At 32.5% G+C, this 72,089-nt stretch overlaps 1 protein-coding gene and 1 long non-coding RNA gene across 2 annotated transcripts; both read left to right on the forward strand.

Moving 5' to 3' along the window:
- Positions 1 to 34,247: 34,247 nt before the first annotated feature.
- Positions 34,248 to 48,682, forward strand: LOC127710194 (uncharacterized). Its single transcript, XR_007986035.1, has 3 exons — positions 34,248 to 34,441; positions 46,584 to 46,666; positions 48,602 to 48,682. It is a non-coding gene; the product is annotated as an uncharacterized LOC127710194 (long non-coding RNA).
- A 3,621-nt stretch (positions 48,683 to 52,303) lies between these two features.
- LOC127710181 (mucin-2-like) lies at positions 52,304 to 52,949 on the forward strand. The gene has a single exon (XM_052215945.1). The coding sequence runs from the start codon at positions 52,333 to 52,335 to the stop codon at positions 52,894 to 52,896; it is 564 nt and encodes a 187-aa protein (XP_052071905.1). The 5' UTR covers positions 52,304 to 52,332; the 3' UTR covers positions 52,897 to 52,949.
- The last annotated feature ends 19,140 nt before the right edge of the window (positions 52,950 to 72,089 follow it).

Here is a 72,089-nt window from a genome sequence, read left to right on the forward strand (position 1 = left end):
AACATAACTTATTAGTTGAAATATCTTGAATTGAGAGAGATATGTCGTATAGAACAAACAACAATCACAGGCAAATTATGATTTATTTCATGTGCTTCTTTTTTACATTAATTTCTGCAGGTAAGAATTCATTTTATTTGGTAATAATATGATGGTATAATTGTATACTAGTATAAGATACATAGACATTATGCAAATATTTTTTCCCCTTTACTTTTGAATCTTTAAAAAAAAAATTTAAATGATAAAAACTAAACAAAGGACGGTACTTCGCATTTTGGCGTCACTAGAAGACTGAAATTCTTTAATAAATTTCATTCAAAGTATCAGTTTGATTAATAGTGCTATGCAATGAGTTGAAAAACTTTAACATGTTTAAAAGGTATATTCTTCTGTAAAGATCATAAAATGAACATGATTCATCGCTAAACATGCTAAAAGCATAAACATCATCATCATTGGTCAACTAAAAATAAAACGTGCTCACTTGGCGACATTTCCAAGAAACTAACATTTCTATTATTCATAATATTCATACAATAAAAAATACAAAAATATTGATCTGATTCGTTCAAGAGATGGACAACTAAACAGAAAATGTCACCAGTTGTCAGTATCCCTTCAATTTCATAATCATGCAAAGGTTGTCTCGATCATTTACATGACACTACCGCCAATTAGATTTACAAACGGATTATGCAGTTTTGTAAGACGTATTTTTCTGTCATGTTGTATAATTTTCGGTCTAAAATTTGTTTACTTAACTTTTCGTTACTGTTCAAAACTGTATATTAAACTGAAATTGACTAATACCATCCGTACACATTTAAGCCAAACATTTATCATTTGATTTAGGAACAATTGCAATTTAAAGGTAACTTTTTTTAAAAGGAAAAAGCTTTTGAAGTCTTTATTAATAATTTGGCCTTTTTAACTTTGATTCGAGTGTCACTGATGAGTCTTTTGCAGACGAAACGTGCGTCTGGCGGCGTACAACATTTTAATCCTGGTATCTATGATGAGTTTGTTTACTACTGCATTTTGCCGGAGTGCTTTAATGTATAGAAAATATGCAAGACAGGAGCCTGTAATTCAGTGGTTGTCGTTTGTTGCTTGATACCATATTTGTTTTTTGTTTTTTTTTTTGAAATGTTATACGTCATTTGGTCTCTATTGGATAGTGTCTCATTGAAATATCATACCATTTCTTCTTATTTTTATATTGCATCTCAGATTAAAAACAGTTATAACTATACATATCTGCAGTGTTTGACATCCGTTAAACAATGGAATTCGGAAAGAGCTAATGATAGTTACATCAAAAAGTGTATTGGCACAAGCTTTTGTCAATGAAAAAGTGGAACTGTAGTACCATTCTTTTTATTCTGAACGGTCAAGTCTTGTCGTGCACAAATTTTATTGCTGTGTGTCTTTTGATTGGTTGCACTGGTTCATGTGGAAATAGTTCTTATCTTTGTGTTTTTATGTTCTGATGAGTGGAGCGAAGGTAAAGATTATTATGTGTTTCTTCCTAAGTTATTGTTACAAATAGTTTTTTTTTCGTAGATACATTTGAATAATTCGTCATTCACAGCTTTTTATGAACTTTTCTTTGTTGTATTTAATACGAAATATAATATAAGCATAGAGAAGAAGTAAATTAGGTTTAATATGTCCTTTTAAAACATGTGCTTTTTTAGTTCTAATGAGAACAATATTATAATGAGTTTAAGGATGTTCGCTTTTCTGTTTCAAAATAATAAGCTTTTCAAAAGACTGTTGTTTTTGAGATATAATCAGTTGAAAATTTTGCGGGAAATGATTCTCTCTATATTTTTCATACATTTAGTATTGACACACATTTTCTTTCAAAAACTATGAAAAAATAACAAAGATTATATAAGATTTTCAAAATTGACTTTTTAAACTATATGTAAAAAAATTATGAAACAAAAATTGGGGTTAGTGGGCACAATGTTTATTGGCACTACATGGATAGACTAGAGGATTTTGAATATCTGACAGAAAGTCAAAAACAAAAGTAGCGAACATCCTTTAGCCATAAAGTGGGAATCCTGAGATTGATTAAATAATAAGAGTTTCATTCCACCTTGCGTTTTTCAATAACATTTCTTAAATTTGTCTTATTTGACTGTCGGATGTATTCCCAATTACTTACAACGTGTTACAAAATATTTAAATGTATTACTTCTTTGATATTCATTTTCCTTATTTTAAAATTTATATATTGAGACGTGTATGTAAAAGAAAAAAAACTTGTATAAGACAGAATTTTCAATACTGAAAGAATATTTGCCCTTTGATTTCAACTCAAATAAAATGTGTTTTACTAAAAAAAACATTTTAACGTGTGAATTGTGTTTTTTTAATAGAAAAATTAACTTGTTTTAATTAGACAACATTAGCTGTCAACGTACGTCAATACGTATTGAGAAATATAACAGTTGCTGGGTAAAATATAGATTTCAAAACCTGTAACAGTTGATTGTGTAAAACTTAAACTATTGGAAAAGCCAAGAACAATAAGAAGTTTATGAGAAGCTTTTAACTTTAGAAGGATGGGATTGGGATGCGACAGAAAGCTTTAAAAACACGTTGATGATGATGAAAAATTCAAAACATTATAGATTTTAAAGTAGTGGAGGGTGAGGAAGGGTCAATTATTTCCTGAGAGAATTGGAAATCAAATAAACATATCACATTCATCTGATCAACATTGTTAAACTTAGTTTTATATATGGTATATCCTAACCGTCTTTGTTAGACTTTAATGCAACTAAATTAATATTAATATTAATCTATTTTCTCGGAGAGTTTTATATACAGACATTTAGTTCAAATTGTTGTTATTGATGGAGAAAAATAAAATAAAAATCTTTTTGGAAATAAAGCAGATAAAAAGACACTTGCCTGTTTTTATATGATTATTTTTGTATCAAAATAAAAACAATGAATACCTCAAACCTTAAAGAAAACATCAATTCTGTTTTTGAATTTCTTAAAAGGGAAGTGTGTAATCGGTAAACATTTATTACCATTATTGTCCTAAATTATTTTAGTAATTCGTTGTTATTCTGTGGTAAACATGTCGAAATGTACTATTATATTATTTATTTATGTATTTCTCTGTCTTTTGTGTTCTTGCATTTATTTGTACTCTGTTCCCGTCATGTAACGTTGTCATTTTAGCGGTATATTTAACATTGCCATAAAGCGCGGAGGTTTGGCTAGCCACAAAACCAGGTTCAACCCACCATTTTTTCTTAAAATGTCCTGTACCAAGTCAGGAATATTGCAGTTGTTATTTAATAGTTCGTTTCTATGAATGTACGTTGCATTGTTGTTTTTTTTTGTTGCACTTCTGTGTTCTGTTATTTCGTTGTTTTCCTCTTATAGTTGATGTGGGATTGGGATGCGACAGAAAGCTTTAAAAACACGTTGATGATGATGAAAAATTCAAAACATTAAAGATTTTATAGTAGTGGAGGGTGAGGAAGGGTCAATTATTTGCTGAGAGAATTGGAAATCAAATAAACATATCACATTCATCTGATCAACATTGTTAAACTTAGTTTTATATATGGTATATCCTAACCGTCTTTGTTAGACTTTAATGCAACTAAACAATTTAATGAGATGTTCAAAAATGTATTGCTCTTTCTCCTATATAAGACCATTTTTCTGTTGTGTAATGCCCTTTTTCCATCCGCCTCCATATTAGTCTCCTCTTTTTATGGTAATGAAATATATCTCAATACCAGCTGAAAAGTGAATATAATGATAGACGGACAGACGGACACCCGATATTTCTATGTCCTCCGCAATGCATCGTGCGGGGAACAACACTTTTTGTGACTACTTCATGAATCGGGGTATCATCAAAACCCAAATATTTTGTTAATTTGAAATCTATCAGTTTGATTTTTCTCTTATATTCACAAACCTCTACTTTAATTGTCCGGTTTTACAGTGCAGAATACAGCTATAACCATATGTACTTAGCCATTATATTTTAAAAAAAATTTTAAACAAATGTACTGTAAAAAAAAAGATATCTGTCAAATATTAAAAAAGAAAGTGAAGACAGAAAACATTTGCAAGAGGTTCCCTTCGATGCACAATTTAATGAGATGTTCAAAAATGTATTGCTCTTTCTCCTATATAAGACCATTTTTCTGTTGTGTAATGCCCTTTTTCCATCCGCCTCCATATTAGTCTCCTCTTTTTATGGTAATGAAATATATCTCAATACCAGCTGAAAAGTGAATATAATGATTTGATTTGATTTTTGGTGTTTTAACGCAACTTTTAAGCACCGCTTTTGGGCTATATCGTGGCGGCCAGCTTTTATTGGTGGAGGAAGCCGGAGTGCCCGGAGAAAACCACCGACCTTCGATAGGAAAACTGACAATCCTAGTCAATTAAGATTGGAGTCGAGTGCACCCGCACGAGCGGGGTTCGAACTCACAACCTAAGTGTTGTTTGGCTAGTGATTACAGTAGTAACTTAGACCACTCGGCCAACGAGGCCCCCGTGAATATAATGTAGTACATGTACGTTACTGTGTTTTTTTTCTTTTTCAATTTCACTAAAAATCACAATATAAAGTATTCTGATTTATTTTTCATTTGACAAATAGTTAACTGAAGAGTATCAATATAGATAAGAAGTATTTGAAAGTAGTCAATCAGTATACAATATAACTTGTGCAATCAGATATTGGATTACTTCCCTTTTACTAATACTTAAATATACAATAATAATGATATTTGTTTAATTATTGAAAATTTCAAACAGAAAATAAGCCAATCATTGTCCTATGTCAGGTTTGGCTTATCCATTCAAATGAAGAAATATTTGTTTTTTTGTTGTTATTGTCCTGAAATATGTGTTTCCCTTATTATGTAAACAAAGGATTAAATGGTCAAAGCTTTCGACAAAAGACTTAAAGTGGTGCTGGAAAATGACCAGATATCACAAGTTAAATACAGAAGTTATCTCATACAAAGATTTAACTGTTTTAATAATTAACAGACTCAAATTTCATACAAAAGTGCATACGCTGACATGTCTCGCCTGCTTGACTGATCATTGATTTTATGTTGAAAGTCTTAAAGATAAAGTTTTTACTAAAAGTATCACATAAACTTAACATTTTTAAAGATCTATGAGAATGAGGTCAAGGTTAGATAAATCCTGTCAGACAGAGATATACACCTTACAATTTTTTTAAACACCAAATATAGTTGACTTATTGCTTATGGTAATTGAAAAACAGACCAAAACACAAACACTTAATAACATTGAGCAATGAACCATGAAAATGGGGTCAAGGTCAGATTATACCTACTAGACAGACATGTACACCTTACAGTTATTCCATACGCAAAATATAGCTGACCTATTACTGTTAGTATTTGAAAAACAGACCAAAACACAAAAACTTAGTATTGACCAATGAACCATGAAAATGAGGTCATGGTCAAATGAAAAACCTGCCAGACTGACATGTACCCATTACAATCATTCCATACACCACATATAGTGACCTACTGCTTATAGAAGTTGAGAAATGGACCTAATCACATAAAATTAACCTTGATCACTGATCCATGAAATGTCTTGTTGTCAGTTTGCTGTCGACTTAATAGTTTCAATATAGCCCTATGGTATATCCTGCTTCTTTTTAAAAAAAAAAGCTGTTTGTATTATCTATCTGTCATGCTAAAGGTAATTTTTTCGTTTGTAAAACAAGATTTCCATAGCATTGATTTAACTACATATTTCATATTTAGTGGTGTGCTGGTCAGTTTCCCCGTGAATTATGGGAAAGTGACAGTGTTGTCCTTAACTAGCATAATAACTCATGACATTGATCAGTTGATAAAAATGTCAAAAATATCAAATACGCCCTTCTACATGTATGGTCTCTTCAGTAATATATATGCTCGTGGTCAAAGTATTTGAAAATCCTAAAATCCAATAAAAACCTGTAACAAATTATTATTGTGTCAAACAATGTGATGATATGATCAATTTGTATACCATAACAATGTTAAACTAATACTAAAATCGATAGAATAGATTTTTAATTATCTATTATTGTAATCATGATATATAAGGATAATTATGACATTATCATAGTAACTATAGACAGAGAAGGAAGAAGTTACATGTTATAGATTTACTGTAACATGTGTAGTCTTAAGAATTACAATCAGGAAGAGTATTTCCTAACCAATGAAAATGTATCCTGTTTATTGATTTGATTTCTGTCTTACAATTCTTGTCACGTAGTCGTTAAAACTATAATTCACATTTTATAGATACCATGAATTATAATCTTAGTATGGGGTCCGTCATTCGGAGGTTTGATTTAATTATGTTAACTTACGTAAATATTTAATTTTGTTAATTGTGAAAGTCTGCATATAGGCCTCTAGAAAATATATACTTCATTGAACAATTTAATTCGTGGCTGATCAATAACAACAAAATCCCCGAAAATTGGTAACCCATGAATACATATGAACCAACAGTTGTTTGAATAATGAAGTTTTGACATGTTTTGACCTGTACCGAATTGTAATACCTATGCTTTTTACAAATGAGAAATGCGTTATATCTCACGCTCTCATTATTTCTACATAGTGTTTGAGTTATTTTTGGTTGATTATCACCAGTAACAAACAAGAGTATGATGCTGAGGATTAACTTTTTACCAGACTACTTTTAATCAAGAAACTGACAAAAATATGTTTACAAGTCAAGCATACTTCATTGTATGCGTAGGAAGTCCTACATTGTCACATCTTGTAAATTGTCACATCTGCACAAAAAACAAACAATAAACATAACTTATTAGTTGAAATATCTTGAATTGAGAGAGATATGTCGTATAGAACAAACAACAATCACAGGCAAATTATGATTTATTTCATGTGCTTCTTTTTTACATTAATTTCTGCAGGTAAGAATTCATTTTATTTGGTAATAATATGATGGTATAATTGTATACTAGTATAAGATACATAGACATTATGCAAATATTTTTTCCCCTTTACTTTTGAATCTTTAAAAAAAAAATTTAAATGATAAAAACTAAACAAAGGACGGTACTTCGCATTTTGGCGTCACTAGAAGACTGAAATTCTTTAATAAATTTCATTCAAAGTATCAGTTTGATTAATAGTGCTATGCAATGAGTTGAAAAACTTTAACATGTTTAAAAGGTATATTCTTCTGTAAAGATCATAAAATGAACATGCTTCATCGCTAAACATGCTAAAAGCATAAACAATCATCATCATTGGTCAACTAAAAATAAAACGTGCTCACTTGGCGACATTTCCAAGAAACTAACATTTCTATTATTCATAATATTCATACAATAAAAAATACAAAAATATTGATCTGATTCGTTCAAGAGATGGACAACTAAACAGAAAATGTCACCAGTTGTCAGTATCCCATCAATTTCATAATCATGCAAAGGTTGTCTCGATCATTTACATGACACTACCGCCAATTAGATTTACAAACGGATTATGCAGTTTTGTAAGACGTATTTTTCTGTCATGTTGTATAATTTTCGGTCTAAAATTTGTTTACTTAACTTTTCGTTACTGTTCAAAACTGTATATTAAACTGAAATTGACTAATACCATCCGTACACATTTAAGCCAAACATTTATCATTTGATTTAGGAACAATTGCAATTTAAAGGTAACTTTTTTTAAAAGGAAAAAGCTTTTGAAGTCTTTATTAATAATTTGGCCTTTTTAACTTTGATTCGAGTGTCACTGATGAGTCTTTTGCAGACGAAACGTGCGTCTGGCGGCGTACAACATTTTAATCCTGGTATCTATGATGAGTTTGTTTACTACTGCATTTTGCCGGAGTGCTTTTATGTATAGAAAATATGCAAGACAGGAGCCTGTAATTCAGTGGTTGTCGTTTGTTGCTTGATACCATATTTGTTTTTGTTTTTTTTTTTGAAATGTTATACGTCATTTGGTCTCTATTGGATAGCTGTCTCATTGAAATATCATACCATTTCTTCTTATTTTTATATTGCATCTCAGATTAAAAACAGTTATAACTATACATATCTGCAGTGTTTGACATCCGTTAAACAATGGAATTCGGAAAGAGCTAATGATAGTTACATCAAAAAGTGTATTGGCACAAGCTTTTGTCAATGAAAAAGTGGAACTGTAGTACCATTCTTTTTATTCTGAACGGTCAAGTCTTGTCGTGCACAAATTTTATTGCTGTGTGTCTTTTGATTGGTTGCACTGGTTCATGTGGAAATAGTTCTTATCTTTGTGTTTTTATGTTCTGATGAGTGGAGCGAAGGTAAAGATTATTATGTGTTTCTTCCTAAGTTATTGTTACAAATAGTTTTTTTTCGTAGATACATTTGAATAATTCGTCATTCACAGCTTTTTATGAACTTTTCTTTGTTGTATTTAATACGAAATATAATATAAGCATAGAGAAGAAGAAAATTAGGTTTAATATGTCCTTTTAAAACATGTGCTTTTTTAGTTCTAATGAGAACAATATTATAATGAGTTTAAGGATGTTCGCTTTTCTGTTTCAAAATAATAAGCTTTTTAAAAGACTGTTAAAAATTAATAGTACATAAATAAAGGAACTTAAAAAGCAGAAAAAATGAAGGTCCATAACCTTGTTTTTGAGATATAATCAGTTGAAAATTTTGCGGGAAACGATTCTCTCTATATTTTTCATACATTTAGTATTGACACACATTTTCTTTCAAAAACTATGAAAAAATAACAAAGATTATATAAGATTTTCAAAATTGACTTTTTAAACTATATGTAAAAAAATTATGAAACAAAAATTGGGGTTAGTGGGCACAATGTTTATCGGCACTACATGGATAGACTAGAGGATTTTGAATATCTGACAGAAAGTCAAAAAACAAAAGTAGCGAACATCCTTTAGCCATAAAGTGGGAATCCTGAGATTGATTAAATAATAAGAGTTTCATTCCACCTTGCGTTTTTCAATAACATTTCTTAAATTTGTCTTATTTGACTGTCGGATGTATTCCCAATTACTTACAACGTGTTACAAAATATTTAAATGTATTACTTCTTTGATATTCATTTTCCTTATTTTAAAATTTATATATTGAGACGTGTATGTAAAAGAAAAAAAACTTGTATAAGACAGAATTTTCAATACTGAAAGAATATTTGCCCTTTGATTTCAACTCAAATAAAATGTGTTTTACTAAAAAAAACATTTTAACGTGTGAATTGTGTTTTTTTAATTAGTCAATTTCAGTTTAATATACAGTTTTGAACAGTAACGCAAAGTTAAAAAATTAACTTGTTTTAATTAGACAACATTTAGCTGTCAACGTACGTCAATACGTATTGAGAAATATAACAGTTGCTGGGTAAAATATAGATTTCAAAACCTGTAACAGTTGATTGTGTAAAACTTAGACTATTGGAAAAGCCAAGAACAATAAGAAGTTTATGAGAAGCTTTTAACTTTAGAAGGATGGGATTGGGATGCGACAGAAAGCTTTAAAAACACGTTGATGATGATGAAAAATTCAAAACATTATAGATTTTAAAGTAGTGGAGGGTGAGGAAGGGTCAATTATTTCCTGAGAGAATTGGAAATCAAATAAACATATCACATTCATCTGATCAACATTGTTAAACTTAGTTTTATATATGGTATATCCTAACCGTCTTTGTTAGACTTTAATGCAACTAAACAATTTAATGAGATGTTCAAAAATGTATTGCTCTTTCTCCTATATAAGACCATTTTTCTGTTGTGTAATGCCCTTTTTCCATCCGCCTCCATATTAGTCTCCTCTTTTTATGGTAATGAAATATATCTCAATACCAGCTGAAAAGTGAATATAATGATTTGATTTGATTTTTGGTGTTTTAACGCAACTTTTAAGCACCGCTTTTGGGCTATATCGTAACGGCCAGTTTTTATTGGTGGAGGAAGCCGGAGTGCCCGGAGAAAACCACCGACCTTCGATAGGAAAACTGACAATCCTAGTCAATTAAGATTGGAGTCGAGTGCACCCGCACGAGCGGGGTTCGAACTCACAACCTAAGTGTTGTTTGGCTAGTGATTACAGTAGTAACTACTTAGACCACTCGGCCAACGAGGCCCCCGTGAATATAATGTAGTACATGTACGTTACTGTGTTTTTTTTCTTTTTCAATTTCACTAAAAATCACAATATAAAGTATTCTGATTTATTTTTCATTTGACAAATAGTTAACTGAAGAGTATCAATATAGATAAGAAGTATTTGAAAGTAGTCAATCAGTATACAATATAACTTGTGCAATCAGATATTGGTTTACTTCCCTTTTACTAATACTTAAATATACAATAATAATGATATTTGTTTAATTATTGAAAATTTCAAACAGAAAATAAGCCAATCATTGTCCTATGTCAGGTTTGGCTTATCCATTCAAATGAAGAAATATTTGTTTTTTTGTTGTTATTGTCCTGAAATATGTGTTTCCCTTATTATGTAAACAAAGGATTAAATGGTCAAAGCTTTCGACAAAAGACTTTAAGTAGTGCTGGAAAATGACCAGATATCACAAGTTAAATACAGAAGTTATCTCATACAAAGATTTAACTGTTTTAATAATTAACAGACTCAAATTTCATACAAAAGTGCATACGCTGACATGTCTCGCCTGCTTGACTGATCATTGATTTTATGTTGAAAGTCTTAAAGATAAAGTTTTTACTAAAAGTATCACATAAACTTAACATTTCTAACGATCTATGAGAATGAGGTCAAGGTTAGATATATCCTGTCAGACAGAGATATACACCTTACAATTTTTTTAAACACCAAATATAGTTGACTTATTGCTTATGGTAATTGAAAAACAGACCAAAACACAAACACTTAATAACATTGAGCAATGAACCATGAAAATGGGGTCAAGGTCAGATTATACCTACTAGACAGACATGTACACCTTACAGTTATTCCATACGCAAAATATAGCTGACCTATTACTGTTAGTATTTGAAAAACAGACCAAAACACAAAAACTTAGTATTGACCAATGAACCATGAAAATGAGGTCATGGTCAAATGAAAAATCTGCCAGACTGACATGTACCCATTACAATCATTCCATACACCACATATAGTGACCTACTGCTTATAGAAGTTGAGAAATGGACCTAATCACATATGACAGATGGAACTTCATAACATAAGGTATCTGCAAACAAAATATGAAGGTTCCAGGTCTTTTACCTTCTAAAATATAGAGCTTTATACAAATAGTTTACATCTCCGCCTCTGACGCCACTGCCAGATAGTAATATCTATATCTCGCATACTTCGACTTTTGTCTCACGCTAGACAAAAAAACACCTAAATATACCATTCATATCTTTGTCACATTAAATTTGCATAATTATTTTTCAATACATACACTTACTTTTGATAAAGTTGACATCTTCTATTGTGGGATATTGTCCTTTGACATACACACATATAGCCTCAGACATATCTTTATTTTCTCAAGAGGTATATCTTAATGTAATAGAAAAAGTTAATATAAATTGGACAAGCAATTACGTATTAAAAAAAACTTCAATGGTTTGAGGAAATACCAGTTTAAACCCAATTTATATAATCATACTAGTAACTAATTCTCAATCATTCAGTAGGCATCTTGTATCATAAAATGTTGATTAATTTTGACTTATTGCATCATCAAAATGATTTTTTTTAATGTTGTATATATATATATAAATTGTTGAATTTTTAACTTTACTTTCTATATGTGCCTGTCAAAATTCGGGAGCCTTGTTATTCAGTAGTTGTCCATTGCTACTGTCTCACATTTGTTTTTTGTTTTTTTCATTTTTTTGTTTTGTCATAAATTAGGACCTTTTTCATTTGAGTTGTTTCACATTTGTTCATGCTGGGGCCTTTTAAAGCTATATGGTATGGGTTTTGCTCATGGATTAAGGCTTTATGGTGACGTATTGTTGCTAAAATTCGCTTCGTTTGGACTCTGTTGGATAGTTGTCTCAGCTGCATCTCCTTATTTTATATTGGCAGGCCTAAACTTTGACAGTATTTAAAAAAATCTATAAACTAGTACATTGAGTGCAACATTTCCTTAGACTCAGCTAAATTTTGTCAAAGTTATGTAACTACTACAACAACAGCATATCTTGTTTAAGCATAAACACCTGCGATACAATCTTACCATAATTTATTTGTCCTAAGGACATGGTGATGCAATTAGTTTCTACATGCATTTTCAAGCTATTTTGTTTTACTAAAACTCAGCCATTTCATACATTTAGTCAAATTGAAATAGCTATGTTTCATTTATTTTTTTGTGACCTTCATCCCACTATAACAAATAAAGAGCTGCGACATGAGCGCATGATACGCCCGTCGCTTTTTCAAAGAATAAAGTTCCATAACTACTCAATGTCATATCAGAAATTTATAAAAAAAAAAAACTAAAGAGAGGTAATTTTGATAGATATAAACAAATCACCAAAGTTTCATGAAAACTGTTCAAAGCATTTTTGAGTTATTGTCTGAAAACTGGAAAATTCACCTTTTTTAATGAATAAAACCCCATAACTTGGATACGTAAAATCTAAAATTTATAAAAATTGAAAGGCAGATCACGTCAGTAGATATAAACAATTCACCATATTTTCATGAAAACTGATCATAGCCTTTTTGAGTTTTTGTCCGAAAACTGGAAAATTCCCTTTTTTCAATGATTATCACCCCATAACACGGAAACGTAAAATCTAAAATTTATAAAAATCGAAAGGGAGCTCACGTCAATAGATATAAACAATTCACCAAAGTTGCATGCAAATTGGTTAAAGCGTTTTTGAGTTATTGTCCGACATGTTGACGACGGACGGACGAACAGACGGACGGACAACGTTATACCATAACACGTCCCGTAAAAAACGTACAAAAACAATGAAATTGACCCTTTTTGTTTTAATATTTGGATAATAAGGATGAAATTACATTCCACTATTCCACTACTATAAATAGTTTTTTTTATGAAACGTCGGAGTGGCTTCACATTTATTTTTTTAACTTGCAATTGTTTTATCAAAAATTACTTCAAAATAGTACCAGCTGCTGTTTTACATGTCCAGACTAAATTGTTTTCTGTAGCGTAATATTTATAGGCATCACGAATAGCTTGCTGTAAAATAAAATATAAAAAGTTCCTAAAACGCCTATTTTAATTTTCTCATTGAATATAATGACATGAAATCAATAATCAATGACTGACCAAATGACCATACAGAATTGATTGAGCATATTTTCCCGCTTGTCTAAATCATGAACATTGTATACAGTATTTGTTAAACTGGGTTGATGAAATAAGGGTGGACATTGGGGATACCTGATTCCCACTTCCCTCCCTTCTTACTCCCAGATGAAAATTGGTCAAAGAAATTTTTCCAGCATATCCCATTTTCTTTTGTTCCCCGTCTTTTCCTAGTTCCTGCACCCCCTGACTCCAACTACCCTCCCTTGATTCCCTCTTACTACTACATCCCCTCATTTCCAGGTTCCTTTAACTCTCTTCAATCCTCAAAGGAGACAAAATTAATAACATTAGGTATAAAAAAACCTGTATTTGTTGATGGTCAGTAATCATTGATAACACAGAATACAAAAGGATCTGGATGGGTGTAATTTGCACCCTTGAATAGACTATGTCGATCCTTTAAACTTCAGACCAAACCAATTAAAAAATTCCCTTGTCATAATTTTGGTAAACAAAAAGTCAATAGCTGATCACTATATTGATTTTTAGTCACATGGTAGTGATACTTTACTTGAAATATTTCAAACATTATGAATACATGTATATATTTTCACAAGACATTTGAACATACATACATTAAGTTACCGGGACAGGTATCATGTTCTAAACTGAAAGCTTTTTGTCCTCAATGGCAGAATGGGATTTAGGACAAATTAGTTTTTTTTTTACAGAAATATTTTCGGTCAATTCAATGAGATCGAGTTTCTTTATCGCCATTTTGCTCTTTTTTTTTGTAAAGTAATCCCTTTCCTGTAATAAAACTGTCACTCCAGTATAGTATGATAATCCTGAGGGCCCTCCTAATAACCGTATTAAGTGTAGATGTGTCTAAAAAATCTTCTAACAATAGATAACTATAAGAAATGGAAGGTACACTGGAAGCCATACTGGAACGTATCGTCGGCCCTTGGCTGTTCTATTATCCTGTTGGTCATCAGGTGCAAAAAGCGTCAATTTTGACGATTTTTCGTCTTATTTCTCGACCTGGACCTAGGGTTGATGTTTTACATCAATTTTGATACATGTCACTGACATTAACTCATATTGATTTGAAAGGAAAACGTATTGCTTTGGTACAAATAACAATCAGTCAAAACGAATATGCTTGCAGCCACATGATCTGGAATAACCCCTGATAGATAATAAAACAGGCATATGATTTAATAAGTTGTGATGGGGTTCGTGTTGCTTAGTCTTTATTTTGCTATGTTGTGTTTTGAATACTGTCTTTTTATATTTATTTTTGTAATGGCGTTGTCAATAGATATAGGAAGATGTGGTATGAGTGCCAATGAGACAACTCTCCATCCAAGTTACAACTTATAAAAGTAAACCATTATATTTTCTTGAGTTTGAATATCCCTTTGGTATCGTTCGCCTCTCAGATACTGAGCATTGTATACATAAGCCAACCAATGGCGAAAATTTTTTCTCCGTGCTTGTGGTATACTGTATCCACAATTAGTAAAAGTGTCACAATCGAGAGATGATGATGATGATGATGATGATGATGATGATGATGATGATGATGATGATGATGATGATGATGATGATGATGATGATGATGATGATGATGATGATGATGATGATGATGATGATGATGATGATGATGATGATGATGATGATGATGATGATGATGATGATATATTATCGATCGGTAAAATAACAAATTAGACGTCAACGAAATATAGGACTACTGAAACTTGTCGTTAGTGCGACAAAGACATATCGCATCGGTCAATAAATTCGTGATGGTAACAGTAAAACGTATACAGTGTCAATTTAAGTAGTTCTTCCTCATATTTCTGTTGGTGCATTTTTTGTATTAATTAAAATAAGACATCTGCCAATGAACATGCAGGATCGTAACGTATCAATTTAGATATATTAACGCCGAACGATTTGACAGAAGGCATGTGACAGGTGAAAAATGGAAGTTAACAATTGAAAAGATGTCTTGAATATGTTGTTAAGATATTAGTAGTTTACCTCAATATTAACTTTCGCTGTTTCTGATCCCATTTCTCCAAGTATGGCAGACAACAACGATGACTTCCCTGCTCCAACAGAACCGACTATTGCTACAAGTGACCCTTCTGGCATTTTGAACGTTAAGAATATAGTAAAGAATTAAGCATTAATGAAAAAGAATTTGTGTTTAACATAAGTGTTTAATTCTTTATACCAAAAAAATATAGTCTGATGGATGGCCATTTAACGTCCGATTACTAAATGCATTTTAAGGACAAGAAATGATAATGTATTTTGAATATAAATTCTGCTTTGTATTGGACCGACACGCTGCGTCTAATTTTCAACGTGCTAGTTCCTAAGAGAAATATCAATCTTTTTATGCAGGAAAATGTATGAAATAAGATGAAATAAAGAATATATTCTAATGATTAACATATTCTTAGTTAATCAAGAAATCTTAAATTTGGTTTAGTTAAAACTCCAACAATATGTTAGAGATGTAGTATGTGAAAAAAGTAATGATATGTAATGCCATGTAATGCATGAAATTACACAACTTTTTGCTAAAGTAATGCATTATATTACAATTACATGTAATGCACAAATTGTTGCATTACACATTACATGCAATTACTTGGAAAAATGTAATGCATTACCATGCATTACAATTACAAATTTGCATTACCCCATGCCTGGTTTTATGTCTATAATTATGGTTAAATATAGCAATATCAGATATTTCCAGGGAGGCAACTCTGCCCATTGAAACGCCAACGAACTGTTGCTAGTATAATAGTATTACTTTCGTTGTTCATTGACAATCATATTAATTTGTTATTAGTTTCCATGTAACCTTCAACGGCTTGACATATTAATTATTATCGATATTAGTTGCTTAACGTTCTGTTGCCAATATTTCATGTATGTTTAGGACTGTGATATAGTGATGACATAAGGTTGTTTGCTAGTATAATAGTATAACTTCCATATTTCGTTGACAATCATATTAGTTGTAGTTAGTTTCCATGCTACCTTGTAAGGTTTGACATGATACAGCGATAAATTAACGATTTTTGGTTGCTTAGCATCCAGTGGTAAATATTTCATGTATGTCAAGGAATATGATATAGTGATGACATAAGGTTGTTTTCTAGTATAATATTATAACTTCCATAGTTCATTGACAATCATATTAGTTTGTAGTTAGTTTCCATGCTACCTTGTAAGGTTTGACATGATATAGCGATAAATTAAAGATTTTTAGCTGCTAAGCATCCAGTGGCAAATATTTCATGTATGTTTAGGACTATGATATAGTGATGACATAAGGTTGTTTGCTAGTATAATAGTATAACTTCCATATTTCGTTGACAATCATATTAGTTGTAGTTAGTTTCCATGCTACCTTGTAAGGTTTGACATGATACAGCGATAAATTAACGATTTTTGGTTGCTTAGCATCCAGTGGCAAATATTTCATGTATGTTAAGGAATATGATATAGTGATGACATGTCAAAACTTAGAAGGTAGCATGGAAACTAATTACAATAATATGATTGTCAATGAACTATGGAAGATATACTATTATACTAGCAAACAACCTTGTTCCACCACTATATGTATCATATTTCTAAACATACATGAAATATTTGCCACTGGATGCTAAGCAACCAACAAATCTTCAATTCATCACTATTTCATGTCAAACCTTAGAAGGTAGCATGAAAATTAACTACAAACTAATATGATTGTCAATGAACTATGGAAGTTATACTATTATACTAGCAAACATCCTTGTTTCACCACTATATGTATCATAGTTCTAAACGTACATGAAATATTTGCCACTGGATGCTAAGCAACTAAAAAACTTTAATTTATCGCTGTATCATGTCAAACCTTAGAAGGTATCATGAAAACTAACTACAAACTAATATGATTGCCAATGATCTATGGAAGTTATAGTATTATACAAGCAAGCAACCTTATGTCATCACTATATCATAGTTCTAAACATACAGGGTATATTTGCCACTGGATGCTGTATCATGTCAAACCTTAGAAGGTATCATGAAAACTAACTACAAACTAATATGATTGTCAATGAACTATGGAAGTTCTTCTATTATACTAGCAAACAACCTTATGTTATCACTATATATATCATCGTCTAAAACATACATGAAATATTTGCCACTGGACTTTAAGTAACCACAATCAATAATTCATCGCTGTATCGTGTCAAACCTTAGAAGGTAGCATGGAAACTAACTACAAACTAATATGATTGTCAATAAACTATGGAAGTTATACTATTTAACTAGCAAACAACCTTATGTCATCACTATATCATAGTCCTAAACATACATGAAATATTTGCCACTGGAGGCTAAGCAACCAACAATCTTTAATCTATCGCTGTATCATGCCAAACCTTAGAAGGTAGCATGGAAACTTACTACAAACTAATATGATTGTCAATGAACTATGGAAGTTATACTATTATACTAGCAAACATCCTTGTTTCACCACTATATGTATCATAGTTCTAAACGTACATGAAATATTTGCCACTGGATGCTAAGCAACCAACAAACTTTAATTTATCGCTTGTCATGTCAAACCTTAGAAGGTATCATGAAAACTAACTACAAACTAATATGATTGTCAATGATCTATGGAAGTTATACTATTATACTAGCAAACAACCTTATGTCATCACTATATCATAGTCCTAAACATACATGAAATATTTGCCACTGGATGCTAAGCAACCAACAATCGTTAATTTATCGCTATATCATGTCAAACCTTAGAAGGTAGCATGGAAACTAACTACAAACTAATATGATTGTCAATGAACTATGGAAGTTATACTATTATACTAGCAAGCAACCTTATGTCATCACTATATCATAGTCCTAAACATACAGGGTATATTTGCCACTGGATGCTGTATCATGTCAAACCTTAGAAGGTATCATGAAAACTAACTACAAACTAATATGATTGTCAATGAACTATGGAAGTTATACTATTATACTAGCAAACAACCTTATGTTATCACTATATATATCATCGTCTAAAACATACATGAAATATTTGTCACTGGACTTTAAGTAACCACAATCAATAATTCATCGCTGTATCGTGTCAAACCTTAGAAGATAGCATGGAAACTAACTACAAACTAATATGATTGTCAATGAACTATGGAAGTTATACTATTATACTAGCAAACAACCTTATGTCATCACTATATCATAGTCCTAAACATACATGAAATATTTGCCACTGGAGGCTAAGCAACCAACAATCTTTAATCTATCGCTGTATCATGCCAAACCTTAGAAGGTAGCATGGAAACTTACTACAAACTAATATGATTGTCAATGAACTATGGAAGTTGTACTATTATACTAGAAAACAACCGTATGTCATCACTATATCATAGTCCTAAACATACATGAAATATTTGCCACTGGATGCTTTGCAGCTAAAAATCTTTAATTTATCGCTATATTATATCAAACCTTACAAGGTAGCATGGAAACTAACTACAAATTAATATGATTGTCAATGAACTATGGAAGTTATACTATTATACTAGCAAACAACCTTATGTCATCACTATATCATATTCCTTAACATACATGAAATATTTGCCACTGGATGTTAAGCAACCAAAAATCGTTAATTTATCGCTGTATTATGTCAAGCCGTTAGAGGTTTCATGGAAACTAATAACAAATTAATATTATTGTCAATGAACAACGAAAGTAATACTATTATACAAGCAACAGATCGTTGGCGTTTCAATGGGCAGAGTTGCCTCCCTGGAAATATCTGATATTGCTATATTTAACCATAATTATAGACATAAAACAGAGAAATACCCTTTGAAAATAATTTTAAATTCCACTAAAGAATGAGAATTGATGGATGAAATATATTTAATGAAGAAGGTGAACAAAGTGAACAACTATTTGAAATAGTACATTGTTTTCATTCCTTCTGAAGGTACGAGAATTCTTAGAATCAATAGCAACATGTACTTATAAGATAAACGTATAAATACGGTCTAAAGTGTAAATGTCTTGCGGATTCCTCCCTAACAAATACAGTTAGGCTGAGTTAGCATAGATGCAGACAGCAACTTCGAAAGAAACCAAATATTAGAAAACAAGTGGCAGAAATATCTTGAATATCTTAACACGGTAATAACAAAATTTGGTATATAATTCGGAAAGATCCGATTGCCAAACAAAACTAAAAAAAAAAAAAAAAAAAACTATCTAAATCCAAACCAGATATTGGTTTAAAAAACAATAAAAATATTGGCAACATGATAATTAATCATTAAGCCGAAGACATTGATTCACAATACCCCACCACGGGAGGCTTTAGTATACAATCATTATACTGTGAAACAGATGTAAAAAGACGTGATGCCGATTTATTTCAAGAGATCACGTACAAGGGAAAACAGAATGGTTCCTGTTATATTCATGCATAGACCCGACATGGTATCTACACAAACCTCTTCAATTGTTAAACATGGAGACATTGGTATATTATCAAATAGGTGTTAAAACATACACGGCAGTCTAGTGTGAATTTAACAGTATAGCACTGATAACTACTAACTATTAGATCTCGTGTAGATTTATGATAGATTAGATTACGAGAATAAAGACAATACGTCTTTTCATTATATATATGAATAATTAACCAAAGGTGCTGATCTACTTGGTCAGTTTCTTTAGTCTGTAAAAAGACTAGGTACAACGTAGACATATATGCACGTGTAGTTAATAAATTAAATAAATAAACTGTTATGAAACAGACACACATCTATCTATGATACTAGATACGAAATAAAAAGCTAAAGGTCGGCCTCTGATGAGGGTTTACCTGGGAATACTCCCGAAAGAACCCGAAACATTGCATATTAAATTCTAAAGAATTAAGCAATAAAAAGTACGTAGTGTCAGGTCAGAAATATTGATACCATACCATGAATAAGTGGGTTTATGGTCTTTTTATAAAACAATTTGATACGGTGAATATTTCACTAGTTGTGATCTCACCCGTTGAATCAGGTTCTATTTAATTATAGAATTTTTGATCCTTATTTATGCTATGGTACGACGTATTTCTGATCGAGAAACTACGTACGACACTATACTATATGCACAATGTAATAGTATACAATTCTATATGTATATAATACTGTACATCTTTCTTTATGTATATAACACTGTACATCTTATACAATATACATGTAACTAATTATGTAAATAACATAGATCTACTATATAGCTATCACTATTTACATATGAAACAAAGATATACCTGAAACAATAAAGTAATGAATAAAAATAAAATAAAATAATACAGAAACAAAATGTATGCATATAACATACAAGACACTGATATATATATATATATATATATATATATTGGAAAATAATACCGAATCATATTTGACTGAAACATGGAAGTTATACTATTATACTAGCAAACAACCTTATGTCAACATAGTCCTTAAACATACTTGAAATATTTGCAATTGGACGTATAGCAATCAACAATCAATAATTCATCACTATGTTAAACCTAAGAAGGTAACATGGAAAATAATTACAAACTGATATGATTGTACATGAACTAGCTAAGGGAAGTTATACTATTATACTAGCAAACAACCTTATGTCATCACTATATCATAGTTCTAAACATACATGAAATATTTGCCACTGGATGCTAAGCAACCAACAAATCTTCAATTCATCGCTGTATCATGTCAAACCTTAGAAGGTAGCATGAAAACTAACTACAAACTAATATGATTGTCAATGAACTATGGAAGTTATACTATTATACTAGCAAACAACCTTGTTCCACCACTATATGTATCATATTTCTAAACATACATGAAATATTTGCCACTGGATGCTAAGCAACCAACAAATCTTCAATTCATCACTATTTCATGTCAAACCTTAGAAGGTAGCATGAAAATTAACTACAAACTAATATGATTGTCAATGAACTATGGAAGTTATACTATTATACTAGCAAACATCCTTGTTTCACCACTATATGTATCATAGTTCTAAACGTACATGAAATATTTGCCACTGGATGCTAAGCAACCAACAAACTTTAATTTATCGCTGTATCATGTCAAACCTTAGAAGGTATCATGAAAACTAACTACAAACTAATATGATTGTCAATGATCTATGGAAGTTATACTATTATCCTAGCAAACAACCTTATGTCATCACTATATCATAGTCCTAAACATACAGGGTATATTTGCCACTTGATGCTGTATCATGTCAAACCTTAGAAGGTAGCATGAAAACTAACTACAAATTAATATGATTGTCAATGAACTATGGAAGTTATACTATTATACTAGCAAACAACCTTATGTTATCACTATATATATCATCGTCTAAAACATACATGAAATATTTGTCACTGGACTTTAAGTAACTACAATCAATAATTCATCGCTGTATCGTGTCAAACCTTAGAAGGTAGCATGGAAACTAACTACAAACTAATATGATTGTCAATGAACTATGGAAGTTATACTATTATACTAGCAAACAACCTCATGTCATCACTATATCATATTCCTAAACATACATGAAATATTTGCCACTGGAGGCTAAGCAACCAACAATCTTTAATCTATGGCTGTTTCATGCCAAACCTTAGAAGGTACCATGGAAACTTACTACAAACTAATAGGATTGTCAATGAACTATGGAAGTTGAACTATTATACTAGAAAACAACCGTATGTCATCACTATATCATAGTTCTAAACATACATGAAATATTTGCCACTGGATGCTTAGCAGCTAAAAATATTTAATTTATCGCTATATCATGTCAAACCTTACAAGGTAGCATGGAAACTAACTACAAATTAATATGATTGTCAATGAACTATGGAAGTTATACTATTATACTAGCAAACAACCTTATGTCATCACTATATCATATTCCTTAACATACATGAAATATTTGCCACTGGATGCTAAGCAACCAAAAATCGTTAATTTATCGCTGTATCATGTCAAACCTTAGAAGGTAGCATGGAAACTAACTACAACTAATATGATTGTCAACGAACTATGGAAGTTATACTATTATACTAGCAAACAACCTTATGTCATCACTATATCACAGTCCTAAACATACATGAAATATTGGCAACAGGACGTTAAGCAACTAATATCGATAATAATTATTATGTCAAGCCGTTGAAGGTTACATGGAAACTAATAACAAATAAATAGATGATTGTCAATGAATAACGAAAGTAATACTATTATACTAGCAACAGATCGTTGGCGTTTCAATGGGCAGAGTTGCCTCCCTGGAAATATCTGATATTGCTATATTTAACCATAATTATAGACATAAAACAGAGAAATACCCTACGAAAATAATATTAAATTCCACTAAAGAATGAGAATTGATGGATTTAATATATTTAATGAAGAAGGTGAACAAAGTGAACAACTATTTGAAATAGTACATTGTTTTCATTCCTTCTGAAGGTACGAGAATTCTTAGAATCAATAGCAACATGTACTTATAAGATAAACGTATAAATACGGTCTAAAGTGTAAATGTCTTGCGGATTCCTCCCTAACAAATACAGTTAGGCTGAATTAGCATAGATGCAGACAGCAACTTCGAAAGAAACCAAATATTAGAAAACAAGTGGCAGAAATATCTTGAATATCTTAACACGGTAATAACAAAATTTGGTATATAATTCGGAAAGATCCGATTGCCAAAAAAAAAAAAAAAAAAACAAAAAAACTAAAAAAAAAAAAAAAAAAAAACAAACTATCTAAATCCAAACCAGATATTGGTTTAAAAAACAATAAGAATATTGGCAACATGATAATTAATCATTAAGCCGAAGACATTGATTCACAATACCCCACCACGGGAGGCTTTAGTATACAATCATTATACTGTGAAACAGATGTAAAAAGACGTGATGCCGATTTATTTCAAGAGATCACGTACAAGGGAAAACAGAATGGTTCCTGTTATATTCATGCATAGACCCGACATGGTATCTACACAAACCTCTTCAAATGTTAAACATGGAGACATTGGTATATTATCAAATAGGTGTTAAAACATACACGGCAGTCTAGTGTGAATTCAACAGTATAGCACTGATAACTACTAACTATTAGATCTCGTGTAGATTTATGATAGATTAGATTACGAGAATAAAGACAATAAGTCTTTTCATTATATATATGAATAATTAACCAAAGGTGCTGATCTACTTGGTCAGTTTCTTTAGTCTGTAAAAAGACTAGCTACAACGTAGACCTATATGCACGTGTAGTTAATAAATTAAATAAAAAAAAAACTGTTATGAAACAGACACACATCTATCTATGATACTAGATACGAAATAAATAGCTAAAGGTCGGCCTCTGATGAGGGTTTACCTGGGAATACTCCCGAAAGAACCCGAAACATTGCATATTAAATTCTAAAGAATTAAGCAATAAAAAGTACGTAGTGTCAGGTCAGAAATATTGATACCATACCATGAATAAGTGGGTTTATGGTCTTTTTATAAAACAAAAAAATTATGTCATCTTGTGCTTTTGAAATTAAAGTTAAGTTAAGTTATCTAATATTATATAAATCTACCTTGTACGGGATTCGGACCGTTGCCCCATGAATTGCATTGATTTCTGCATTGTAAGCGAGAGCCTTATCCCCACTGCTACCGGAGTGAAAATCATCAAGTGGCAAAGTAAGACATTTAAACCATACATGGAAAATGAATAACAAATATGAAATGATTGAGCAAAATCTTTTAAAATCAATTGTTAGATTGAAATTTACTGTTATAAAATTTTTGAAAACATTTTAAATTAAGGAATATATCTCCTTCGTGCAAAGCCCAGATTTCTAGTGCGGATTTGGCTATATTTTAGGTCCTTTTTGTTTTAATCAGCCCTTCCAACGTTTTATTAGATTCCAGATTTTTAAATATTTCGGCCTCGAGCATAAATGAAGAAACATTAATTATCGAATGACGTATCTTGTGCATACACATTATATATAGAAGATACATTGTACATCTCTACACATTTCATCGCTAAAAGTATAAACAATGTGGCCAACTAAACATAAAACGTGTGCACTTGGTTACAGTTCCAAGGAACTAACATCTTTGAGACTATTACTCATGATATTTAAAACATTGTAAAAAAATATGGATCTGGTTCGTTCAAGAGATAGATAACTCAGCAAAAAATGCCTCCAGTTGTCAGTTACCACAGAAGTTCATATCGGACAGAGGTTGTCTCGATTATTTTGCATTACACTACCACCAATTAGATTTAAAAACGGATTTTGTATATTTTTAAGACATATTTTTCTGTCATGTTGTATAATTTGCAGTCCATCCGTGTACATTAACGCCAAACATTTATCATTTGATTTGGGAAAAACGTTTTGGAAATTGATCAGCAATCTTTAAGAAAAACCTTTTTATTTTCAAAGGAAAAAAGCTTTTGAAGTCTTTGTTAAAAAATCATTTTCTTAATAAGATTTGAAATTCAAAATTTTCATGAAATCATTTTCGATTTTGAAAAGATATTAAGAAATCAAGACCACATTAATGCCCTTAGACAATTACTGCAACGTTTGAGCAGCAGAAGATAAGTCACTGAAATAAAACACTCATGTTTGTTTAATAACAAACAGTAAGTACAGAGGTATAATATACTATCTTCATGATCTTCTTGTGAAAAGAATTTAAGACTTTTACTTTGATTTTACAAATGAGATATGAATTGTAACTCACGCATCCCGTATTTCAACTTAGGATTAGCGCATTTTGAATTATTTGTGATGGATTCATTTCATTGACAAACAATAAGTCTGTTATGCATATGTTGAGGGTTATTTTTGACTTGTACTTTTATCCAGAGTCTGAATAAGTATGTTTACACGTCACACATAATTTCTATTTACGAAAGAACACAAGGAAATCATAAATCGTTACATGTGGTCATATCGTCACATCTTGAAAACAATTCAAACCAGCAATATCATTTATTAATCTAAATAAGAGGAGGTATATATTGAATTGTGGCGATACATGCCGAATAGAACATACAACAATTTCAGGCAAAACATGATTTATTTGTCGTTCTTCGTTTTTACAATAGCTGCAGGTAAGAATTCATAATGTACTGAAACGATCAAACAACACATTTATTTTATTATTTTGTGAAATTCAAAAATCTTAAATTGATATAAACAAAGATTTTGAACTGAAATGATAATTTGATCTAAATAGGCATCAAAATATTGAAAATTTATTTAATAATCAGTCAATTTGAAGACTTCCACAGCGGTAAACTTAGTACTGGTTTAATACGCTTGCAATCAAATAAGATCTGTTGAGCCTATATTCAGCCTTTTTGTATGTGTTTTTAATAAATATCTGAGTTTTCTGTTATGTACTGAACAGTACTTAATTGACTGCATGCAAATTGTTTATGACTATTTTAAGGTCTGGACAGTATTGAATAACGATAAGAAAATGTCTGAACTCTTATATGTTAAAAACAAAACAAACCGAACATTAAAAATAACATTAATGTACTATGCTCTTCAACTTCGTACTTTATTTTGCCTTTTTGAATTTTTGATTCGACCGTCACTGATGAGTCTTTATTTAAAGAAACGTGCGTCTGGCGTTCGAAATTTTGATCCTGGTATCTATGATGAGTTTATTTACTGACTGTGTTTTGCCTGTACGCTTTTGTTTATCGAAAATATGCAAGACAGGAGTCTGTTATTCTTTGGTTGTCGTTTGTTGCTGGATATCATATTTGTTTTTTGTTCATTGTTTGTTCAGTTTGTTTTTTTCGTTTGAAATGTTTTTACATTTCGGAGCCTGTTAAAACTTGCTGTGTTGTATGGGTTTTGCTAATTTTGAAAAGGCCGTATGATGAACTATAGTTGCTCACCTTCAACGTCATTTGGTATCTACTGGAGTACTGTTTCATTGAAAAATCATACAATTTCTTCTTATTTTCAATTTGCATCTCTGATTCAGAAATGTACCGTTATAACCATATATATCTGCAGTATTTCACATCCATTAAACAATGGAAATCGGATAGAGCTAATGATAGTTTCATTAAATAGTGTTTTAGTACAAGCTTATTGTCACTGAACAGTGGAATTGTAGTACCATTCTATCATTCTATAAATTTCAAGTATTGTTGTGCACAAATTTTATTGCTGTGTGTCTTTTGATTGGTTGTACAGGTTCATGTGGAATTTGTTCGTATGTTTGTGTTTTTATGTTCTGATGAGTAGAGCCAAGGTAAAGGTTTTCTGTTTGATTTTTTTTATATTTCTAATTCAATGTTACAAATAGTAAACCATTTCTCGTTTGTAAATACATTTGAATGATTAGTCATTCACAGCTTTTAATGAACCTTTCTTGGTTTTATTTGATACGAAATATTTCATGAGCAAAGAGAAGAAGAACATTAGGTTTTATATTTTCTTACAAAGCATGTGCTTTTTCAGTTCCAATGAGAACGATATAATACGGAGTTTAAACCATAATGTGGGCGTTCTGAGAATGATTAAATAGTAAGAATTTCATCCAACCTTGCGTTTTTCAATAACATTTCTTAAATTTGTTTCATTTAATTGTCTGATGTATTTCCAATTAGTTACAACGTGTTACAAAATACTTAAATTTATTACTCTTTTGATTTTGATTTTCGCTATTTTGTAATTTATATTCAGACGTGTATGTAAAAGAATAAAGAACTATATAAGACAGAAATTTCAATATGGAAAGAATGTTTGCCCTTTGATTTCAATTCAAATAAAATGGGTTTTACTATAAAAAGAAATTTGAACGTGCTATTTTTTTTAATTTTTTTTTTAGAATTTTTACTCGTTTTAATAAAAAACATTTAGCTGTCGACGTTCGTCAATGTGTAATGAGAAATATAACAGGTTCTAGACAGAATATAGATTTCAAAACCTGTAACAGTTCATCGAGTAAAACTTAAACTATTGGAAAAGCCAAAAACAATAAAAAATTTTATGAGAAGCTTTTTATTTCAGAAGGGTAGGATAGGGATGCGATAGAAAGCTTTTAAAAACACGTTGATGATGAACATTATGAAGAAAAATTCAAGACATTATTGATTTTAATGTATTGGAGGGTGAGAAAGGGTCAACTATTTCCCGGATCAGCAAAAATTATTCTACAGGATGGAATAAAGATGGATTGATCTGTGTTTAGAAAATGTGGGTTTAGGGAAAAAATTATGTGGGTTTGTTCAAATGCTATTGAAAATTTAAAACCTTGATTCGCAACAAACGGGGTCACTTCCAGGATTGTGTCTGCAACTCGTACAATCAGTCAAGAGTGCCCAAACCAGTCCTATGTTGTAAATTGTGAAACCGGTGCCTTTCTCCACATCCATAAGAGATGACAAAAACACTAAAAGAAAAAAACTTCTATGCAGAATCGGGTAGTATTTTAAAGCTTAGCTAAACATGTTTGCAGATGATAATTGTGATGACAGTTAATAAAAAAAAGATAAAGAAACGTTAAAATAACATTAGTTGGACTAAACAACCGATTAACGCACTTGTCGCACAACATGGATATATGGTCAACTTAGACCAAATTTGGCTTGAACAGATAAACAAAATAAAATAAAGCATGTAAGTCTTGAAATCGAGAAATACAAAAGGCACTCACAATCAAATCATTTCTTTTGTCTCGTATTGGCTTTAAGATTTAAATGAGGAGAAAACTAGAAAAATTTGAAAAATAGTAGACAATACTATTTGGTTTTATATTTTGAACGGGAACGCAAATCAGTTGTCGTGGGCTGTCTATCTTAAGATAACGGCGGGCTGGGAATGATTAGTTTGAGATTTTTTGCAAAATCCATTCAAATGAAAAATATGTATAACATTATTAATTCAGATCTAGAGAAGAGGAATACCATAGAAAAATATTATTTGAAACGTAAAGGCAATAAAATTTGGTGTAGACTTTCATTTGTACTTGCTTCGATATAAAGGATTTGGTCAAATTTAAATGTCGAAATATTGCAGCAATCTCTTGGTCTCATGGTCAAAATTGCAAAAGATTCAAAATTATGTAATCAGAGAGGAGTTACCAAAGGAAAATATTTTAATTTTTAGTTTAAGGGTAATTCACAATTTTATGCAACTTTTTTGAAAAATGGGATTACAAATTGATATGATATCTGGGATGTATATACGAAAATGTTTTAGAACCTCATTTGAAACATGAAATCGACTTATCAATAAAAGAAAATGGACATCAGAGCTAAGTAGAATCAAAGTGTCATTCATATCTGACATCAAGAATGTATTAAAATCTGAAAAAAGAATCCTTCTAAATCTGAAAAACCTTTCAAAGTTAAGAACTATATCCATTTTACAAACTTTATGAGATCATAGAAATAAAGAAATTACATTTTAAAATATTAAATATTTCTTGATACATCTACTGTACCGTGAACTGAAATTTGAGTTGCTATGGGAACTTGTATGGAACTGTGTACTTGATAACTTGATAACTTTACTAATAGAAAAGTAACACAACTTCAATGGAAGCTACTACACAGTATTATAGAGGATAGACTACAAAAAATTAAAAATCAAATAGTATCTGCCACTTTTTGTCAAGAAAGAGAAACATAACTACTTCATTCTGTACTGATCAAAATATAACCAATTTACCAACAAATAATAATAATATAGTCTTAAGTATGAATAGTAAAGGTGATGTAAGCATGACGCGATTATTGATAAGGTACTTGAAGTTGTAACTACTAAATGGGTAATTTGATTAAGATTGGATACCAAGTCAGTGAGGTGAAACAGTTTAGACTATTACGGTATCTTTAGATCTAAGACAGCGAAAATATGTCGCTACTGGGTTGAAACAGCGACACATTTTATTGGTCTAGCAATTCGTTATGGTTACTGTGAAACTTGTGATGTCGATTTCAGTCGTTCTTCCTCACAACTTTTCTGGAGTAGAGTAAGATGTGTAAGATGCACATTTCTGTTAAATAAGTGAAACTGCACAAACGTAAATTTTAACTAAGATAGGTAAACGCTATATTAGGGAGGAGATGGCATGTTAATAATGAGAAATGGGATAGATTCTAGTTTGAAGTCGTCCATCTGTGTCAATATCGAGAAACAAATATATGGTGAAAGCCTTATACTTTCGTTTATATCCTTTATCTAAAGTTCAGTAGGTAGTATGAGAAGTTTGCACTAAAAATAAATAATTAGTGTAGTACTCAGGTAATGGGAAATATTTATTTAGAGACAATATGTGAACAATACACTGGCTACCAATCAGTGAAGATACAGGATACTTATATCAGGTGTACCAATAAGGTATATACAACGTTGGTACGTGACTATACTTAATAACCCGATAAAATTTGTCATTAATTCTAAAAAAAAATGTTAATTGTAATCAAGATCCAGATATTAGTTACCATATTGTGAATACACTCATACAACAAGTTATCTAGTTCACATTGCAATTATATTCTAATCATTGTCGTAACTGTTAAAACGATAATTTCATTTGGAAAATCTTTTCATACTTAACATTTATTTATATCAAGTTATTCAATCTCATAGGTCAATCTACCATTGCAAAATATCATGTTTTCCCCAGACGTCTTATGATGTCTTAATACCATCCGTTTGAGATGTACCAATTAACATTTTAGTCAGGGAAAGCATGATATTGTTATAATTTGAAAATAGGCTTTTAGTTCCCTTTTGGGTTGCTGCTCTACTTTGTGTCTATGTTAATATTTTATTCTTGCGTTTATTACCCATCCGGTGAGTCAGCAATTTGCAGTTTGTTCTAGCGTTTTGAAAACTATGCAAAGCATTGAAATTTGACGAACACTCATACATGTTTAACCTGGTCACATTTTCTGTGTGGCTGTTTTTCAGCGGTAGTCATCTGTTTCCGGCTGCTATAATTGCTTTCCATTCCTTTATATTGATTTAAATAAGACCACAAGACTTTTTTTGAAAAGATTCAAGTTTTTTTATTCCGTTGCATTTGATAGATATTTGTGCTTGCTCATTAGTGAAAGCTGTACAGTATCATGCTGATGTTTACAGTCTTGTGTTGTTCTTGGTAGGACAGTTGTCGGGATATTACCATGATGTTTTTCTTACTACACATACTATTATCATCTGCAATAGATACATGATAACAGCTATCATTTAGAGTACTAGTATTGTCTTTTACTGACTTTCTGACCATTTGGCACTGATAACACGATCCAGAGAAACCATTTCCTTAGCAAATGTACAGCACACGTGTTAATATTTTTCCATTCAGAAAAGTAGATATCAGTTTGTTCAAATCAATATGTGTGTCAATATCTAATGGTACATTATTTTAATTTAAAAAATCTAGAAGCATCTCATCATTTACTATAAGAATTGAATGTGAGTTTTCACAATCTGTGACAATACTGATACATATTAAAAAGATCTAATGAATGAATTCATACAATTGTTTTACTATCTTCAACTATACATGTGCTACTTAAAAACCCTTTACATCTGTCATGTCTGTGAAAAAATAAATCAGTTTAAAATAACACTCACGTAGATCCTATTCAAAGTCAGACTAACTGGACCATTTATTGTTGTTTGTCTATTTATTATGGTAATTACTATAAGTATATTTGTTAAGTTGTATTCACACGTCTTAGTTATATTGCATATAAACCTATACAAAAAATAGAGTATATAAACTGCACATAGAAAATAATCTCACACGACATATATTGAAAATGAAAATACCACTTTGTAAATTCATTTTGCGCCATTTACTTTTCTTGATTTACCTTCAACTTGAATTCTCCAGTATGCATGCTTGAATACAAAGTATTTTGCAATATTTAAACACGTCAGTAGTTCAAAGGGGATTCAGATTTATTACTTTTGCCTTTTTAGAAGAAATTCTAAATAACAAATTTGATTACTCTATGTTTCTACAGAAATATAACCGACCTAGAAACACTGGGTCTCTCAGCACTGTAATGTATTACCATATTGCATCAGCATACATGTATGTATCCATATATGCACAAATAGTATAAAACAATAACGGTTTTGTTACTGAGTCAATCGCCTGTGCCACAAAACTTCTTTTAGAACTAAACCGTAAACTTCTGAACATGTCAAATACCTGGCTAAGGAACTATTTCAACTATACAATGTATATGACATCAATACAGCTCAATGCTATTTTTAGTGGTCTTCTTAACTTTATAGACATTCAATCAGCCATACATCATTATATTTTTATGCATTATTTCTGCTTCCTAAACAATCAAATGTTGTTTTACTTTGTCACAGATTGCGCAACAATTCTAATTTGTGAATTGTTTGAATTATTCCCTCGTACTTTGATATATTTGAATAAGACAAATAGTTTTTTGTACAGACGATATTACTACAAATAGAATGGAAAGAAATTGAAAATCAAATACATTGATCACGTCATCTGATCAATATTGTTAAATTTAGTTTTATATATACTATATCCTAACCGTCTTTGTATGCAACTTATAATATTAATATCAGAGTTTCGTATAAACACGTTTAGTTAAAATTGTTGTTAATGATGATGATGGATGACTGCCTAATGTCCAGCGCCAAATTAATATGCATATTCGGGAAGTGTTGTTAATGATGGAGAAAAACCAACAAAAAATTGAGATAGCAGAAAAAAAGAGATTTACCTGTTCTTTTATGATTATTTTTGTATCAAAGTAAAAACAATCAATACCTCAAACCGTAAAGAAAACATCAATTGTGTTTTTGAATTTCTTAAAAGGAAGTGTGTAATCGGAAAACATTTATAACTGATCAACCGACCTGCTGATGCAGTTGAAACTTATGGTTAACGTACCTTCTAAATCAGATATACTGTTCACATTTGTCCTTATTTTGTTAGACAGGAGTGTACAAGTCCTTGCTAGGTATACTAAAATAATGTATTTTTATAATGAAATTCCCTTGTGCTTGTTCTAAATGTTTCAATCATGGTCAAATTAAAAACATATTATCCACAGCATCTTATAATTACCGAAACAAACTATTTTACCGTAGAATACAAAACATGTCAACACATTCCAACTTACTAGTATCTATTAAAAAGTTTGCAAACCTGCACGTGCGCTTCTTTTGAATTGAAAAGTCGTTGGAAGAGCATTTTGTTATTGTGCTTTCTAATTTTTCGTTATTTCTGTTTTGGATGTTTATATGTTTAAAATATTATGTGTATATACAACAATAATTATCAAGATTTCCTTACAAAGAAATTTAGATTTAAAACAAATCTTGGAATCCATATCATACAATCATTCAATGGTACATTATTTAAGAGTTTTGAAAATTCAAATTCTGTCTACATCAAAGGTTGTCTTGGTAATAGAAATATGGGCATGACTTTGTTTTTCCTGACAGAGTGTGAAATACTTGCTAAAGCGAGGCATCCGTTTGCTTGCACAGAATGTAGTCTATAACGATTTGAATAGGGAGATAATGTCTATTGAATTTAGAGGGCTACGAGCTCTGCACACTGAATAATCCGTCTACTAATTCTTTTCACGGTCCGCATGTGGTATGAAGCACTTATTTATGACATAAATAATTACGTTATTCCTTTCTTAAATATGCATTGAATATTAGCCACTCGACGTGTAACAAGCACCAGTAAATAAGTCGTTCACAAATAATTGTTTCCTTCTTTTCTATTGCTATTGGTAAAGTAAAAGGTACGACGAAAATCATTTCAACTCTTCTATATATAAAAACACATTTTGTTATCCACTCTTAACAAGTCTTCATGCTCGGTCGACAGATCGAATACATTTCTCATTAAACAAACTTTTTGCTAAAACAAATGCTTTAAATTAACATTCATATATATTGATAATGACCTGTCATTCTAAATCCTATTTTCAGCGAGTGCTAGCATCTCATATACCGCAGTAAACTTAGTAATAAGAAAAATACTGAAACTAGAAGATCTTTTTTTCTGGAACGGAGGTGGCGATGTTCAATTTCCCAATGGTCTAATTCCTTTTCTCAATTGTAATCAACAAGTACTATCTGTCACATCGGAAGGCAATTACGTATAGAATATTACAGGACGGACTTCATTTACCGTACCAGACTATGCTATTTATGCCAAAAACCGATGCATCAGGATTATTACGAAGAACAACACATATTTAGAAACGATTTATTGTCAATATCCCGAATTGGTTGACCAACACGACATGTTTGTGTTTTAACGAACGAGGTACATGTTTTCGCGGTCTAAAAGTACAAGGATAAAAGACTGACACAATTGTGTATTATTGTACTGAATGAGAGGTGATATTTCTTTAGCTAGATAAAGCTTAATATTTCGACGCATATTCGGTCTTGCTCCTTTTGGGCGTCATGCAATGATTCCAGTGTCTTTTCACTTTGTATGTTTATTTCTCTTAACAATTTTTTAAATATTCTGAAATGCTTTTTAATGCAGGTATGTAGGAGTTGTGATTGTTTTTTCCGTGTCTTTAGCCGAATGCAACATTATTATGTCCAAACTCTTACTATTATTTTCGTAGTTATAATTTTGAATGCACCTTATATTTTGTATTTAGAAACGTTCTTTACATTCAAATTGCGTTCTATAATCCTCCTTCCATTGCAGGTGTAACGGAATTTCCATGCACCTTTCCAAGTCCATGGATGGGCCAAACATTCTCAATTACTATTTTGGGACTTAATATTGGTAATTGGAAGTTTAACACTGATTGCCAAACAAGCGTTTTTACCACGAACCAGGGACTGTCTACAACATCAGAAACATTGCTTTGTCATCAAATAACAGAACGCTTCCTTATTGTCCGGTTTGTAACTAAGGATATTGGTTTTATTGAAATTTGTTGTTTTAAATCTAGGAAATCTTTATAAGATCAAGGAATGTATCTCCCTGATGCATAGCTTTGATTTTTGTCTCCTAATGGCTGTACATATGGATTTTTTCATTCTCTTCTGTAATAATTGTATTTTTTTTTTATTTTGGACTGTAGATACATTAATTGTCAAACTAGGAATCTAGTGCAATAACATTGGTACCTTTCATATGGAAACCGGGAATGTGTCAAAGAGACAACAACCCGTTCGCGAGCAGAAAACAGCCCAAGACCAACAACGGAGCGAGAAAATCACACTGAAAATCTTCAGCTGGCCCCTTAACATTAATGTATACTAGTTTAGCGATTGTAAATGGGTATTACATTGCATTATCAGACAAAATCCTAATTTAAGGGTGTACAGAAAAACCGAATGGAGTTAACTCATCAAAAATCATCATACTATTAGTAAAGAGACATCAAGCTTCTTTATGATCAACATTAGTGTTGGTCAAACTGCTATTTATGAAATTATTCCTGTAAATATTGTGGTTCAAATGTCTTGAATATTTTCATATTTTGTCAACAGATAAAAAAAAAATATTTTGCCAAATTTTATAAAAATTCAACAAGCCAAATATTTTCTATTCAAAGTTTTCGGTACCATTTTAACGAAAAATGTTATACCACGAACACGTATGCTTCACTTTTTTCTTTATTTGCATGTACCGCGATGTCGAGATTAATTGAAGTTAATTAGATTTTTTTTTAAGTAACTGAAATTCGAGCATATTCTTGACATTAATAGATCCACATGCTAATGGAAAAAGAAGTAACATTGAAGTGTTTTACGCGCTTTAAGTACAGCATTTCGGTAATGAAAGGTTTGTCTAAGGTATAACAATATGGAACCAGACTCAAGCTAGCGACCAATTCTAGCGACCAGTCAAGCTAGCGACCAATTCTAGCGACAACTAAAGAACACTTGTCAAAGAATCATAATGTGGTATATGGGTAAACCACAAAACCACATTATGAAACAACGTTCTGTTAAAAAGAAAATTTAGCTTCCAGTACGGTATATATTGTTTTTTAACGTTTAAATGACCAGAGATGTCCAGCATTTGAAGTGAAAGGGGGATACTACAAAATCAAAGACGTCTGTAGCTGAATGCACTGCCTAGCTTGTTTGCTAAATGTCGGCATATTGATATCAATCTGTAAAGGATTTTATATAAAATAACGTGCCAGCAATTCGAAAATAGTCAAAACATCTTAATAAAGCCTGTGTCAGAGGTATTATGTTTGATGAAATTCTGTATGTGTCTTTTATTAGGACAGTCTTTGTTAACGAACTATTTTATTCCCTTACATTCAAACTCATAATATATATTATCATATATATGTATTTATATAAATAAAAGTGCGCCCCTCCCCGGATTTCACACAATCGGGAAAGGGACTAGTTGGGAAAATAAACATACTTTGATGTCTTATTTACGTTTTCTGTGTTTTCCAAACTCTAAACCGAGATTGTAAACAGATATCAATTATTGCAAACAAAATATTAAAGAGTATCTATCCCCCAAGCACATAATGGCTATATAATAGCACATTGCGGATCAGAAATGAGAATAAAAAGTAAACAAATTGAATTAAAAAAAAAAACAAAAATATTTGTCTATGATGATTTGCTCGCACAATCATTTTCCATATTCAGTGAACCGTGAAATTTGTGTCAAAATGCTAATTCTGGCATTCAATTAAGAAATATCATATTATAATGAACATGTGTACTTTGTGTCAAGTTGATCTGACTACAACTTCATTTGAGACTAGATTCACCAATAACGTCAATATAATGCAGTATCAATGGACGGACGGACGGACGTACAAAGAAACGGATGAACGGACAAACGAACAAACAAAAAAACACAAAGACCAGATGATATTGTGCGCTTTACTGTCGTAGGCGGAGCATAAAATATGTGAGTTGACTTAAACTTGTTCCTTTGTTCAATGTATACGTTTTTCAAATAAACAAAATAAGAAATCGGCAGCCTCAAATATCCTGTATTTTCTAGAAAAGGAACTTTTAATGTCTGTTTCCTATACTAAAAATGAAAACGTACAGAAGAACAAGCTGTAAGAGTGCAATGCAAACAAAAAGTGCTGTCAATTGAAATTATACGTGCACTATTTTGTACGGCATGCATCCTTATTTAATAAAAATGTATCGAAAGGAAAAAAGACTTGATTTAAAAAAAAAACGTACACATTGAACATCGATTTTGAACCCCTACAATTCTTAGAAAGTTCTAACCCCAAAAAAAATATTTCAGTGGGCTCTGCTTTAATTTGTTACCTTTCACTTGCGCCATGTCCGGTGGCGAACTTTGCCGTACGGTGTTGGCGAGGCTTGCCAAAAGAGTGAACGGTGGACACGTAAAAAAAAATTTAACATCAAAGTTGAATCCCTTCAATTCCCAGAAGGTTTCAACCCCCAAGAAAATATTTCAGTGGGCTCTGCTCTGATTTATTACCTTTCATTTGATCTATGTCCGGTAGCGAATTTTACCGTACAGAGTTGGTGAGGCTTGCCGAAAGAGTGTACGGTGGACAAGTAATAACATCAATTTTGAACCCCTACAATTCACGTAAAAAAAATTTAACATCAACTTTGAACCCTTACAATTCCAAGAAAGTTATAAACCCCAATAAAATATTTCAGTGGGCTCTGCTCTGATTTATTACCTTTCATTTGGTGGCGAATTTTGCCGTACAGAGTTGGTGAGGCTTGCCGAAAGAGTGTACAGTTGACACGTAAAAAAAAATTAACATCAATTTTGAACCCCTACAATTCCCAAAAGGTTCTAACTCCCAAAAACATATTTCAGTGGGCTCTGCTCTGATTTATTACCTTTCATTTGAGCTATATCCGACGGCGAGCGAATTTTGCCATACAGAGTTTGTGAGGCTTGCCGAAAGAGTGTACGGTGGACACGTAAAAAAAAAATTAACATCAATTTTTAACCCCTACAATTCCCAAAAAGTTCTAACTCCCAAAAATATATTTCAGTGGGTTCTGCTCTAATCTATTACCTTTCACTTGAGCCGTGTCTGGCGGCGAATTTTGCCGTGCAGCGTAGGTGAGGCTTGACGAAAGAGTGTACGGTGGACACGTTAAAAAAAATAACATCAATTTTGAACCCCTACAATACCCCAAAGTTTCTAACCCCTTAAATATTTCAGTGGGCTCTGCTCTGATTTATTTTCTTTTATTTGAGCTATGTCCGGTGGCGAACTTTGACGTACGGTGTTGGTGAGGCTTCCCAATAGAGTGCACGGTGGACACGTAAAAAGAATTAAACATCAACTTTTGAACCCCTACAATTCCCAGAAGGTTCTAACCAAAAAAAAATATTTCAGTGGGCTCTGCTCTGATTGATTACCTTTTATTTGAGCTATGTCCGGTGGCGAATTTTGCCGTACAGAGTTGGTGAGGCTTGCCGAAAGAGTGTACGGTGGACAAGTAATAAGATCAATTTTGAACCCCTTCAATACCCAAAAGTTTCTAACCCCTAATATATTTCTGTGGGCTCTGCTCTGATTTATTTTCTTTTATCTGAGCTATGTCCGGTGGCGAACCTTCACATACGGTGTTGGCGAGGCTTCCTAATAGAGTGCACGGTGGACACGTAAAAAAAATTAAACATCAACTTTTGAACCCCTACAATTCCCAGAAGGTTCGAACCAAAAAATAAAATTTCAGTGGGCTCTGCTCTAATTGATTACCTTTCATTTGAGCTATGTCCGGTGGCGAATTTTGTCGTACAGAGTTGGTGAGGCTTGCCGAAATAGTATACGGTGGACACGTAAAAAAAATTAACATCAATTTTGAACCCCTACAATTCCCTAAAGGTTCTAACTCCCAAAAACATATTTCAGTGGGTTCTGCTCTGATTTATTACCTTTCATTTGAGCTATGTACGGTGGCGAATTTTGCCGTACGGTGTTGGCGAGGCTTGCCAAAAGAGTGAACGGTGGACACGTAAAAAAAAATTAACATCAATTTTGAACCCCTACAATTCGCAGAAGGTTCTAACCCCAAAACAATATTCCAGTGTGCTCTGCTTTGATTTTTTACCTTTCATTTGAGCTATATCCGGTGGCGAACTTTGCCGTACAGTGTTGGTGAGGCTTGCCAAAATAATGTACAGTAGACACATACAAAAAAAAAATAACATCAATTTTGAATCCCCACAATTCCCAAAAGGTTCTAACCTCCAAAATAAAATATTTCAGTGGGCTCTGCTTTGATTTGTTACCTTTTATTTGCGCCATGTCCGGTGGCGAACTTTGCCGTACGGTGTTGGCGAGGCTTGCCAAAAGAGTGAACGGTGGACACGTAAAAAAAATATTTAACATCAAAGTTGAATCCCTTCAATTCCCAGAAGGTTTCAACCCCCAAGAAAATATTTCAGTGAGCTCTGCTCTGATTTATTACCTTTCATTTGATCTATGTCCGGTGGCGAATTTTGCCGTACAGAGTTGGTGAGGCTTGCCGAAAGAGTGTACGGTGGACAAGTAATAGCATCAATTTTGAAACCCTACAATTCACGTAAAAAAAATTTAACATCAACTTTGAACCCCTACAATTCCCAGAAGGTTTCAACCCCCAAGAAAATATTTCAGTGGGCTCTGCCCTGATTTATTACAATTCATTTGAGCTATATCCGACGGCAAGCGAATTTTGTCGTACAGAGTTTGTGAGGCTTGCCGAAAGAGTGTACGGTGGACACGTAAAAAAAAAAATTAACATCAATTTTGAACCCCTACAATTCCCAAAAAGTTCTAACTCCCAAAAATATATTTCAGTGGGTTCTGCTCTAATCTATTACCTTTCACTTGAGCCGTGTCTGGCGGCGAATTTTGCCGTGCAGAGTAGGTGAGGCTTGACGAAAGAGTGTACGGTGGACACGTAAAAAAAATAACATCAATTTTGAACCCCTACAATACCCAAAAGTTTCTAACCCCTTAAATATTTCAGTGGGCTCTGCTCTGATTTATTTTCTTTTATTTGAGCTATGTCCGGTGACGAACTTTGACGTACGGTGTTGGTGAGGCTTCCCAATAGAGTGAACGGTGGACACGTAAAAAAAATTAAACATCAACTTTTGAACCCCTACAATTCCCAGAAGGTTCTAGCCAAAAAATAATATTTCAGTGGGCTCTGCTCTGATTGATTACCTTTTATTTGAGCTATGCCCGGTGGCGAATTTTGCCGTACAGAGTTGGTGAGGCTTGCCGAAAGAGTGTACGGTGGACAAGTAATAAGATCAATTTTGAACCCCTTCAATACCCAAAAGTTTCTAACTCCTAAAATATTTCAGTGGGCTCTGCTCTGATTTATTTTCTTTTATCTGAGCTATGTCCGGTGGCGAACCTTCACGTACGGTGTTGGCGAGGCTTCATAATAGAGTGAACGGTGGACACGTAAAAAAAATTAAACATCAACTTTTGAACCCCTACAATTCACAGAAGGTTCTAACCAAAAAATAATATTTCAGTGGGCTCTGCTCTGATTGATTACCTTTCATTTGAGCTATGTCCGGTGGCGAATTTTGTCGTACAGAGTTGATGAGGCTTGCCGAAATAGTATACGGTGGACACGTAAACAAAATTAACATCAATTTTGAACCCCTACAATTCCCAAAAGGTTCTAACTCCCAAAAACATATTTCAGTGGGCTCTGCTCTGATTTTTTAACTCTCATTTGAGCCATGTCCGGCGGCGAATTTTGCCGTGCAGAGTCGGTGAGGCTTGTCGAAAGACTATACGGTGGACACGTAAAAAAAATTAACATCAATTTTGAACCCCTACAATTCGCAGAAGGTTCTAACCCCAAAAAAATATTCCAGTGTGCTCTGCTCTGATTTATTACCTTTCATTTGAGCTATGTCCGGTGGCGAACTTTGCCGTACAGTGTTGGTGAGGCTTGCCGAAAGAGTGTACGGTTGACACGTAAAAAAAAATTAACATCAATTTTGAACCCCTACAATTCCCAAAAGGTTGTAACTCCCAAAAACATATTTCAGTGGGCTCTGGTCTGATTTATTACCTTTCATTTGAGCTATATCCGACGGCGAGCGAATTTTGCCGTACAGAGTTTGTGAGGCTTGCCGAAAGAGTGTACGGTGGACACGTAAAAAAAAAATTAACATCAATTTTGAACCCCTACAATTCCCAAAAGGTTCTAACTCCCAAAAATATATTTCAGTGGGTTCTGCTCAAATCTATTACCTTTCACTTGAGCCGTGTCTGGCGGCGAATTTTGCCGTGCAGAGTAGGTGAGGCTTGACGAGAGAGTGTACGGTGGACACGTAAAAAAAATAACATCAATTGTGAACCCCTACAATACCCAAAAGTTTCTAACCCCTAAAATATTTCAGTGGGCTCTGCTCTGATTTATTTTTAATTTATTTGAGCTATGTCCGGTGGTGAACTTTGACGTTCGGTGTTGGTGAGGCTTCCCAATAGAGTGAACGGTGGACACGTAAAAAAAATTAAACACCAACTTTTGAACCCCTACAATTCCCAGAAGGTTCTAACCAAAAAATAATATTTCAGTGGGTTCTGCTCTGATTGATTACCTTTTATTTGAGCTATGTCCGGTGGCGAATTTTGCCGAACAGAGTTGGTGAGGCTTGCCGAAAGAGTGTACGGTGGACAAGTAATAAGATCAATTTTGAACCCCTACAATACCCAACAGTTTCTAACCCCTAAAATATTTCAGTGGGCTCTACTCTGATTTATTTTCTTTTATTTGAGCTATGTCCGGTGGCGAACCTTCACGTACGGTGTTGGCGAGGCTTCCCAATAGAGTGAACGGTGGACACGTAAAAAAAATTAAACATCAACTTTTGAACCCCTACAATTCCCAAAAGGTTTTAACCAAAAAATAATATTTCAGTGGGCTCTGCTCTGATTGATTACCTTTTATTTGAGCTATGTCCGATGGCGAATTTTGTCGTACAGAGTTGGTGAGGCTTGCCGAAATAGTATACGGTGGACACGTAAAAAATTTAACATCAATTTTGAACCCCTACAATTCCCAAAAAGTTCTAACTCCCAAAAACATATTTCAGTGGGCTCTGCTCTGATTTTTTAACTCTAATTTGAGCCATGTCCGGCGGCGAATTTTGCCGTGCAGAGTCGGTGAGGCTTGTCGAAAGATTATACGGTGGACACGTAAAAATTTAACATCAACTTTGAACCCCTACAATTCCCAAAAGGTTCTAACTCCCAAGAAAATATTTCAGTGGGCTCTGCTCTGATTTATAACCTTTCATTTGATCTATGTCCGGTAGCGAATTTTGCCGTACAGAGTTGATGATGCTTGCCGAAAGAGTGTACGGTGGACAAGTAATAACATCAATTTTGAACCCCTACAATTCACGTAACAAAAATTTAACATCAACTTTGAACCCCTACAATTCCAAGAAAGTTATAAACCCCAAAAAAATATTTCAGTGGGCTCTGCTCTAATTTTTTAACTCTCATTTGAGCCATGTCCGGCGGCGAATTTTGCCGTGCAGAGTCGGTGAGGCTTGTCGAAAGATTATACGGTGGACACGTAAAAAAATAACATCAATTTTGAACCCCTACAATACCCAAAAGGTTTTAAACCCACAAAAATATTTCAGTGGACTCTGCTCTGATTTATTACCTTTCATTTGAGCTATGTACGGTGGCGAATTTTGCCGTACGGTGTTGGCGAGGCTTGCCAAAAGAGTGAACGGTGGACACGTAAAAAAAAATGAACATCAATTTTGAACCCATACAATTCGCAGAAGGTTCTAACCCCAAAATAATATTCCAGTGTGCTCTGCTCTGATTTATTACCTTTCATTTGAGCTATGTCCGATGGCGAACTTTGCCGTACAGTGTTGGTGAGGCTTGCCAAAAGAGTGAACGGTAGACACATACAAAAAAAATAACATCAATTTTGAATCCCTACAATTCCCAAAAGGTTCTAACCTCCAAAATAAAATATTTCAGTGGGCTCTGCTCTGATTTATTACCTTTCAATTGAGCCATGTCCGGTGGCGAACTTTGACGTACGGTGTTGGCGAGGCTTGCCAAAAGAGTGAACGGTGTACACGTAAAAAAAGGTTTAACATCAACTTTAAAGCCCTACAATTCCCTGAAAGTTCTAATCCCCCAAAAAATATTTCAGTGGGCTCTGCTTTGATTTATTACCTTTTATTTGAGCTATCTCCGGTGGCAAATTTTGCCGTACAGAGTTGATAGGCTTTCCGAAAGAGTGTACGGTAAACACGTAAGACAAAATACATCAATTTTGAACCCTTACAATTTCCGAAAGGTTCTAACCCCCAAAACAATATTTCAGTGGGCTCTGCTCTGATTTATTACTCTTTTTTTTAGCTATGTCCGGTGGCGAACTTTGCCGTACGTTGTTGGCGAGGCTTGCCAAAAGAGTGAACGGTGGACACATAAACAAACATTTAACATCAACTTTGAACCCCTACAATTCCATAAAGGTTCTATGGACATAGCTCAAACGAAAGGTAATAAATCAGAGCAGGGCCCACTGAAACATTTTTTTGGGGGGTTAGAACCTTTTAGGAATTGCAGGGGTTCAAAATTGATGTTTTGGGTTTTTTTACGTGTCCACCGTACATTCTTTCAGCAAGCCTCACCAACTCTGTACGGCAAAGTTCGCCACCAGACATAGCTCAAACGAAAGCTAATTAATCAAAGCAGGGCTCACTGAAATATTGTTTTGAAGGGTTAGAACCTTCTGGGAATTGAAGCGGTTCAATGTTGATAGTAGATTTTTTTTACGTGTCCACCGTACATTCTTTCGGCAAGCCTCACTAACTCTGTACGGCAAAGTTCGCCACCGGACATAGCTCACACAAAAGGTAATAAATTAGAGCAGGCCCCACCGAAATATTAGTTTGGGAGTTAGAACCTTCTGGGAATTGCAAGGGTTCAAAGTTGATGTTTTGTTTTTTTTTACGTGTTAACTGTACAATCTTTCGGCAAGCCTCACTAACTATGTACGGCTAAGTTCGCCACTGGACATAGCTCAAACGAAAGGTAATAAATCAAAGCAGGACTCACTGAAATATTTTTTTGGGTGTTAGAACCTTTTGAGAAAAGAAGGGGTTCAAAGTTGATGTTTAATTTTTTTTACGTGTCCACCGTTCTCTCTTTTGGCAAGCCTCGCCTACACCGTACAGCAAAGTTCGTCAACGGACATGGATCAAATGAAAGGTGATAAGTCAGAGCAGGACCAACTGAAATATTTTTTTGGGGGGTTAGAACCTTCTGGGAATTGCAGGGGTTCAAAGTTTATGTTCAAAGTGTACGTGTTTTTTTAAATCAAAAGTATTTACATTTCATTTAAGTAAGGGTGCATGCCGTACAAAATAGCGCACGTATAATTTCATTGAAAGTACTTTTTGTCGGCATGAAATGCACTCCTACAGCTTGTTCTTTTGTATGTTTTCTTTTTTAGTATAGGAAATAGACATTAAAAGTTCCTTTTCTAGAAAATAAAGGATATTTGAGGATGCCGAGTTAATGGAAAGCCAGTATTTAGTAATTCTTTCGCACATAGTATTTTTCTTATTTCGTTTATTTGAAAACTTTTTTTAAGTCAACGCACATTAAATATGTATTCTATGCTCCGCCTACGACAGTAAAGCGCACAATATTATCTGGTCTGTGTGTTCGTTCGTTTTTCTGTTCAACCGTTCCTTTGTCCGTCCGTCCATTCATTCTGCATTAGATTGGCGTTATTGTTGAGTCTAGTCTGATATGAAGTTATTGTCAGATCAACTTGAAACTAGGTAAACATGTTCATTATAATATGTTCTTTCTAAATTGAATACCAAAAGCATTTTGATACTAATATAACGATTCACTGAATAAGAAAATTGATTGTGCGAGCAAATCATCATAGACAAATATTCTTTGTTTTTTTTAAAATTCAATTCGTTTACTTTTTATTCTCATTTCTGATCCGCAATGTGCTATTATATAGCCATTATGTGCTTGGGGGATAGACACTCCGTTTTTAATATTTTGTTTGCAATAATTGATATCTGTTTACAATCTCGGTTTAGAGTTTGGAAAACACAGAAAACGTAAAGAAGACGTCAAAATATGGTTATTTTCCCAACTAGTCCTTTTACCGATGGTGTAAAATCCGGGGAGGGGGCGCACTTTTGTTTATATAAATACATATATATGATAATATATAGTATGTGTTTGAATGTAGGGGAATAAAAATAGTTCATTAACAAAGACTGTCCTGATAATAGACACATACAGAATTTTATCAAACATCATACATCTGACACAGGCTTTATTAAGATGTTTTGACTTTTTTTGAATTGCTGGCACGTTTTTTTTTTATAGACACCACATTTATTTACTGATTGTTATTGATGCAGACATTTAGCAAGCAAGCTAGTCAGTGCATTCAGCTACAGACGTCGTTGGTTTTGTAGTGTCCCCCTTTCACGTCAAATGCTGGCATCTCTGGTCGTTTAAACGTTAAAAACAATATATACCGTACTGGTAGCTAGATTTACTTTTTAACATAACGTTGTTTCATAATGTGGTTTTGTGGTTTTTCCATATACCACATTATGATTCTTTGACAAGTTGATTCTCATTGCGTTCTTTAGTGGTTGCTAGAATTGGTCGCTAGCTTGAGTCTGGTCAATATAGAACGGTATCATGATAGCAACGAAAATACTTTTCAACAAAGCATTACATAGAAAACTTAAGATTAAGTAACAAGTCCCAAACAAGGTACCTAGAATGAACTTAAGTTAAAGTGTCATCGGACGCGAGGATGTAATTTGGCCCGGGTGGGTAAGCTAGGTGTGATGTCTCTTTCTCTATGAAAAAAATATATTTTGAGTTTGCCTCTAGGATTTTCGCAAGCCAGCCATATTTAAATCGGGTCTGTATCAAAAAAGGACTCTGATCATTTTCCATCTCGTCACATACAACATATTCAAAAATAACTTTAGAAAACAAAAAAAATGTGTTTTTCATATATAGTTAGTTATTTCGAATTGTTATTACATAAGTGAGATAGAAGATGTTTAGAAAAGTATAATAATTGTAAAATTCAAAGTGTTTAGAAAATTTGAAATAGTCTCCCATTTGGTTTTTCCCTGGCAAATGGGAATTGGTGTACTAGCAGGGCCTCCAAGCATGCGTTCCTGGATGCTAATGGTAATTTTAGATCAGGTGTAATATAAGAAAATGTGGTAGAATAAAAAAAAAAAAAGAAAATCGGCTGGTTTTCCCATCAGGTGACTAGTATTAGAAATTGTTTTTTGTCTGCTGTTAATTAATGAGTAACGCTAATGGTATTATTTAGGAAACAAGGTTGTAGGCGATTTTCTGTTTCTCATTTTTAGGGTTATGATAATGAAGTCCAACGTTAGTGTTTTGTTCTTTGTTCTTTGTGTATAACTTTATTTACTGTTGTGTTTATTTTAAATGTCAATTGACGGTCTATTATTTTATATTGTATTAATCTAAAATGTGAGTTCTTGAAGTCAGCAATGGTGTATTGGGTTTTATTTTATTTGTGTTCTGTTACTTTTTGTAAACGCTCATGACTTAAAAATGTAAATGAAATGATGAATACGTAAGTAGTTATGAGAAAAAATTGTACATAACAAGAACAGTCTAATCCATCAAATTGTGTGTGAGGGAGTGAAAATCTTAATTTCCAAATATAATATAAGTTCTAATGTTATCAACCGAAAATTAAAAAAAGTGTTATAAATCATGTTAGTCCCGAAACTGTACAATAAATTACCCAAAGTGCCTTATGATGCAAGCTGGTTCATACCAACTATGAGCCTTTTTGAAATTCACACAGTATCTTTTGCATGTTTTGTGTTCTGTTGTTTGTCTTTTCGAAGTTTTTCTGTTGTTTTTTTTTTTACCATGGCTTTATGGCTTTGTCAATTTGTTTTCAACTAATGATTGAATATCCGTTTAGTGTATTTCTCCTCTTAACGTATATATTTCAATCTTGAAAAGCGAATCCCCATGATATTTATACTTTTTTCAGGGTACAGGGTTCTGACAACTTCGTATGTTTTCCGATCTTTTCCAATCTTGCAAATCCTTTGAAGTTTACATTTGGATCACGAGGTAAGTCCCTAGATTTTCTAATGAATTCAAAACGTATTGTAAGAATGCTTTTGATTTCTATTCCATGTCTTATTTTGTTTATGATATCAATACACCCCCCCCCCCCTTTTTCCCCCCTTAACAACAATTCGATAAGTGTGTTTGTCAATAACGGAAACATCTCTATGTCTGTAATTAAACCTTTCCAGTATAAGCAATTTTCGACGTCATATATCGTTTTTGTCATACATCGTTTAAGTTTTTATATTGTAAATGAGTAAATAGAAATAAAGGGAAGACGTCAATGAGAGACCAGCCCAATTATACAAAAACATCTACCCTTCAACAAAAAAAGGAGTATTTAATTTAAATTACTCTCTTCTTAAAGTTAACACATTTAACAGATCAAAGATCAACATCAAATTCTCAAATAATAAAAGAAAACTCATAAAAAAGTCAACTGTCATGGCCATACATTGGTTTAGGTGCATGCACGTGTTGTTGTTTAACAGTGAAATATAATATTTACCAAAATAACACATTAACTCAAACGAATAGTTGTTATTAAGTATAGCACAATATCATTTAGACATTATCAGTAAAACTATTCAGTGATGAAGCTAAAAAAGTCTTTTAAATATAATCTATACCATTACCAAATAATACAATTATGTCAAAATATTAGTATAACTTTTCTAACTTGTGCCACACCATTCGCTCAATTTTAGGGCAGTTTGTGCACTAAAATTTTAATAAGACGCACACCACTATTCTTGGCATCTATTACTTTCCATGTTAAATTGTTTCACTTTCAAACATTTTTTGGGGCGGGATCAGTATACCGTTATATACACATCAGCCCGTACTGGTTATCTGAACTTCGAATACACTAAACAAGGTTCTTTATATCTGAGAAACAGGCAATATATGGCCTCATTTCTAGATTTCTTTCATACATTTTTGTACTTTTCAAAATTATCAGTTAAAATGTGTTCTACAAGGACCACCATTCCTTCACCTTTCTCTGGATAAAAAGTAAAATAACAAAAATACCGACTCCAAGGGAAATTCAAAATGGCAAAATCAAAAGCTCAAAACATATAACGAACGGAAAACAACTGTCATATTCCAGACTTGGTACAGACATTTCCTTATGTAGAAAATAGTGGATTAAACCTGGTTTTATAGCTACCTAAACCTCTCACTTGTATGACAGTCGCATATAATTTCATTATATTGATATTGGATACCTAACTTTCCAAAAAATATTCTACATAGCTTGATATTTACACCCAGGCGTAGGAACTGTTTTGCTTTAAATAAGTACTACTTTCCATTATGTATTTGTTATCGAGCCCGATTTGGTGGTTTTACTATCCGAATCATGTTGCAAAGAATTCCGTTCAAATCGGTGCTAGGGGCCGTTTTTAAATTGCAGTAAGGCGACATTTTTTTTTTGGCCTCGTGTTAAAGGCCGCATTGTGACTTTGAGATGAAGTACAGCAACAAGAAGGTTGTTCCTTTGTTTTTTTATGCTGTACAAGTATTGATTTTGTGTCATGGATGAATACCCCATATCCTTCGTTTTTCTATTTTATTAAATGGGAAATTAGTAAATGAACCCTTCAAATGTAGAGCTATGGGATACAATAATGAATTAGAACTGCTAAGAGAAAATGGTGCCTAATGATAAAATTAAAAGAAAAATAACGCAACATGGTTTACATTTATCACTGCGTTCTGTACTGCTCATGGTAATCAACAGCTAAGAAGTCAATACACCTGTCCTGACATGAGATAACCTAAAGTTTTGTTGATTACACATTCATAAAATGTTAAAACATTACGAGATAACTACCGAGAACCAGCTATGATATTTGTTTTGATAGCAATTAACACTACAAAGATAATATAAATGCATAAAGCACTTCATAACAATTTTTTTATATCGTTTAGCTTCCACAACGTTTGCAAACCAAACAGGAGAGTTTACAGATATATGTGAAATTTGTAAACAACCAGCTGCAACTGCGGTAGCTCTCGGTAAGGACAACATTTACACATGTTTTGGTTGAAAATGGTAACTGTTCGTTCAATTAAGTAACATATCATGCACCTTTTGTTTATTGAAGTATCTTTTGTATTGTAACAATATCATGCTCCACTGCAGATCAGAAATTGCAGTGGCGCCTGCTATGTCAGAATGCAAATGATAGATATCAATATTCTTTCAATAAACCGTTTCAATGTACCTAAACATCACATTAATATAAAACGGAATTGTGTTATTGGTGAGTGTATGGCTTTATCATCGTATATTCTTTCCCTTTGAACTACCTGATTAAGCCTCATCCTCTTCGTTTTTCATTTATAACTTCTTACTTTTTAGGCGGAAAATAATTTCATAGGGTAGATTTGTAAATACCTTCTTAAAGTCATCTTTATAGCTACATTTAAAACATGTATCTCCAAAAGGTTTTCGAATCATAACGAATTGTTTCTTTGTACCTTCGATTAATCAGAATTTAAAGATGTAGCAGTTATATCTCTTATTTAATACGACATTATACAAATCATTGATTTGGAGTAAAGTTCTGTAAATTTATTCAGTCTGGTCATCTAAATGTAAACATTATTCAAATCACTAGGGTTAACTACCTCCAGGCATATATAACTGTAGCAGATTTTGGCACATTTTTAAAATGTTTGGTTTGAAATCCTCTTTAATTTCGTTATCAATCAAACCTGTCTAATCATTTAATTAGAAATTCAACGTTGAGTCTTTTACAAATGAATCACGCATAAACGCTCGTATATATAAGTGTGGTATCCTGTCCAGGTTTGGTTATACTTTTGGTACTTATTGATATGTTTAGCTTCCAATGTTTGAAATAAGTTTTAGAGATTCAATTATTTTGGCCTCAATCATTGCTGACAGGTTATTTCCATCTGGTGCAATAATATTGGTGCCGTTATTGGTTTTAACATTGTTTCAATGAAGGCAATAGCGCCTAATCGTTGGCTAAAACCGCATATCCTACTCGTTATACTCGTCTCTAACGTAAGGCAAATATGACTTGACACCGTATGTTTACTTGCTGTGAGCAATACGACGAATCGGGTAAGTGGAGATTTAAAAAAACCAACGTCTGCTCTCAAAAGCAATTCACAACTTTTTGAGATAAAACCTTTTTCTTTGTGTTGGAGTTTTGATATATTGCGAACTGATATATGGATTAACGCGTCATAATTGTTTCTTATGCACAATGTAGTAGTTTTACTTAATATCTTAATAATATATATAGATATGTAGGACTCTAATGTGCGATGGATACGCTAAAATGAGATGATATACGCTAAAGTGCGATGGAATGACACGCTAAAGTGCGATAGTATAACAGGCTAAAGTGCAATAGTATAGCACGCTAAGTGCGATGGTGTAACAGGAATGAGGTTCAGGCAATGGTTTTCGTTTGTTGCTGTGTTCCTATTATTGTAGTTTTTCGTTTATTATCATGTTTATTAATCAAGCCGTTGTCTTTCTCTTTTTATTTCCTTTACACTGGTCATTATGTTGCCCTATGTTTATATAGATTGCTATGCGGCGTAGGCTAAGGCTCCACGTTAAAGGCCGTAGTTATTAGTTGCACATACCAACGATATTTGGTCTTAGGTTGATACGTGTCTCATTTTTGTATTTAAAGTACGATAGTTGTCAAAAAAGTGTAATGGTACATTGCAGTTGCTAGTATATACTTCATGAACCTGTCAAGCCAGGAACATGTAATTCAGTGGTAGTCGTTTGTTGCTGTATTTGTTTTCCGTTTATTGTTTTGTTTATAAATCAGGTTTTACACTCGTCTGGTCGTTTTGTGGCCCGTTGGTCTTTTTAGAATACTAAATGCTAAATGCCAATGCTCCGCGTTAAAGGCCATGTGGTAACATATAGTTGCTTAAATTATTGGGATTTGGTCTATCTGGTCGTTAGGTTACTGTCTAGTTGACGTGAATCCATATCTTTAACAGAAATAAAGAACCGTATTGTAAACAAATGTTTCATAGAATGATTCCATTAGAAAATAAAAAAAGTAGACTTTATTTCACGCACAATTTAATTAAAATATAGAACTCTGATTTCGTTATACTCCATACTATCTAGTTAACGTGAATCCATATCTTTAACAGAAATAACGAACCATATTGTAAAGAAATGTTTCATAGAATGATTCCATTAGAAAATAAAAAAAGTAGACTTTATTTCACGCACAATTTAATTAAAATATAGAACTCTGATTTCGTTATACTCCATACTCGTATGGAGTATAACGAAATCAGAGTTCTATATTTTAATTAGATTGGTTCACGCAAGTTCATAACATCTTATTACAAACCTAGAAGGCCCTGCTAAATTAAATTTGGACGAATTTAATTCCTCAACATCCAAGTGTGCAATCTCCAGAATCTCCTTTACTTCCTAAGTTAAATTATATTTTGTAACCTGAACATAAATAGTAGAAATACTAAAATTATTTCAGTATAAATGATCAAATGGTCATGCGTATGACCGTCCTGTATATGCATGTGATATTTGCCACTGTACGGTCAACAAGCGAAAATAAGTTTATATTACTTTATTAATTAGTTTTACCGAACTACTAGAATATATATATATATATAATTACTCTAAATACCAGCACAGCAAGGTTAAATGTGCAAATTTGCGGAAGCAAATTTTTGTTCCTCCCTCGTCGAGATATATATATATATATTAATATATATAACTGTTTTCGCTCTACAGTTCTCAGGAAAACACAACTAAAACATTAAACAGATTCAAAAACGTGTTTTCAGCAACAAGCATTACATTGGTGTAAGCAGGTTTTAGTATTTGATGCACTTCTGTATTGATTAAACATTATTAACAAGTCTAACGGAGACTTATCACATATGTATTTGAATGAATGATTATCTTGGTATCTTTGTATACGATTAATTGTTTCCTTTGCAGTACCAGGATCCCCCGGTAAGTATATGCATTAATGTTTTAATTCAAAAATCCAGACGACCATAAAGTCGTCACAAAAATCAAACGCACAACTTGTGTATTCGCCAGCTTGACTGACAGTGATGAGAAAAGCTTTATTGTTTTCAAAATAAAGGAGATGGTTATATCGTATAACTGTCTGCCCAGGCCACTATAGGTAACAATCACCAAAAAACTAACGATAAGAATTAAAAATAATTATAAAAATAAGAAGATGTGGTATGATTGCCTATTACACAACTCTCCACAAGAGACCAAATGGCACAGAAATTAAGAGCTATAGGTCACCGTACGGCCTTGAACAACGCGCAAAACCCGTATTGCATAGTCAGCTATAAAAGGCCTCGAAATGACAAATGTAAAACAATTCAAACGAGAAACCTAACGGCCTAATTTATGTATAAAATAATGAACGAAAAATAAATATGATACACAGCACGCAAACCTCAAGGAAACAGAATTTAAGATCAGTTCAAACAAAACTTTTAACTTATTTAAAAAACAGAGTTTTTATACTGAACACGTCTATTGGTCAAACCAATTACATGTGGCAAAAAAGTATGCAATAACATTACAGAAATTATCAATATTTGAAAATGTTTCAGCATCCCCCACGCAGCCTCTAGACTGTGATATACCATCAATGTGTTCCACACCTGGTATAGCATGTGCTTCGAATGACATCATCCCAAAAGGTTCGGGATGTCCAATTCTAACGACAGAAACCTCGACAACAACCATATTTGCATCCACAACAACCACACATGATCCAACAACAACTGCCCCTGAAACAACAACAACTACTTTTGAACCAATAACAACTACACCTGTACCAACAACCACTACACCTGAACCAAAAACAACTACTTCTGAACCAATAACAACTACACCTGTACCAACAACCACAACACCTGAACCAACAACAACTACGTCTGAACCAATAACAACTACACCTGTACCAACAACCACTACACCTGAACCAACTACAACTACACCTGAACCAACAACAACTACTCCTGAACCAGCAACAACTACCCCTAAACCAACAACAACTACTCCTGAACCAACAACGACGAAACCTGAACCAACAACGACGAAACCTGAACCAACAACGACTACCTCCGAACCAACAACTTTACCTGTACCAAAGACAACCACTAAGGGTCATCATGGCCATTGCAGGAAGAGAAATCACCCACATCCTTAAATTCGTCATATAAGAACACAGTGGATAACCAATCCAACAGCCTAAAACACAAATATGACAAATAAAAATTAATTCATCAATGTTTTTTTTTGTCACTTTGCAATCAAATAATTGTTGAGAGTCTTCTGTATCTATTGGTTAATAGTATTTAATACTTAACCTCAACTAAAACTTGTAAATGGAAATACCACATTAATGTAATTTTCTATGTAATCTTTCATCGAGAACTCACAAACCCATAAACTTAAAAGGGACGAATAATTACCTCAATACTTGAGGTATACAACGACCAAAATGAGCCGTTATAAAGCAAAATGAACGTGAGAGTTATGTGCCTATATTAAATGACTATTAAAGTAAATGATTTGAACAATGATATTGTTGATACGACTGCCCAAAATTGCTTACATCCACTTCATTTGGACTGTGGTTGATGTTTGTCTCATTGGCAATCATACCACATCTCTAAATTGCTATATTATTAGTTCTATAACATAAACGGTACCATTTGTTTTAACCTGCACTATTTCAGTGCACAATTAAGACACGTGTTGTTAGAACAATTTTTTTCGCGCTAAATACAAGCAGTGTTATGGGCATCAAAACAGAAAGTTATAAACGGAACTTCATATCAAACTATAAGGAGTTCCTTCCCTTTACCATAAGTCTTCATAAGTAAATGTATAACAAAATTATGATTTACCATAATGTTAATAATAAATCAAAAAGAACCAGTTAAGTTACATGATAATGAAGTTTTTTTTCGCATTTTGTCCAGCCGAGGGTCATTCATGTATGAACTTAGAAATTACAAGAACACTTAGATTTCAGCTATCTATGACAATTTTAATATTGTATTTGTTTAAGTCCCTCTTAGTTTTGTAGCTCTTTGTATTATTACACCACTTACTTTCAAATTTGTTGTGCTGCACGTTACTGCAAGAAACATCTACACTTGATTATCAACCATGAAATAATTGAGCAAATATATGGATTCATTATAACAAGTTATAAAGCTCAAATCATTGTGAATGCTTTATTTGAAAGTAACAAAACTACCTATCATATTAAATCAATGAATAATTCTAACATATATGAAAGTCACGAAATAGTCAACAGTGCCGTTAAATACCCATCAATCAATTAATCAATTTTGTTTGTTATACTTCAAATGCAAGGCTGATATATTTATTTGTGTGACTGTAGGAAATCATAACATTGACCTAGATCTGAGGTTTCGAATGTATTAAGCATTTCAGTAGTAACCGTATAATATATTCATCTTTAAAATTATATACACACATAAATAATATTTCTCTGAAAAAAAGTATGATACAAATACTCCAATGCAAATTCAAAAAGGGATGGTTCATAAAAACTGACAAAATCAAACGCTATCAACGAATGGACTAAATGAAAACCAACTGCCTTAATTGATAAATGCAATTTTAGAAGAAAATGGTGGTTAAAACCTGGTTTGATAACTAGCTAAACCTCCAACTTATATGAAAGTTGTTAATAACTCCGTCATATTGACAAACTTGGGTGAGCAACCCACACAAACATAATAGGTTAATGTGACAATAATTGGGTGAACAACCCACACAAACATAATAGGTTAATGTGACAATAATTGGGATCCAGCAGCCAAAACTGTGTAAACATAAAACACAGACATACAACACAATTCACTAAACAAATCGAACACACATACAAATAAATCTAACAAAGTCGCCAAAAAAGGTGTAGATTGAATTTGACAACAACGTCAACAACAAAAATGATTGTTGTTGATAGTACATACCATATATTGTATACACTTTCTCGAAAAAGTAAAAATTAAATAAATATAAATACAAAGGTAAAAAAAATAGAAACAACATGTCCGTTTGTACAACCACAACGCATCCAACAGATATAATAACAGTGAACTCCACTGAAATACTAAGCACGGAAGTAATAAGTCGAGTACATTTATTCCTACAATATCTACTGAAAGAATCTTAGAGGAAGCCACTTCAACAGCAAATGAATTCAATGCTGCTACTTAAGGTAATATGAACCTGACAAAAAAATAATTAAAGTAATATAAAAATGGTATATACTCAAAGGAACAATATCCACTGTTGAAAAAATAAAATAAAATTGGCATGTACATGACTTCGTTTCCATGGCAAAGACCTCTGAATGTATCATATTTGTGTATATGCTTAGATAAGGGATATGGGGATAAAGATCGATAAAAAAGGGTAAATGCATTTATGGAATTTGATTTATTGGCAATATACACATGTCCAAGGGATCAGCTTTTGGTACATAAATAAAAAAAAATAAATTGGAGATTACACAAACTTATTTAAATAAGATATCCCAGAATTCAATATTTGCCTAAATTTTCACTGATTTGTTCATAACCTTGGTCGATATAAATGACATAAAATAATATTTGCAACAATTAACTTTTTTTGTAATCACCTTAAATCATTTACAGTAAGCTAAATTATTACAGAAAAATAGAATGGGTAGATGATTTGGAAAAAAAAGTTTTAATAGAAGGAAAACTCTTAACTAACTCTCTCAAATAATAATGTGCTGGTCCACCTAATAACAGTGCAGAAGTCAATACATAAGAATAGTATAAAATAGCTCTACCTTTTAGATGTTTTTATTTTGCCCTAAAGACAAATCTTGCGGCCTTAAAATTTCAAATCAAGCCTAAAGATGGTGGAAAATTTTTGACTGGTTATATAAGGGAATATTTCCCTACTTTTTACTGTTTTATCTATAAAAAATCATCAGATTAAAATCTTCAATGATCAGGCATATTTGTGGCAACCAGTGTTTTACACGTTGCTTTTAGGGTCTGCTGAGTAGATATAAGCAATAAAATCTTAACTTAAAAATTTTGCAGCTTAGGTGGCCCAGTAACTGAACACCATCAAAATGATCAAGAACTGTGAGTGAACTCACAGAGTGATACCCTCTCTTTTTTTTTTCTTTTTTTTTGTGAAACTATAAGTTGAACCATCTCCCCTTATCAATTTTGAACAGCAATCATATTTCTTCATGCACATCTGAAACTGTGTGAGGTTTCATAAAAATCTAATGAGCGGTTTACTAGGATTTGGGCTTACAAGGTGTTCCTTCATGCCCATCTGCAAAAACAATATTTTGTTCCAAATATGGAAGCCTTCACGGTCCACCGAACATAGAAAATGATAGTGCGAGTGGGGCATCCGTATACTATGGACACATTCTTGTTTTTTACCATTTGGGTCTTTATACTTTAAATTTTCAATCTTATATGTCATGAAACTACCATTAAATTATCTAAATATCGAATCTAATTTCATTCAAAGCTTCCTACTGACATATGGAAACAACAAATATGTAAGGGGTTTCAGTGTTAACCTATGTGCTACAAGAGGCTCCTGGGGGTTAATCACTGGACGTTGTAATTTTCCAGGGTTATTCCCTGGTGAATAATAGGTTTATTCAATGGACGTTGTAATTTTCTAGGGTTATTCCCCGATGAAAAATATGGTTATATAATGGACGTTGTAAATTTTCTACGGTTATTCCCAGATGAATAATCAGGTTACATATTGAAATAAAAGATACATGTATTACATTTTAGCTTTCTTTCCCAGTCGTTTTCTTTTAAATGCTCTTGAAGTTGCCAATGCTCTCTGCTTCGAACTTTGATAATCCCTTAATCTGGCAAGGCGCTGAGTGTGGTAACTTAGTGAAAGCACTAATTTCTTATTATCCTGGAAAAATAACACATAACACATAACATTAATTTACATTTCTTTTTATCATGATCTAAGTTGTCATACAAAATAATTAGTGTTTGGTAAACAGATGTACACTAAACAGCAATTCTTCTTTTAATGCTGACCTACAAAAATGAGACAAAGGTGTTGCGTCAACATTATGTGAAGATTTCAGGATAATTTTTTTAACTTTAGAATTAATGCATCTACATACAAAGATGTAACCCTGGATGTTTTTTTAAATTTCCTGAGCCACAGTCAAAGTCCCATAACTCTTACAAAGTTGGTCGAATGAAAATGGTGGAATAATATACACATCTTCATGTTATAACAATAAGTCCTACCTACCTGAGACAGACAAACGGATGGACGGAAGAACACCACGAACACTATATACTGCCCACTTTTCAAGTGTGTGTGTGTGTGTGTGGGGGGGGGGGTATAATAAAAATAGTACAACTTAAGTTACATTGACTAGGTATCTGTGACATGTGTTCTTCTGGGCAACACTTGCTGCAACACTGTAGTTCAAATTTCCTAAAAAAATTGAAATGGACATGCTTTTTTTCTTTAGCTGAAACCATTCTGTTGAAACTTTCATTAGCTTGGGTACTACCAACAGCTGATAATTTAATGCTGTTAACATATCCTTCAAAAACATTGACTTTTGTAGACTTAAACTTGACAGCGATTTTCCTTCAGGAAATGATTTGAAAACATAATTTGGATTACTGAGAAATTTGCACCAGCGACTATCTAGAGCAACATTGATGATCACCAACAGGATGTTATGAAACTGCATTAAGATCTTTTGCTATTTGATCTGGATTTCCTTTATCTTGGGCTATTATGTAATTAAAACAACTTTGCAAATACTTAATGATTCTATTCTTAACTGCGGCCAAAGGCCTTGCGACATATTCAGCCAAACAAACTTTATTAGAACAACATGTTAAGGAACGATCGTTGTCATTGGTCAATTCATACCTTCGACCTCAAATAAACTTTCAAGACCCGCCCAAGCACACTTGCGACAATAGAACACGCGTACAATAACCGATAGAAAGTTGAAAGGACTGATCACGTACAGGATTGTGTTCTTGATTATCTCATGGCAATTCTAGCTTATACACGTGCATGTACAATTTATTTATATCATTTATATCATAATTTTGTGCAATAGTTCTAATAAGATTCTTACTTTAAAATTTTTGAAATTGATAACGAAGACTCTTTAATAACGGGTTTCCCGGCAAAATATTGAATCCAACTGTCTCCTCTCATATAGTTCTGGACTAACCCCGTGCACCTTTTCTATCTGTTAAGTTACATCATTATATGTTTGCAATGATAACAAATAAGGAAATATGAATGAAATTGCTCGGATGATGTCGGATAAACGCAAATAAGACTATAACGTCAAAAATAGTCAAATTACATGTATATAATTATTATTATAAAGATATTGCACGATTTTACAGTAAATAGGGTTGTGAAATAAACTGTTCATTATTCATATTCTATCGTCAGTATATCAAACCCCCCTCCTAGACCCTTAAACTAGGCTCACTTATACAAAACTTTTTTTATATAAATATGATAGAAAAATGGATTGATTTTTTGATTGATTTTTGGTGTTTTAACGCCACTTTTAAGCACCGCTTTTGGGCTATTTCGTGGCGGCAAGTATTTATTGGTAGAGGAAGCCGGAGTGCCCGGAGAAAACCACCGACCTTCGATAGGAAAACTGACAATCCTAGTCAATTAAGATTGGAGTCGAGTGCACCCGCACGAGCGGGGTTCGAACTTACAACCTCAGTGATGACTTGCTAGTGATTATAGTAGTAACTACTTAGACCATTCGGCCACCAAAGCCCCTAGAAAATGGAATCCCAATGACTAGTTATAAATGTCAATAAACTAACTTAGATTTATATCATTGCAAGGCATAATCCAGTAACCATTCAAAGCAGGGAAGCTTGGGGTTTTAGGGTTTCGACTTTCGGGATAGTGTGATTTTCTTTTTTTTTTATTCAGTTTACTTTTTAAAGAAAATCCCTAAATTCTATGTAAATTCAGAGCAGGTAACCATGCTTTGTTTGGAGATCACAAAACATTGGCTGCAGTGAAAGGAAATGTACTTTATGTAACTCCGGCGATATAGGTAATTAATTTTTAATTCATGATCTGTATTGCTGTTCTCACACGGTGGGTAAGGTTGTCCTGCGAGAGAACGTTCTGTGCTGGTGATTTGGTCCTGACTGGTGCTGGTGGGTCCTGATTCTGTGCTGGTGGGTTTGTTTACATTATATCAGAACGGCAATAAAACAACCGTTCTGTTGCTTAATTTTTCTCTGATACGTCCTAAGTACCATGCGAGGAATATTACAACAATTTTTTTATTGCAAAAATCGTGCAAATTCGCCAAACGAAATTGTCCTGACGATGTGCTGGTGATTAGGTAAAACGGTCCTGGTTCTGTGCGCCTATGTCCTGGTTCTGTGCCTTTATATTTTAGTTAATATTCAAGATCATTTAAGGAGAAAATTTGTGTAATTGATAGAAAATATACCTAGCATATATTTGGTGGATATTTCATATGAGCAATGTTGAGTCTATTTTGTTTAAATTTGATTTTTGAGAGGGGTGCAGGATTTTTTTTGTTTAGGTGTTCTAGGCATTTTTAAACTTTTGTTAACTGTTATTTTGAAGATATTTGTGCTGTTAACTGTTAATGACTAATTAGCCGTTTTCTGTTTTCTTAAATTGACATTGTTGTGAACTGTTATTAGGAAGATATTTTTTTTTTATCCCTGTTTACTGTTTTTTTTTTTATTTTTTCATTCACTGTTTTCTGTATTCTCACTTAAGATAATTTTAAAATGCTGTTATCGGTTATCAATATTTTGAATTTACCCTTATCTGATTTGAGCAAAATAAAAAAAGATTGACCTTTTAATGGAACCCCTCTAGCCTCCTTTTGAGATAAGACAATATGCATATGATTTGCGGGATTACGATCCTTTTGCATGGCCAACAAAATACGGTGTAAAGTATCCAATACCTTTATAAAATAGATTATGTGGCATGTTTGCCAATGGACAAATTTCTATCAGAAACCAAATGAAGTTGGTGTTTACAACTAAACGTCATCGTACGACCTTCAAAAATGACCCGAAAAATCAAAATGTAAAAGGTTTGGCATAAAAATGGAGAGCATAAATATAGAGTAAAGAACTTTTTTCTAATAAAATTGAGAATGGAAATGGGGATTGTGTCAAAGAGACAACAACTCGACCAAAGAGCAGAAAACAGCCGACGGCCACCAATGGGTCTTCAACACAGCGAGAAAATCCCGCATCCGGAGGTGGGCTTCAGCCGGCCCCTATATACTAGTTCAATGGACGTCACACTATAAACTCCATAACATATAAACTAAAATAAAAAAAACAAACAAGAATAACAAAGGTCAGATGCTCCTTACTTTGGACAACCGCAACAATGCGTCGGGTTTAAACGTGTTTTGTAAGATTTCAACCCTCCCTTAAACCGCTATCCAATATTTAATAAACAAACACACAGCAATACGCACAGTAAAACTCAGCTTAAAAGAAGTCCGAGTCCGTGTGACTGTCAGAATAGGTAACTAAATAAACTAAGCAAAATGAAAATGATTAATAGATTAACAAAGGGCTACTAGCAGTTACTCCCACGCCAGCTCCAGACCTCAATTAACTGATAGAAAGATTATGTCTTCATCATATGAAAATCAAGCACAACCTAAGTTGATCACGTCGGCAAACTATCATGTGAGTTCAGATAATAAAGTCAGTGTAGCCTAAGCATCCTGGATATTGTTTCTCTGACAAATTTGTCCGATACTGTAGATACTTTTCTTTTTATTCAACCAAATGAATGTGAGTAAGAATCATAGGTCCTCAGCAGCTAAAATTTTCAAATTTCTTTGTAACATATTAGTATTTACTACGAGGATGACAATAATATTGCGGATTTTTTTTTAAATAAAGGAGAGGGAGGTCACGGTGAAAGTTGTTAAGCTTGGAATAGTTTTGAAATTCTAAAATTGTTGATAAAAAAATTTGGTGCAGATTTAAAAGTTGTACATAAAATCATTATCTGATAGGGATAGGTTGTCGTTTTTTTTTTTTTTTTTCGAAAGTTCAATAAAACACTAATTTTGTTTTAAATATACATGGATGGGCATAGAATGAAGACTAGATAACCTAGATAAAACACACAAAAATAAGATTTTTTAAGTTATGTATTTTAAAGATCCAAAAGTAAAGTCTGTTGTCAAGGAATTTTGATAAAGAATTAAGGGGAAGTAAGTGAACGATGTGTACAAATTTTCTATTTTTAAGTATATTTCATGAATAAAAATAAAATATGCCTAAATTTTTATGAAAATGAGTGAAAAATGAGTAAACGAAAAAAACAATACCAGTAAGAAATACTCTTAGTTAAATATTTGCAATATTAGCACGAAGCTCTAAATGTTTATGTTTCAAACATACCTTCTCTGTAGTAATGACTCGTAACAAAGGTATTTCACAGCACCCATTTATATAATTTTTATAATGTGAATTCTCAGTATTATAATATTAACATGTAGTCTTAATATACACTGTGCTTAAACGGCTGTGGGTAACTTAAGTTAAGTTACCCACACCCAAGATGGCGGTCTGTAAACTCGTTGATATATAATTGATACAAAATCTACTTTTTGCGACGTTTTTCATGCACTATGTAAATATTTATAGGATTCTTGAATAAAGCCATTACCATAAATTTGTTAAATTTTGAGTTCATTTTAGCGCAAGGCCAACTTTCAAAAATGCATAAGATGTCCGTAACTTTATGGTCAAAACTAATCAGAGTGTCTGTAACTTTATTTTCGAATGTGGTTAACTTTTGTTTTCAAAATTGTAAGATTGATAATTTCAACAATTAAAGGACAATAAACACTATCAAATTCCGTATTTATTACCTAGTTTTACACTATTACGATATGCGTCAAAATAACCAAGAGAAAAGAGAACATAGTTGTAAAAAATCAGACCCGAGTTTTACGGATTTACCGTTGTTTTTTTTTCTTCAATTTATTCCCGATTTTCGGATAATATGTTGATAGATTAATCCAGTAAACCTGGTTAGCAGCATCCAAAGTATACTTTTCAGAGTGTTTACATAAAATTAGATCTAATGGTACGGCGAAATTTATCTTCTGGCTTTATAGATTGTTCACTGTTGAGTCCTTGGCCCTTTAGCTGCGGGCAAAATTGATACCTTTTCCTTTAAATAATTTCCGAATTATTAGCCAAAAAAGTATGGTCTCTACTATACCTAGTGTTATGAAGAAAAAAAATGCTAACATCTGAAAGTAAATGGAAGGCTATGTTGTTGAACAGGTGTCCGTTTATAACAGCAATTAAGGTAGATTTAAAATCTTCTAAACGTTTCATTGACCGCAGGGATTCAATAACACTTGCTATCAAAGCGTAAGTATCTTCTTCAGGGGTCTGGACAGCTCCGTCTATGTAATTCCGCTCAGGATTGACATCTGAACTTGTTCTCTTAGAGGTGATTTTCGTATGTTCACTTTTAATGTATAATGGTTTAAAGCCTTGAGTAATTTGATCTGAAATTTGTGATATCTGCATTGGGAAGTGGTGAAATTTATAAGCTGCATGTCCTGATTTTTCGTCCAGTACTCGTTTCCTTATGCTAAATTTTGAAGTTCCATCGTGTTGGCTGATTGAGCGATAAACATGGTATCTATGTCACTAGATAAACTAACACATGTAATTAAAAAAAATAATTCTAGTTTATTAGCTGGGTACAATACCAGAAATCATGGAATTCACAAAAGAATTATATCATACTAGAAATCTACTTTATTTCTGATTATATATTCGATGCAATTTCTATAATATGTTTAATAATTACATCTATGAATATCGATTCTTTGAAAGATACAGCTGGGACTATTATAATTTAATATAGTATGCCCCAGGTTACGGACATCATGTTAAAGTTACGTTAAAGTTACGGACATCCCTATTGGTATAATGAAAAAAGTTACGGACAAGTTGTTTTCAAGTTACAGACATCCTAAGTGTTTTCGAAAATCGTAATGTGATCGTTTATTTTGCAGTATTTAATCATCTTTTATGTTTAGGTGTTTCCCTAAAAGATTGATACAACTTTTTAATTACTGAACATTTGTGTTGTTTTTATTGTATTGTTATTATGTAGGAAAGAAGTTTCTTACCGAAGCCAGGCGTCTCCATCTTGGGCTGTGGGTAACTTAAGTTACCCACAGCCGTTTAAGCACAGTGAATATATATATAAAAAATAGAATCTAGAGCCAGATATATAAAACGTTTTTTTGTTATTTTATACGTTTTCAGGACAACACAATCAACTCAAACACGCCTTGAACGTAAAATGTGTACTCGACTGTTTTTACGATAAGATCATTGCCATTTTTTAGCTCCCCCCTACCCCCCCTAAAAAAAATCATCTGAAATAAATACTATGCATAGAAATTTAATTTCATTTAAAAAACATTACTCTCTTGTATTCGAAGTTTTCGAGTTTTGTTTTGTCTAAACAAACTGACACACAAAATGAATACAGTATATGGATTTTTTAACATAAAATGTTCGATATATTGTTAACAATAAAATAAAAACTACTTAGTATCTTCCACATGTCCTTCATAATGTCTGATGTATACATATTTATGACAATAACTGTTGTGAGCACAAGATTCACTGCACAGTTTTAAAGTTCTGCTAAACCAAAAACTTAAATGTGAACTGAAGTTTTGCGAAATTTGTTTGATGAGTACCGATTGAGATTTTAATCTAATAGAACATGGTTTTTCTCTTAGTTGAAAATGCGACTTTGAACTAGCTTTCAGTAGCTGCGAGTAATTCTGTTTCAATAATGTGTGTCTTTGTATTATTATTTTGTTTGCTAAGTTGTCTGCTCTTTGGCATATTCCTCATTTCCATTCTCAGTTTTAAGTGTTGCGATGTTACACAAATGTACCAATAAAGGAGAAAAGGGGGAGGGGTTTAATGGGTTGAGGTTGGGAGGAATAAGGAGCACAAACAAACATGGTAAGTCCTGTCACGAGTGCCCAAAACCAGTGGTTGTCGGTGGTTGCAATCTGTCATATTTTTTTTATTTTTTTCAAAGTTGTATTTTAAATCAGTCTTCATTTTCTAATCGTTTACATTTCTATAGCTACCATTCGCTATGGTTTTTGCTCGTTGTTGAAGGTCATACTTTGACTTGTAATTGTTCATATCTTTTTTCCATTCTAGTCGGTTTTTATCAGTCATGTATGATAAACAAGTCTGGGTCGTTTTTTTATCTAGTCGAAATGTATTGGAGACCGCGTATATATTAAGGAAGAAATTAGAGGCACCAGTAGTTAGATCATCTAACCTCGTATATGTAATTGAAATAAACCAGTCAAACGTTTTTTGTCGTTATAAATGTCGCTTTACCTCAAGCACCTTTTAACTGTTAGTTAGCATATCATGTAGAGAATCATCAATTTGAGGGCATTTAATATCTTAAGTTGAACTATTCTAATTAGATATATTTTCATCTGATATTGGACGGAAGATGTTGCCCTTTTATGTAATATAAGTTACTATTTTTTGAAAACGCTTATTAAACAGCCAAATGGATGCACAAAAGTAAAGATAGGAGTCACAAATCCGATTGAATACAATTATCTGCCCAATTTTATTGATTCTGTTACGTTTGTGTTAAATAGAACCAACTCTTTACAAAAAATCACCAGCACCGTATCAGGACCCACCAGCACAATGACAGGACCCACCAGCACAGAATCAGGACATGTCTAAACTGAAAAAATGCACAATTTTAATAATTTGCGTAGGTTTTTCACAAAATAATTTTGTCGTGTGGATTTGTGTATAGAAAGCGGACTCCAGGGGCATATTTGTTTTATTTTTTCACTTCTAGATTTTCTAAAAATGAGCACTTTTGTGTAACGCTTACTGAAACAGTTTAGAGGGTCGAATTTTACATTGTTTGCCAGTGAACCCATAAGAAACAACATTAAAACATCTCAACTGTTTCCTTCCATTTTTATGGGAGAAAACGTCAAATATCATAATTTTCGTCTCTGTTTACATATTTTCAATGATCACCAGCACCAGTCAGGACCAAATCACCAGCACAGAATGTTTTCTCGCAGGACAACCTTACCCACTGTGTCTCAGTTCAAAAAAGGACGTAAATTATACATGTTATATAACATAAATGTTTACATAGACCAAGTATTATGTCAATTAACTCACTGTTTGGTAATGAAAAACAATCAGTTTTAAAAAGTGTGTTTATCATTAAATGTATCAATAAAAAGGGGACTGAGTCCCTCCTTGTACACGTATTTTGTCATCCTTAATTTCTAAATATTTCGTTTAACAGTTTATTATACATGTATGATTTTGTACTTCATTTTAACCTCATTGGTATAAGGTTACTGAGAAACATAAGCTATTAATAAAATGTAACAAAATAGCTTGTAAACAAATTCAGTGTATATGAAAATAAGGAGATGTGGTATGATTGCAAATGAGACAATTATCCACCAAAGTGATATGAAGTATGCTTATTTAAAATGAAGTCAAAATGTTATCACGACGAAGTATTTAAAAAAATAATTCATTAGTAGATGCAGATGTAGGATACTGGTAGTACTTATAGAAAGATATTTTATTCTAATATTCTTAGATTTGGAAGAATAAAGTATCGTTCTATATGTACTTGTAACGATGTTACATTTCAATACTTTTAAACAAACATGATTTTTTTCGTGGTAACTATGACAGTACCTTATACATCTATGATAGTACCATATACACCTATGATAGTACATTCCATACGACGTCAATTGTGTTCATTCACTTGCACAATACGATCATTGATGTTTTGTTTCTACCTTTCGGTGAATGAATGGGCCAATGTGTTTCGTTTGTGATACGTTCTTTCTGGATGACCAAATGCTTAGCTTTGTATGTTCGTTTTATAGCATGAAAACAAAACAAAAACGAGAAATGTGCAACTCATCATAAATCATTCATTATTATGAGATCCGATAATAAAAAAGTTGTCATGTATTCATCCGTATAAAAGTGGCACATGGTTTATCCTTATTATAAGGCTTATATTTTTTTCATAATCCAGTGACATGATAACTGTATTGTTGCATAAAGAACATTACTAAATAAAAAATATCAAAAGTATAATATTTTGACCCCACTATTTGAAAATCAAGTGACAACACAGATTTTTTTATTTCTTTTTACGTTCGTAGTAACATGGTACATTCCATTGTCTGTCACCTGTGTTAATTCACGGGCACACTAAGATTGTATTTAAATCTTTTGGCCAATGAAATGGGACGTTACAAGTTGTTTGTTTGTGATACGCCAGAATATTATCAATGAATTATCAAACTCTAAACTTGACTGCAGTTCAGTGTAACTGTTAAAACAGGGTGATTTTTCTTTAACGAGAATCTTCTTAAGTTGGTTTCTATTAGAAATCTTTTCAATTTTATCACTAACGTTTGCCCTTACTCGTCCTATTGTTGTTGAATCTTCATCCCAAACAAATGCTTCTACTGTACAGCCTACACTCTGTACATCTTTCACCATTTCTATCACCATATCAGCCTCCATCCCCTTTGCACTTCTTTCCCAGTAACGATAACACTTGTGCTCTTTTGGACATTCTGTTTTGGATTCAGCTCTGCTGCAAACTCTGCAGTCTTTTGATCTAACAGAGTAATTTATAATTTTTCTAGTCTCTGGACCGACAATGGAACAATGTCGTAGAAAATGAAAATAAATTTTTAAATCAAAAATTGTTTATGATATGTTCTAGTATGGCAAGCTGTTTTACTATTTATTTTAACTTCAAGATATCTAATATAATGATATCTTATATACTTTATGAGATATCTTATATAGTTTATAAGATATCTTATATAGTTAATAAGATATCTCATACAGTTTATAAGATATCTCATATAATTTACAAAATATATAAGATATCTTATAAACTAGATATATGATAAACTATATGAGATATCTTATAAAAGATATCTTATAAAACATATAAGATATCTCATATAATATATAAGATATCTCATATAATATATAAGATATCTTATATAATCTAGTTTTTATAAGATATCTTATATATCATACAGTATATAACATATCTTATCTATCATATAAGATATTTCATATAGTTTATACTTTATAAGATATCTTCTTAAGTTTATAAGATATCTTATGAAGTATATAAGATATCTTATAAAAATAAGGAGATAAGGTATGATTGCCAATGAGACGAATATCCACTTAAGTTCAAATAAAGTGGATGTAAGCAAATATAGGCAACCGAACAGCCTTCAACAACGAGCAAAACCCATACCTTATAGTCGGCTTTAAAAGGCCCTAACATGAAAAATATGAAACAATTCAATTGAGAAATCTAACGGCCTAATTTAAAATAAAACAATTAACAAAAAACAAACATGACAGACGTGAACTAAAGACAACTACTGAACTACAGGCTCCCGACTTAGTGCAGGTACATAAAGAATGTGGCGGGGTTAAACATGTTTGTGAGCGCTCAACCATCCCCCTAACCTGGGAGAGATATCTTCTATAGTTTATAAGATATCTTATATTGTTTATAAGATATCTTATATTGTTTATAAGATATCTTATATTGGATATACGATACTTTATAAAGTTATAAGATATCTCATATAGTTTATAAGATATCTCATATAATTTACAAGATATCTTATAAAAAAATTATATGAGACATCTAATAAATTATATGAGATATCTTATAAACTATATAAGATATCTTATAAACGATATAAGATATCTTATAAACGATATAAGATATCTTATAAACGATATAAGATATCTTATAAACGATATAAGATACCTTATAAACGATATAAGATATCTTATAAACTATATGAGATATTATATAAACTATATGAAATATCTTATAAACTATATAAGATATCTTTTGAACTATATAAGATATCTTATATGATATACGAGATATCTTATAAAGTTTATTAGATATGTTAAAAGTAGAATAAATAGTAAAACGACTTACTATAATTTAGGGGATAGCTATACATATATTTCAAGCTTTGAGGATGATTTTGAAGTTTGACCTTATGACCTTATAATAGATCAATGTCTCTTGTCACTAAAGCTTCTATAGTTCTGTAAGTTTTAGCCAATTGAAATATCAATATGCTTTGGACATCAAATGCATATATAAATCACTACCATACAGCATTTGACTTTTCCCCATGGCATGTTGGTACATGTAGTTAACTTAAGGACAATGTTTGACATATACTTGTACTTGATCTTTGACTTAGAAACAGTCCATTGACTCAACATAACTGAAATGATGTTACATATTCGGCATGAAACGGTGAAAATGCTCTAGAGACCATCATTTTTGACTCGTTCTTAGTCTTATATGTATAATATTGTTATGTCAATGTTTTTTTTGTCTGTGTCTAGCCTATTTATACCCGATTTGCTGTCATATGATCTACTATTTCCTCTTTTCTGCCATCCTGCAGCTACAGCAACCACAAGTTTACCCTTCTTTCTGTAATTCATAAAAGTACTAGTAGATAAACTACATATAATATAAACTGTAACTACAGATGTCAAAGATTGTATAAAATCAAACGTCAATCGTAGTCAGGACTAACGTTTGTCATTGTGTCCCAATCCATATTTACCATGAGCATAATGGGATCAAATCATTGAGCCAAATGTCAGAAATCTAAATAATTTTAAGTCTTATAATGGAAACTGTTGGTCTCAGTTCTTGAAATGGTAATGATGTGTGTTTCATTTTTTACAGTCCATGGAAAATCGAAATAATAGATGTTCATAATATTTCTTTTTAATTTAAAGTATCCAATTATTGAACTAGTGCAGTCTAATGTGTTAATTTGTATTATTGTTTGGTACATACTCGTTCACAGCTGCCAATTCTTTGTCCAGTGTTTCATTAGTTGATTCCCTGGCTACCTCTTCAACAACATTTCCTACTTTTCGCAGTCTTGCACCAACCAATTTATAACTAAATACTGGAATATTAAGCTCTGATAGGAAGCTATTAGCTTGTCTTTCTCCAATTGCAGAGTGGACAAGGGCTGTGTGAACACAAGATAGAATGATATACATGTAGTACAACTTTGATGAATATTTGCATATTTTTAGATCTTGCAATGCTGATGAATTTTGAAAAAATATATCGTATAGTTTTTAAGATTATACCAGTAAATTAAAACATAGGTACATGTATTCAATCAATTTAATTTACAAAAGTTCACCTTGTTCTATAAATAACTACTTTTAAAATGTGTACACTGTTATATAGGTTACATGGACCTAGTTTAGCCTAGATGCTGGCGGACTATCTTACAAAATGTAAATGCTTGAGTATGCAAATTTATATGACACTAGCACATAAAGTTGCTTGGATATGGATAGTTTAGACATCAACTTTAACCAAGGTAAAGTAAAAAAAAATATTAAGGCATAAGTCAGTGAACCATGAAATTCTAGTCAATGTAACCAAATTTTGTATGTATGCTGACACTACAATAGATGCATCTGTATGCAAGTTTACATGTCGATAATGCATATAATGGCTGAGATATAGTAAGGTATGACATAAATTTTAACCAAGTCAGTTACCCTGTACCCTGAAAATATAAGTCATAGTGACCTAATTTTGCCTGGATGCTGATAGGCCAAAAGTCTATCCAAATTTTGTTGTTGCAAAGAATTCACCTCAAGCCGGTGCTAGGGGACCGTCTTAAACTTGCAGTGAGGTGAGTTTCTTTTTTGCTCCGTGTTGAAGGCCTCGATGTGACTTTGAGATGAAGAACAGCAATAAAAGCGCTGTTCCGTTGCTTATTGTGTGTGTGTTATTTTTTTTTTTTTGCTGTGCATGTACTGATTTTGTGTCCCCCATTTTGACCGGATGTGACTGCGTACTTGTACATCCCGCACAGCCAAACGGACGCCCCACTTTGGCAAGTGTTTTTACTGCCGTTCAGAAAAAGACGAAGAGTAGTGTTTTCCCTAGGCATGTTTAGCATGAATATACGCCATGCCCTTTTTATGTCCTAGTAAATGACGCCCTGCCCCCTTTTCACTTCTTTGGATGACCTCATGGTCTCGTGAATGATTGAATACAAGAAAGTGGTTGTATAAAGTCCAGAATTAGCTTTGGTTTGTTTATCTACTTATTTCTTCTTTATTGTTTTCACTTGATGATATTTATTTCGATATCATAATTCTCCTCAATCTAGATTGAACGATTAAACGATCGGTTCATATGGTGATTCAATCTTTCAAAAATGTGAACTAGTAAAGATTATCGTACTTATTTGAACAAAAAGTTTGTAAGCATTTCTCAGAACCGCCGATTATCAATTTCACCTTCTTTATTACAGATCGACATCGTTTTACTCTGTTAAATAAACAAAATCGATGGAAATACTTAATTCTTTGAATGTTTCGATTTTGACAAGAAGCCATTTTGTGAAATGATTTTAAACTGGTCCTTCGACTAACTTCCTTGTAATGCGTTCAACAATAGTAAACCAATAAACCGGAAGTAAAATTATTTTTTCTAAGAATAAGCCTCCTTTACTTAGGAGCACCTCCATATGGAGTTTTATCAAAAATTATCAAACATGTACAGCACATATAGATAAATGATAAAAGTGTCATGCAGGGCATATTTACAGGGACCTTTTTAATACAAATACAGGCGGGAAATTTAAAAACTTGAAATATTTTAGAACATAACACTTTTATTGATTGCTATCTTGAGCTCTGATTCCATCAACAACTGTCAGTTCATACTTTACCAATGCAATATAACCATTCATTGCCCTTTTTTTAATTCTTAGCATAATCTATGTGCCCTTTTGTTAATCTTTTGCGTGCTCTAGGTGCCTTTTTTCATTGAAGTTACATGCCCTTTTGTTTGATAGGGGAAACACTACAAGAGTGACAATATTTCTATTCCCAAGTCATACTTGGGGTGATCATTATTTAGTTAAACATTTATATATAAACAGCTGCGCCATGAGCGCATGATACACTCGTCGCATTTTTTACGAATAAAGTTCAATAACTTCTCAATGTCATATCAGAAATTTGTGAAAAACTAAAGGGAGGTTATCTTAATTGATATAACACAGTCACCAAAGTTTAATGAAAACTGCTCAAAGCACTTTAAAGGTATTGTCCGAAAACTAAAAAATCACCCCTTTTTTAAGAATAAAATCCCATAACTCGGAAGTGTTAAATCTAAAATTTAATAAAAATTGAAAGGGAGATTACATCAATAGATATAACAATTCTCCAAAGTTTCATTAGAACTGCTGAAAGCATTTTTGAGTTATTGTCCGAAAACTGGAAAATCCCCCTTTTTTTAATGAATAAAACTTCATAAATCGGGAACATAAAATCTAAAATTTATAAAAATCAAAAGGGAGCTCATTTAATAGATATAAACAATTGACCAAAGTTTCTTGCAAATTGATGAAAGCATTTTTGAGTTTTTGTCCTAAAACTGGAAAATCTCCTCTTTTTTAATGAAAAAAACCCATAACTCAGAAACGTAAAATCTAAATTTTATAAAAAACGGAAGTGAGCTCACATTATTAGATATGAACAATTCACCAAAGTTTTATGTAAATTGGTTGAAGCGTTTTTGAGTTAATGTCACACATGTTGACGACGAAGGGACAGACGGACAACGGTATACCATAATACGTCCCGTAAACGGGCGTATAAAAACCTAACATATTTGAGTGTATCTCCTTCCCTGACTGTTTATTTGGTTTTGCTTAATTTGACGCAAACCATTCTTTAAGGATGTTTGCTCCTCTTGTTTTTGAATTTTTGCCAGTTATTCACTTATCCTCTGGTTTTATCCATGTAGTGCTATATAAAATGTTGCCCACTAACCCCTACTTATCTTTCCATTGCTTGAATACATATCGTTTAAATTTCATCTTTGAAAATCTTATAAAATCTTTGTTATTTTTTCATAGTTTTTGAAAGAAAAAAGGTGCCAATGTTAAATTTATGAAATATCTAGAAAGAATCATTTCCCGCCAAATTTTCAATGGCTTATATCTCAAAAACAAGGTCACGGACCCTTCATTTTGTTTCTGTTTTTTTAGTTCCATTATTTATATACTATCAATTGATAACAGTCTTTTAAAAAGCTTGTTATTTTGAAACAGAGTAGCGA

This window comes from Mytilus californianus, unplaced genomic scaffold (assembly GCF_021869535.1).
Source record: "Mytilus californianus isolate M0D057914Y unplaced genomic scaffold, xbMytCali1.0.p SCAF_7, whole genome shotgun sequence".
Classification (NCBI taxonomy): Eukaryota; Metazoa; Mollusca; class Bivalvia; order Mytilida; family Mytilidae; genus Mytilus; species Mytilus californianus.

What these genes read in the sequence shown, in the direction of transcription:
- LOC127710181 (XM_052215945.1), top strand. Translation starts at nt 52,333, where the DNA reads ATGTGTTCCACACCTGGTATAGCATGTGCTTCGAATGACATCATCCCA.